The following is a 60,948-nucleotide window of genomic DNA, read 5'->3' as shown; positions in this document are numbered from 1 at the left end:
GAAATTATTTTTCCTTTTTAAAATAGAAGTTGCTTGGATTATTTGGTGATTCTTTATCAGTATATAAGTTAAGTTCAATCAAGCTCTTCAGAAGCAGCAGCAGCAGCAGAAGCAGAAACTTACTTCTTGTTATAACAGAGAATTTACCATTTCCCTTCCACCCTCGTTAGTGGATATTTCCAAAGGCTCTTTTGTTTATTCCTCTTAAGACAATTTCAGCACACAAGAACAGCCAGAACTGATAACCCCTGAGCTGGTTCAGCTCCTTTTCAGAAGCCAGATTCCAAACCCCAGGAATCTGAGGTTCCAGGGATGTGGCATAACATTTACTGTGCCATGCCCAAGAGGACCCCGGAGCGCGGGCACACAGCATTAATCATGTATTTCAAATCCCTCTTGGAACTTTTAACAACAAAGACGTGATTTAGCTAAAATAGGAAACCAGAACCAAAACCCAACGAAAACCAGTAAGGAAACAAAAAAAATTACAGTATTTTGGGTTCCTGAGAAATATCAAGTAAAGCTGGACATAAACCTTCAGGAGGGGTTTTATTCATTCTTAAACATACATATATATAATAATTAGTTGAATTTATCAATCGTTATTTCTCTCTTTTTCCTTTTTTTTCCCCCTCCTTAACTAGAAGGCTCCTAAAAACAGCTGGCGCCGAGGAGAGCCGCCCGCCGCACCTCCCAGTTTCCCGAATGCAGGTGGCGGACGCGGCGCTCACACAAGACGCAGCCGCCGGCTGAGCCCGGCCCGGCCCGGCCCGCCCCGCCCCCCCTGCCCCCAGCAGCGAGACCCGGGCCGCCCCCCCCGCGCTGCCGAGTGCCCCGGGGCCGGGGGCGGTGCGGGGGGCGGTGCCGGGGCGGGCGCGGTGTAGGGGCGGTGCAGGGGGCGGTGCCAGGGGCGGGGCTGGAGAGTGCGGCCCCGCCCACTGCTGGTGACGCGCCGGCGCCTGCGGGCCTATGGGTGGCAGCGGGAGCGGCGGGCCGTGCGCGGCGGCGGCGAGCGGTGAGTGGGGCGGCGGCGATGGCGATGCGTCGCGGTGGGCGGCAGCCCCGCCTGCATCCCGGGGGGCGCCGGCCCGGCGGCTCGTGCGGGGTTGCTCGGGCGGTGTGCGTGCGGCCGCCGGCGCGGGGGTGCGAGCCGCCGTCCTCCTCCGGTCCGCGGGTGCCGGCGAGGCGCTACCGGAGCGCGTTAGACTAGCGCGGCGGCGGCTCGGGAAGGCCGGGTACGAGCAGCCAGCGCCGCCGCGGAGCTGCCGGCTGCGAAGGGCTCGGTTCCGCCTGGCCTTTGGGAGCGTGTATTCTCCTCATCCTTGCCGTCGGGCCGCGCTGTGCCGCACGGCGGTGCGAGTGGCTGCGCGTAGTAATGATTAACGCCCGCAGTAACGCCTCGGTTGAGTTACCGCTCCTGCTTTGTGCCGCCGCTTTCCGCTTTGCCGAAGTGACTCCATCACCTTCGGCAGCTATGGTCTTTCCGTAGAAGCACGAAGGCTCTGCGTGTGTGTACATCGTGGTGTTAGCCTGCGTTATATAAGCATGTGCCGTACTGTGGACAATAATATATAGGTATATAATGTACATCATATAGCAACATTATTTTGCGTTAAATACACCGTGTTTGTTGTACCTTTTTGTTAGTCAGGAGGCGGTCTCGTTATTAACTTTAAATTCTGTGTGTTACTCAAATAAGTGGCCTGAGTGCTTTGAGGCGCACATGAAGGAAGGCGATGAAAATGCAGCAGGCGATGGAAGCAAACCAACGGATGGAGCAAAGGGCTGCGGGCAGGTTCTGGGCCAGTCCCGGGCTGGGTCAGGCAGCAGCAGGCGGGAACAGCCCCCACGACGCCCGCGATGCCCACGTTGGCTTGCTGCCTCGCACCCACGTGCTGGGGCTGCCCTGGAGAGACGTGCAGTCACCATCGGATCAGGGCACCGGGGTGTTGTCACAGCCCCTCCGAGGATGGGGCTATGCGAGAGGAATGTTGCCCAGTCCTGCTAGCGGTGGTGCGAAGGCGAAGGCAGTGGAGCCAAGCTGCTGAGGGTGGCGGTCCGACCCGCTCTGAAGGTCCCACCAGGCACGTGCCCACATCACCCGTCGTCTAGGGAAAAGGGCGCTTGGGTCTTCATTACCTGCTCAGCTTCTCGCGTTGACAGTAAATAGCTCAAGTGAGGAGAATGCAGCCTTCCCATTGCTGCTAGGGAAAACTGAAACTAAAAGGAACACAAGGCAGAACTTTCCTGGATGATGCAAAACGGGAATTCCTGAATGATGCAAAACTGAAATTCCCTTAGAAAAATGGAAACACCAATGTTTTCTCTGTGTACAAGAGGAAAATAATATTTATGTCTACTTCAGCCTAGGGTATTATTTATAATGCTTGAAATTCAGAAGTCTCTTGTTTATAATTTATATTTTATATTGAAACTAAGAAGTATTTACCTTTTAGTGAATTTCATTGTAAAGATCTTGCATTGGTACACCATGCTTATGTTCATACAAATACTTTTTAGTACCATCTTTATTATACTAAGTTTTATCTGCTAAGTAGTTATATTTAAGTTGGGTTTTTTTTTTTAGAAAAAGGAGAAAAATGTTCTGAAAATATTACTGCCAAGGTACTAACAACATATTTTCTCCAATGCTATAGTCTAATTAGAAGATACTAGCACCTAAAAACCTCATTCAGTTACTTGGGCCCCATGGTGGGAGCAATGCAAATGCAGACAGAAAGGTCCCAGCAGAGAAGTTAAGAATTAGAAAACATGATGCCATTTCTGACCATAGACAGGAGTAGTTGTTTAGTAAAGTACCTCCAAATGTTCATGCAAGTGGAAAATACATTATAAGTTATATTGGTTTCAAGGTTCCTATTTCATTTATGTCTCTGTAGCTTAAATGCCGTTAACTGTTATCAGCTGAGCTACAGGAATTAAAGTTTTGTACTTCTCTACCACTGTAAAACAGCAGTTGCCAGCTTGCAGATAGTCTTCCCTAAAATTAGCTGTTTTGTGATAGAATCTGCTGCAGGAGTTCTTATATTTGAATAAGATAGTGGTTTATTGAATGGTGCAATTTTTAAAAATGTTTTATTACGATTTGGTTTTAGTGGTACAGACAGTCAGGGATGTTTATGGTACAGTCAGTCAGGGATAGCCCAGTAGAAAGCTGGAACAGCATCACTTCGCGTGTTACTGTGTTTTGTGAAATATTGCCTAGATCCTATCTTAGCAGACTTCCAGTTTTCTGGTTTGCCCTTGTTCCCTGCCTTGCAGGCAGAGCTAGGTAAACGTTGCCTTTAACCTTCAAGGTGTCTCCCTTTCATCTTTCAATACGCTTGGAAGTTGTTTTCAGCTATGCTTTTTTGTGTTAACTCCTGAAGAGCAACTGTTCTCAAGGCAGCACCTTTAACCACCCCTGGTGTACCTGCTTAAGCTAATAGTATGATCATTGCATGCCCGTAGCACTGCGATGCTTTTGGCGTAGCTGCGGTGTTGGGGTCGGACATGAGTGGTGCCCTGCTGTGCTGCAGGCTCCCAGTGTCCTGGGACTTCCCTTCCCCAGCACGGTGCTGTACGGAGCAAAAACCACCGGGGATTTGGGTCAGACCGAGTAATTCTCAGGCATAAGAGGAGGTGGAGCATTAAATCAAGCCAGCACTGGGTAAGCATGTGATGTGACCTCTTGGACTGTCACCGTCGAGCCAGGACCCCGTGATGTGAATGATGCCAGGTAGTAGCACTAAACAGATGAGGACTGGAACACAATAAGGGCGAAAGCTACGTTCCCAGAATTTTTTAGAACTTATGCTGCTGCTGCACGTGGGTCTTTTACAGAATAGGTTTTTTCCATTCAGAAAGGGTCGTGGCAGTCATTGTTCTGAAGATTTCTGCATCCTGTTCCTGCTTAAGCAGCCCTAGAGCACCTTTCCTTGATGCTTCCCTCCTTGCTCCCCCTGTCTAAAGAGCACTGTTGCATTTGGCCCAAGGGGCTGCATTCGCTGGTACCAAATGCACTTGCTTCGGTGTGGTGTTCCCATCTCCCTGCCCTTCTGCTGGTCCTCTGGTCCTGTGGAGTGAAAGATGCTGTGAAGGGTATCCAGGTGAGGTTGGGCTCTTCTGACCATAAAGGGGCCGAATCAGCCTGGTGGCCCCATTTTAGTCAATTTTTCCTCAGTACTTTTCCTAATTGTCGTCATTTCAGACAACTGAAGCTTTCTCTGCTTTTATCACACAATTTTGTAATTTCTCCATATGAAAGAAGGAAACATGTCTCTGGTAGGCCGGTTGGGTTTTTGTGGCTTTTAAAAACAGCAAAACCCACACTAATAAATCCCAAAGTAAAAGGGTAGTGAATGTTTGCTTAGCAGCACGGGCTGCTAGAGGTTTTGCTTGCTTCCTGGGAGCAGGTAGGTAGGATAGGAAACGTGACAAATTGTGTGTGTCATATCTCCACAGTGTATCACATGGATCTTCATTCCATGCATATGTTATCTAGTATGCATAAGCTTTTGGCTTTTGTAAGCAGAGAAGTAAAAGAAATCTGGTTTATTTAGGGTATTCTGATTTTTTTTTTCTTTCATCTTGTTAAACGTTTTGCATCTTTTTATTATCTGAAAAAAATAACTCGGCAAAATTTTTGTTCTGATACTAAACATAGAGGAAAGCACAGCTATGTGTCCTACAAGAATTTCCTTACTACTTGGCAGGATAACTCTTGGGATAGAGAAGCAAATCATGCTACGTAATTATAGGGAACTACACATGCAAGTATGGTGTGTAGTGTTTGGCTCTGGATCTTTGTAGCATTCCTTGCTAAATCTCTACACAGTACTTAACAATACAAACACCTTTCATAAGCATTCTTCCCCAGCTTGGAGAAAAAAAAAAAACCCAACAACCAACCTGAAAGAATCCTTGATTAATCAATATGGTTACAAAACATTCATGTTTTGCATGTATATAGACACTGAAGAACAGGGTAGTAAAATTCAAAGCTTGTTGTGTTGCTTTGGCGGCTGCAGGAATGGTCCCTCCACCCCCAGAAAGCAGCCTGCCATCCTGATCTCCTTGTCAGCAGAAGCTCTAACTCAATCACACCCTTGGTCAACAGCTCTCTGTTCTTTTAAAATCTGGGGGAGGGCAAGAACAGAGAGGCTGCAGAGAGAGCTTGGAGCTGAAACCCCTTGCAACAGCCCTGGCACGGGCTGACCCTCATGGTGGGGGATGCTGCGGATGGAGTGGGGTCTCCTGGGCACTGCAGGTAGCGACAGAGTGCTGCCTGTGCAGCGTCCGTCAGCTTGGTCATGGCTCTGCTGCTTGGGTGTGGGTAGCTGGGGCCTTTCATGAGGGTTCTCCAAGAGGACTCAAGACACCTGTATGAGGCTGGCATCCTGACTGGTGACCTACAGCTGATCCACCCTCTTCTTTGGCAGCAGCTGAAGAGTAAGTAGGACACCTGGTGAGCATCCACAAAGACACTGAACATTTCTGTTCAGCTATCGGAATCCTACTTGTCCTGATGTCTGCAGAGCAGCGGGATCAGTGGGACATTTAATGGAACACAATCCAATAACGTAATCGCAAATAGCCCTGCGTTTCCCACAGTGGTGCTCCAGTGATCCTCTTCCAACATGGAGGACTTCTCTTCTCGAGGTCTGTTTAGTGATATGTCTTCATAGAATCCTAAAAAAGCCTCATGGCTTCTGGTCCCAGAAACTAGTTTCCTTTTGGACACGGCTGGGCATGTTTTCCACAGAGTGTGCACTGAAGGAGCTGGTAGCCCACGCTGTCTCCAGCCTCTTTGCTGGCCTGGTACCCACTCCCTGCTACACTCCCTCCTTCAGTGCTTAGAGGACAGTCACGCAAATAATACACAATCTACATCCTTGTTTTCTTCTGTTTTGCTGATAGCCTGCAGTTACACAGGGTGTATCTTGGGATTAGCGCCGTGCAGGTGTTGCTCAGGGGCTCTGCACACCAGCGCTGCACGCTGTCTCACTGGTACCTCAGCATAAGTTATTTCAAAATATTTCCCAGTATGGCAGATAAATTCATCAATAGATGTGAACCTTGCAAAAACCTTTACAACTGAGCATGTCCAAAAGGAAGGACTTGATCAATTTGAAAGGAGTTTCTTTTTGCTCCGGCCTCTTCATGTGGCTGGGGTTACAGATGGCCAGTCTCGTTTAGCGGGATGCATACCGATGAGTTTCATTTGTTTGAGAACAAGTAAACCCACAATGATTTTGTTACGGATCTTCTCTCCAGTCACTCTTGTGCATAAAGAGAGAACGCAATTTACTTGCCATGCCTGCTTTTTTTTTTTTTTTTTGTGGTAGGAAGGATTTTCTGTTTTGTGGTATTTAAAGGATTTGTGGCTTTAGAAAATTACTTCTTCCTCTCCCCTTCTTCACTACCGGAGTTGTCTAGGAGGATGCACTCACTCGCAGGTAAACTACTTTTAAAGCAAAACAGGTATTTTAGTCCTGTAGCAAAGCATGTGTTTCACTATGGAGTTGACAGTAATACACGCTGACCTCTGCGTGTGTGCTGCCAACACATCCTGCAAGTTCCTGTCCCTCCTTTCCCTTAGGGAAGCCCAAACTGCTCGCCTACCTTGCTCCGTGTGTACAGCAACAGTCACCGGGTTATAACGTTGTGCCTTCTAATAGCCTTCATTTTAATTGCATAATGGGGATGTGTGGTTTTAAATTAGTCATAAGGTTGGTACCTGTTTTAATGAGCTCTTCAGCTGTCTTCCCAGAGGGGAAGGCTTTGTTTTCCCAGGAGCGACATGCCTGTTCCCAGAAGAAATGTGTTTCCACTAACGAGGGCATGAAAAGGCAAGGTGGTAAGGGGACTATTGGGAATGGTTAGAGGGAGAAGGGTAAATAGCTGCGAGTCCTTGGTGCTGGAGAGCATTTTGATAATGCCAGAGCCTATGATGTGCCAGGTGTTCACGTGTACAAGCACGGTCACGTCGGCACGTCCTGTCATTGTGATCATGCTTGCTTTGATCACATTGGTGTGATCTAAATGGCATAGCCTCGTCTGTCATGGCATAGAGGAGCACAGCCCAGATACCCTCACGTGTCTTCAGACATACGAAATAACGAGACTGGTGTTTAATGGCTGTGACACCGGTTGGTCTGCTCCCCGAGAATCGATGGCTGTGTTGCATGTTATGTCTGTCTGGTCATGGTGAAGACCGATTGCGGTATGACCGTGTGGCGCTGAGTCAACAGAATTGCTGGGGAGACAGTAAGGCGCATCACTCGTTCCAGATGAGCTAAAGCCTCTTGTTTCCCCCTCTCCAGGCAGCTGAAGGTGGGGATTGCTCTGAACACGGTGGGGAAGTCAGCCAGGTGGCTGGCTTCAACAGTCTCTCCAGCTGCCAGACCACGAAATTGGGTTTGGGCAGTAAGATCCAAGAATGAGAGAAGTTTTATAGCCGAAATACCCCTTTGGGGATTTTAGGAAGTACTGTTTGACACTCATAAATACTTGTGCAGAAGTGAAGCCCTCCTAAACTGCTTGTCCACAGCAAAGCTTTCTGACTGCTGTTTCACTCATCATCGCAGGTAGATTTGGAAGGAAGATCTGTTTGACTTGCTGGCCAGGAAAAGGATGTCTACATTGGGTGTGTAGTCCAAGGCTAAATCTTAGAGTAGAGTTGCAAGTTCCTCTGGCAGCTGAGGTCTTTTTGGTGAGCTTTTCACAGCAGAATAACCGGGGTTTAATGCGGACCCTGGTAAGTAGGTGCTAATAGCTGAGATCAGCTTGCAAAGAAAAAGCATCTTGGCTTTCTCATTGGGAAAACTACCCTTCAGTACATGCGCCGAACCTTGTAACTCATGCAAGATAGCTGTAAAGAATATTTGGAGTACTGTGGACTGACTGCCTTTAAGAAAACATAAAGGCAGTCTTTAGGCTTCAGTCCACAGACAGATTTTGCGTTCTTTTTTGCCATTACATATTCGAGTTTAAATAAAAGGTGTGAAAAAATAATATTAATATGCTGTATTATAGCATATGTGCATAAGCAATGATTTTTTCCAGAAGGATTCTTCCATATTCTCCAGGCTCTCCAGAGCTACAGATCTCTTTGTCCAAGGCAAGTTTCGCGCATTAAATATCTTTTATCAGAGTAATATGTTTGGTCAAAAAAATACGGCTGTGGGATATACAGCCTCTGAAATACTTTAAAGTATACTTCTAATCTCTCACACGAGGCACCATCTCTCCTTATAGCACTGTCTTGCCTATACTCAGACTGTGGCAGCAACAAGCACTAGCGTGTTTCCGAACACTGCGGAATTATTTTGGCCACCTGAGGATGACTAGAGCTTCTATCATTCTGACCTTGACTGGTAATTGGCTTGTGGTGGACAACTGAAATAAAAGTCTGTCGGCAGTGTGAGAAATGATGATTGGGTTCGGTGTATATGATTACCCCTTCACTCTATTTCTGGCAAAGCTTAATTCTAAGGAGTGCCGTCTTTTCGCCATAAGCTGAGCTAAACCAGATGACTTGCAAACCTTGAATTGCCGCCTTCTCTCTTTAATGCAAATGAAATTCTGCATTTGCAGAATTGCAATGCAGTCAGTTAATAGCTAGCTCTTACAGTTGCAAAGGTTGTGTTGTTTTAAGGCTTGATGACGACCATTCTTCTTCCTGTTCTCCTGCTAGATCAATAAAACGGAACCTGTCGAGGACAGCACTATCCTTATAGAGTGCTTTCCAAGTATGTAAAGCACTTGCCTGTATATAAAGTGCTGCAGGATTTGAAACTTGCCTATAAAGCAGAATGCATTGTCAGTAATGGTTATTTCCACATCTGTTGGCCATGGTGACCCGTTTGCATCAGTTCTGCAGAAGAGTTACTGGCAGTGACCGAGTAGGCTGGATACCTGTGGCGAGGCTTTTCTTTATGGGCTTCCAGCCACGGAGGATGTGCGGTAACTGGTACCTTCTCCTCCCACCTCCTCTGGGCCGTTTGTTTCACCAAGTTGCCTTGACTCTTCTGAGATTTCTTTTGTTCTGAGATGCATGTGTAGCCTTGGACTGAAAAGTCATCATCCCCCACAACACCGTTTCTGCAAAACGGTGGAGCTGGAGAGGATCTCTTGGTGGTTGTCCGGTCCCATCAGCCACATGATAGATGTTTATTGCAGATTTGCCTGTACGACCACAAAGCAGGGTTTCTAATATGTCCATACATAATGTGTAGGTTGCAAGTGGTTTAGCGAAAGGTGTGATTACATAAATTGACACTTGTTCTGTCTTAAGAATGGATTGTACTGGTTTTGGCCTGAAGTAAATACATTTAAGTGGACCTGGCATAAGCCTTATTTAAATGACACAAACCTAAACCAGTTTCTTCTTGTTCCATTATTTTCCCACAGGCTTGGAATACAGGCTGAACTGACCAGGTTTAAAATGAATGTAAACATGTGCCTTCTGCTCATTTAAGCAGCACCTGCTCTGCAAGTAGGAAGTCTTTCCTCCTGCTGAAGGCAGAAAAAATCCTTCAGACCACTTAATGGTCTACTTGAATTTGTTGTTGGAAAAGTATCACGTGGGTTTGGGCACCAGGGGCCGTATTTGTCCTGTTTACCTTTGCTCCTCTTGCTGCTTGACCTTGTGCCAGTGTTTGTTCTAGGCTGGCCGGTGACTCCGTTGACTCGGCTGCGATGGCAGAGCAGTCAAACCCAAGCACTGCCTTTCTTCTCTTCCTCCTGTTTCTCCGTTTGTTGTGTCTCCTGCTGTCCTCTCACAACTTCTGAGAGGAGTTTTCTGTACCAGAAATCTGCCTCCTGTGCTGAGAGTTGGCGGAGGGTTGATGCCAGTCTTGCAAAGTCATGGTGTAGCAGTGGGGTCCGTAACTGGGGTGAAAGTAACCCAAATCACATCTTAACGTTTAGTAGGCACTAAAGAAATGAGAAGCAGAAAATCCGAGGATATGGATAAATCACTGATTTGCAGCCTGATTTTCTTGTGGGTCAGTCTCATGAAAAGTTCCTCCTGCAAAATGCTGTTCGCTCCTCTGAATTACCTGCTTTAGTAATGAGTAACACTATTTAGAAGCTGTTTACTTCCAAAATACTGTTTTCATGCCACTGGCACAGGCTGGCTTAGAAAGAGAACAAAGCCCGTTGAACAAGCAAGCTGCCCAGTTGAATTTGCTGCTAATGCAATCTTAAATGGTTAATTTAACTGTTGATCGATCCAGCTCATAAACTAGTGCAATATATGGATGCAGCTACGCAGATGCAATGCCAGTAAGACCCTGCGGTAACGATGGGCAATCTGATGCATCCTCCAGGGGAAGAGAGCCCGAAGAGTGAATTGCTGTTGTGTGAGAGACTGGGTATCTGATCCAGCTGGACCGTTGTAACCATCCCTCTTGGGCTTGGTTGACTTAAAAGTCCCAAGAAACGCAGCATTTTGAACAGAGTTGCCCAAAATGCTGAGCGAGCATGCTGCATTGACTGCAGTATTTCCTGGCTTCCCCGCTGGTTTGAGCTGCAGTTACAGAGACTGCTCAGGACCGATCTGTCTCGGGACGTTACTACTGAACTGTTCACGTCAGTTTTGACTGCATCTGTGCTTGGTCTTTCCCAGCCATCTCCCCAGATGCACATCATGAGACTGAGACTTAGAATTCGGTGGTTACAGTCAAAACTACCGCTTTTGCTTCACTTTCCTCTCTGGGGGCAAGACCAAGCACTTCCTGGATGGGACCAGCTGGCACGTCACAAAAATAGCTGGTTGGGTAGAATAAGGAAATCCGCAGCAGGAAGAAAGCCAAGCTAAAACATGTAGTGATGCAGTGCTAAGTAACAGCAATTCAAGCAGCAGAGAAAAATCATATCATAAATTAAGAGTTTGAAATCAGCAAAAAAAAAATTTTTTTGAATCTCATGTGCCAGAAATTTGTCAGTGTTCCAGGGGTGAGTCGGGAAGGAACGGGTCAGGTGATGTCAGCCTCTGCACTTGAGAGACTGAGAGAGAAATGTTGCAATAAGACTGCACGGCATTTGCTGGCTTTTGCTCTGCTTACTCAGCAGCAGAGATACAGCTTCCATCAACCCGTCTTTTCCTGTGATAAGTAAAAATTAGGTATTACAAAGAGCTATCTCGGGGAAGTTAATATTTTGGTGGCAATCTGATTTAATGCAATGACATATTTAAATCCCATAAGAAACATGGAAGCTTTGGAAGAAAGAAAAACATAAGCATTTAAGATTTTTCTTAGGATTTTAACCAGTGTTTGGAAATGCTGATACTTTAGTCTCTATTTACAAATCCCTTCTTTTTGGTTTGTAATCCAGCTCGTAAAAGTATCAGCTGTCTGATGTGTTGTTTGTAACTGGCATCATACAAAAATATCTAGGAGTGGCTTATCTGTCTGTGGATGACTTTTATATTGCTAGTTCTCCCTGGTGTATCTAATATGTGTGGTTTGTATGTGCACAACACGTATGTTTTCACTCATCAGTTTTGTAACCGAACACAACTTTGACTTGGAAAGTACTTGGGTGCTATGTCAGCAAGTGGTTTTAGTCTGGAAATTACTTGCTGCTTTCCCTTTGTTTTCAAAGGTAGCTTTATTGCCTGTGGTATGCCCTATTTATGTCAGTACTGGTGAGAAGTCTAGTGCCTCTCCAGTGTATTCCACGTTGAGTATGGCTGTAGTTGAAAGATGATTGAATTTGCCAGATCGCCAGTGTTGCTGCTTCTTCTGAAACTGGTTTCCCCTAGTTCAAGGATTTCAAAACTCTTCTGGGGCAAACATCTTACTGGGACTTTACCTTAGAGGTCACCACTGCTTCCCTTCAAAGACTGCCTTATCTCTTTGTTGGCCTTCTGAAAATGCCCTAGCAGCAAAACCTGCAATTATGTACACTACAAAATCATTCAGTGTAGTTTAAGCTACTTATTATGCACTGTGATATTTGGAAAGAGTAGCAAAGGCAGGCTCACGTGGCAGACCAGCTTGACAGGCTGCCTGGAGAACACAGGAGCCAGAGCTGCGGAAGTGTTTTGAGTGGTCCCCAGGTTGGCTGCAGAAGCTGCAGCAAGCATCAGCCCCGAGTCATAAATAATTACTGTGATGAAGATGGCACATACTGTTCTTTCGGTATCTTGACCCACAAATACCATTCTCTAGCCATTGCCTAAGAGCCCAGGCTGCCAGTGTGAGCATTACTGGTATTTTCTAATGTGAGAAAACCAAAGTAATAGTTGCTTTGGGGTCAGCAACCCACCACAACTGCAGAGTATACATGAAGTCCTTTGGCTGAGCATACGTCTGCAATTTGAGGCTGCCAAAATTAGAGAGGGCGGGGGGGGAAAGGGCAAAGAAACATCTGATCTTTCTTACAATGAACAGATTTCTTAGTACTTCTTCCTTGTTGAAGCTTTTAGAGGCTTCAGAGAGGCTTGGCATGTGAGTCATGCTGCTGTCCAGCAATACGGTATCGACTTGAGGAAATTCAAAGTGTGGTGTAATACCACTGTGACTGGAAATCTGTGACCCATACCTGACACCGTAATCCACGTAACTTTACTTATTTTGGAGGGGAGCGGTAAATCTGTCGTATGTTTGATTAACTCCAATTCTCAGGTTCCTCAGAAATGAATTAAATTTTCTTTGGTAGTTTTTTTCAAATAAACTGAATTCGTTCTCTTCGCCAAGTGGGTCTTAATAGCTAGAAAGATTGCAGCACAAGGGAAGAGATGATCAGGGAGAAATGATAATGTAGTGTTTAAAGAGGAGCTGTCTTGTACCTGGTGGCCACAAGCAAGCATTTAGCAACCAAATGGAGTGGAATCGTGTCCGAAAAGAGTAGTTAACGCAGCATCATGGCAGTGGCGGCCAGAAGTCAGAATTTCAAGTACCACTGCAAAGGCATGACTATCGGCAGTGCGTTTCTACGTAGTGTTGTGGTTGGAGGGAAGGTGCGTGAATTCTCTTAGGGGGTTTGGAAAGCTCTTGTTCTTTTAAAAGCATTTTTAGACAGCGTGCTTGTTTCCTGCTCAGCAACGAAGCGGCTCTGCTGCCACTGTAATTACAACCCTGATGAAATGGGTACCCTGAGCCTGACGAGTGAGATGGGTGTGCTCAAGGGGTGCTTTATTTTATTGATCTCTGCTGTGCAGAGTTTAGGTGAAAATGCTGATGTCTTTCATATTCATTTCACTTCTGATGAACAAACCCTTAGTGATTTGCTTGAGGGTGAGGCGCATAAGCGGCAGGGTGGAAGAAAGAAGGAAGGATGCTTTGTGGTCTGCACAGTCTGGAGTTACAGTCCTCACCTGGACAGTGAAGGGCTGAAGGGAACTCAGGACTCCTGTGATGAGCACACTCGGGTTGACCCCAGGTGTTAAACTGGACCTGGTGAAGTAGAAGGCGTCGACTGACACTGAGGGTGAGTTACTCTGGATTAACTGAAAGTCCCCGCTCAGGGAGAAGCATTTGAATAAGACGTTTCCCATCAACAGGAGCAGTAGCTCTGTGATGGCCATGTACCTGATTCCTGCAAATGCCAGGCTATGCTATGAAGTGGTCAGTTTGGTGTTACAGAACGGTACATTTTATGTGTGTAAATGTATTTATAGTTTTCACTATATACCTATTTGTAGTTTTCACATTACTTTTCTTAAAATAAAACTGGGGAATATAAGCACTCAAAATTTTACTTGGTTTTCATACACTGGGCTCCCAGTACAAGTCATGATTTAAGTCACTGTTGGATTAGATGGACCTTTCCATTGATAGATGCAGTATGGCTGGCCTTATGACCCAGGCAGTTTTGTTCCATAAACAAGTTAATATTGCTTTCTTCCCCTTGTTATCCTTTCATCTGAAGCCTCTAAGATTTCATCTGTGTTTCTGACTAGCTATGAATTAGTACTAAGTGGGGATTTAGCTCCTCCATCTCACGCTTCTCCATCTCCTACTCCCTTGCAACAGCAGCGGAGCAGGCACCCTTCAGGTCCTCTGCTCTGTGCAGCAGTTGAGGAGATGCTCTTTCCCCAGCAGTGACTCTCCCTGCCGGTGACTGACCTTTCAGAGAACATGACGCTTCTGCAAATAAAATAAACACACCTCAAGAAACATTCTCCTATCCTGAATTTAAGTACTACTTTAGTTTTAGCATGGGATTGAGTTTATTATAGTCTTTTTTTTTTTTTTTTGAACTTTCCAGAGCTAGCATCTTCTTTTATTACAGCTCTGTCCTTCATACCCTCCCCCTCCCACCATCACCCCCAGCACATGTATTTTCCTTACAGATCCGTATGGATGACTTGCCTTTTGGGAGCACAGTGTCGTTGAGTGCACGCAGGCATCTTCTGTGATCGTGAACTGCACGTACAGATGCAGCTGAACTTTCTACAGGCTGTAGATTAAAATTCTTATGACTTTTTTTTTTTTTAATGAATGTTAATGTAAGCAAAACAGAAAATGCAGGGAAGGTCTTTAGAGGTTTAATTGTGGGCGCGCTCTCTCTCAGTCACATTGAAGCCCTGAACGAAAGTTTCATTTGATACTGGTGATGGGAACAACCTTGAAAGTGTGGCTGAGGACTGGTCTTGTGGCTCGATGGGACTTTCAATCATCCCCAGGGTCTACAAATAAATCACTCTTCCTCATCAAAGCTTGAAGGTGGTCGTTTAGTTACGCATTTAGAAATACCCAGAGGTGGGTGGATGGATAATTCTTGAGCTGAAGATCAACGTTTGTTGCTGGAGGGGAAGCACTGGCCGCATGGAAACTGCAGGCGCTCCCGGCGCAGACAAGAACGTTACAGTGGCCACTGGCCAGCAGTGGGTGAAATCATGAAATTTCAGTGCAACTAAACACAGAACTAGCGAGGCAGCTGGGAGGGCTCACATTTTTTTTTTTGGCGCTGTTCTAATATCAAGTTGTCATGGTTTTTGTCTGTGGTATTGCTTGAATTTTCATCTTTTAGTTTGGGATTGTAGGGAAGTTACTTCCATTAAGAGCAATCCACTTACATGATAAAATGGTATTCCCCTAGAAATACTAAATAATCGGTTTTAGTTTAGATTTTGAAATATAAAATCAATTGTAAAATAGGAAATAAAATATAATACTTTGTAGTATTTATCTATTCTCTTTAAAAGCAGCACTGCAGTTTATCTGTTATCCCTAGGAAAAGCACTGCAGTACTTGGGTTGGGTGTGTGTGTGTGTGTTTTCCCCCCCCCCCCCTTTTTTTTTTTTTTTTTAAGGCTACAATAAGTGTGACAAGTCATCCTATGTAATCTTTTTGCTTTTGGGTGGTGGTTGTTCCCTGGTGGTTTTGTTCGTTACGCAATTAATAAGATCAAAAATACGTGCTGCAAGGAGCTGGTGTTATATTAAGTATATGAAACTAATTTAAAAAAAGCACCTTCAGACTCATAATAGATCAGAAGCAGAATGCGAACTTACTTAAAGCAATGGGTTTTTTTCCCCAGTCACAGCAGAAATTATTTTCTAAAAACTACAGATCTACCACTACCTTTTTTGATTCTTTTTCCCAGCACTGGTTCATTTCAGTTGATTTTTTTTTTTTTTTTTTTTTTTAATGAGTAAAAGGACCAGCAACCTTCTGTTTGCCTTCTGAAGCCTGCTTCTCTCTGTCACTGGTATTTTGGGTAGGGTTTTTCTAAAGATAAAAAGATACGTTCTTAAGCAGATAGTTGAGCTGTAGCTTCTGCATGTGTTAAAAGTCCCAAAATATGTGTCTTGCTACCAGTCAGAATACTGCATTCAGTATGTTTGCAAGTGGCTGCAGCGTGGCTGGGGTGACCTCAGGTTTAATGCTGGTGGAAAAGGCAGCTTTGGGAGGCATTCATCCTCTTATTTTATTATTTCTTCAAATTACTTGATGAAAAAATGATGTATTTTAAATATTTTAGGAAGGGTTTTGGTACTGAAATATTAACTTTAGGCATAAAATATTTAAAAATGTGATGGCTGTTTGGAGTTTAAACTGTTCGTTCTAACCTGCACCAGCACAGAACTTGGTCATTAGAAAAACAGGTGACAAAATGAAATGTGTTATTTCAGCCCTGTCATTCACTAACAGCATCAGGAATGAGACATTTTGGGATGGCTTACTCAAATTTCTTACTCAAAACAGTTAAGAGACAGGAGAGAAAGAGGCTGCAGAATCTGATAGAGTAAAGATGTATAACTGGAAACAAAAATGTTGACTTGCCATTTTTTTCAAAAAACACAACACATTCAATCAGAGCAGAAAGGGTGTGTGTGTGGGGGAGCCTAACCCAGAACTATATAGGTTTGCAGCTGCGCCCGTGGGGAGAGACAGCAGACAGAATCTTCGTCTTAACAGCCTGAGCCGTGTGGGGGTTTTGGTGGTGTGGGCTTGCGCTCTTCTCTCCTGAGATGTAAAAACCACGTATCTCCACCAAAAGGAAAGCTCCTAACATACTTCCATATTAACAGCAGCTGCAGCTGATGAACCAAATTGTTGCCCCTGCCTTGCAGAGCTGCTTGGCACTGCTGAGCCTGTGTGGCACAAAGTGTCCAAGTGCTCTTCTACGCCTTCAGCCTGGAGCGTATATGCCAGTTAGGCATAAATACGTCGAGTAAAAAAAGAAAATTTATTGGGAGTGTGTTTTCAACATTCCTTTGTGCTTTTATCAGCACCATCCTAGCTGCAGAAGTGAAATGGTGGTTGTACCTTTATGGAGATGGGAACCATGCTGATGGCACCATGAGGATATCTGAAGTCCTGCATACAGGCATTTGTATTTGGAGACAGAATATCCTATTTTGATATAATTGATCCTGTAGAAATTTGGCAAAGAAGTGTTTGTTCTGAAATAATTTCCTGGTTAAAGAAATATACGTGTGCTTATCTGTGTGCTCTGTTTTATGAAAACAGGTGGAATCGTGCCATGAAAGTTAGGTGTATTTGTAAGAGGCATTGGGCAGAAGTGGGGTGTCCAGGCTTGACCAAAATATATAGTTGTATAATAACAAGAGCAGCTCCAAGCTCTGTATTGTTGAACCTTTGCAAAGCACCTTCAAAAATATAGCCATGTGCCTTCCCTAGCCACGTACTAACTGTTTTCCAGCTGGCTGACAACAGCTGCTATTGCCTAAGCCATAAATTCACCTTTTCCAGGGGCAAGGTACCTGCCTGGAGGGATGTGTGGGAAGATTTCACTCAGCTGCTCCTGCTCGGTGGCATTCATCCTGACCACGGTGCCAGTGTAGGGAGCTGCACCCGCATCCCCTCTGGTTGGAGAGAAGAGGATGACTTTGAACAGCTGAGGAGGCACTAGGATGTTTTTGTAGCTGGGGGGTCAGTGTAGGTGTCAGCTGGCAGTGGCTAATGGCACCTGGGAGAGGTAAAGGGGAAATGCAAATTGCAGATCCTTTTCCTGTGGCAGTTGATTTGGGCAGGTGGGGGGGGTGTAAGCAAGCAAGTGAATAAAGCTGCCTCGCTTCCGCTGTGCGGATACCTGTCCTGAGCAAACTGGGTGGTTTACAGGACTGCAAACATTTATTGCATTTCCAGTGAAAGAGTAGATTAAAAATACAAGTTAATGATTTTTTTTTTATTTGGTCTAATTACGTACTTCCCTACATGAAGGGTTTAAACCCACAGACGCCGTGAGATTTAGCCTGAGTTCTAGCAATCCTGCAGGATCCAAACAGATTGTCTCTGCTTATCTCCCTTTCAGAGAGGCAGCTGAGAGGCGCTTTTGATTCTGCTGACTCAGGTGTTTTAGTGTTTCTGAACCTCAGCCGCAGTCGTGCAGAGCCGTGCTTGGGTGCAAGGGGCCGGCAGCACGTGTGGGGTGCACTGGGGGTGCTGGCGGTGTGGGGGCTGTTGGCAGGGGGGTGCGAGGGTGAGCCCTGGGGCGGCTCTTGGAGCAATGAAGAAAAGCGCTGACTTCCAGAGATGGATAGGCATCACTGGACTGTCATGTATGACAAATAACCGTTGAAGGGGACTAAACCAGTGCTTCTGAAATGGGAAATTTTTTAAATGAATGAATTTTTAGGTATACTTAATGCAGACACATGTTTTGGTAAAGATGTTGTTGACCCTGGATCTTTCCGCCATCTAATGTCTAGAAAAAGTGATAATGACCTTCAAGTAATTACTAAATGCTAATCTGATGTCTTTTTTGTGTTTTTTTAGGTTGATTTTTATTTTAATACAAACCAGTGAAGATGACACCAAAACACGAAAAGCAAGTAAGTGACATATGAGCCCTAATAAAAAAGGATTCTAGTCTAGTTGTTGTGGGTTGAATTTCATAAAGGGCTGCGTGAACCAGGAAGGATTGGTTATGCTTTTCATGCTTCTAATTGCCAGGCTACAGAATATTCTGGAGTGATGCAGTACCAGTTCTTTCTGTTACAGTTTGGTAGCAGAGAGAATCAAATATTCATTGGATCAGAGAGGAGGAGAGTCGTTGACTCTGTGCATAAGGGGCTCAGACACTGACACAGGAGGGAAGGACTTGGATTTTAGTCTTCTCTCCATCAGTCTTCAGGTATTCTTTTGGGGGCTAGGTCTGAGCTCTGATTACCAGATGCATGGACCACAAGAATCACACGTGCACGCTTTCTTTCACTCGGTCCCGATGACCACTAAAAGCTTCAACAAATTATTTTGTCTCAGCTGTTAGTCTCTTATCAGCCTTACTGCTCAGCACACAGGGAGTGAAAATGCCAACGCTTCCAGTGTGAAAAGCCCCATGTCCTTTGCAGTTGATTCTTTTACTAATAGGCAACCTGATGGGAACCTATTTTTCTTGGAAGCTTTGTGGAAAATGGCTCTCTGGGAGTTGTTGACTAATCAGATGTGTAACAGTGGCATCATGGAGCACGAGGTTATCACCTGATACAGTCCTGAGCACAGAGATTTGAATTAAAATGCAGCTGGAATGATTAATGCAAATAATCATCCAATGTGAGATTATTTTTACTCCTCTTCCATGTGGTAGATTTCCCCCCCCCCCGGTATTAAAAATAAATGTTTCCATGTCAGATTTCCTATTTTCCTAATAGGAAAATTTTAAGAAGAGGCTTCTCAGAAACATGATTTTTATGGTCAAATTTGATGTAGTAGAGCTTCTGGCTTATCCTTGTCTCTGAGCAACCCATTGCGTTGTGCAGAAAAAGACTTCTTGTGTTCGCTTCAGCTCCTTTGGTGGTGTAGTCTTCCTTTTGAGACAAATCCAAATGGGAATACTTCAGTTTTCAGTGCTTGTGTCTACATGACCTCGGTGCTGCCTGTTGCCTCTGCTGTCAGCACTCGTGCTTTTGCATAGGACTGTAACCATGGGGAAGGGGACGTAAACCAGGCTTGGGGGTCACTTTAGCCATTCTGCATTTGTGTGACCCTAAGTACCTGGACTGCTCCAGGCCTTGAGGACAGGGCGGTGAAATGCCACCAGTGCCATGCCTAAACTGGCTGGTTTAGCGAGATATTTAAAGTTACATCTCGCCAGGAAAGCTGCTCTGCTGATTCCTGCTTCTTAAGTAGGTATGGCTGCTTTTTGTAGTAGTTACGACTGCTTTGGGGGCAGATTTGAAGCTCTTCATGAGGATGCTTGGCCCAGCATGGCTGCTGGGATCCATGTCAGAGCTATAGCACTGGTAGTTTAGGTCGGAAATGTTTTACTTATGATTTTAGCAGGTTCCAGGGAGAAGGAATAAATGGATGTAACGCTTCTTCCAGTAGCTTTCTGTTGAGCCTATACTGTTCCTGGTGCAATAAGCCTCCATGACCAAGCTTGGACACTTTGAACTGTCAGCAGCAAGTTCTGATTTGGGGAGAATTGTTACACTTCAGTGTTACAGGACACATACCATTCTTGAATGCATGATAGATATGCACGTATTGTGCCCCTCAATTAAAAAGAAACAAAACAACTCACCCCCCCCCACCCCCCCAAAAAAAAATCCCAACAAAACACAACACAAAACCCCAACCAAACGAAAAACACCCCCACACCCCCCAAAAAAACAGAAAAAATATATAATGTGGCATAATAACTAGATCTGCAGTTCTGGAAAAAAAACCAAACCAAAACAAAAACCAAGCAGAACTAGGGGGGGAAGCAGACACCTTGGTAAGGATTGCAGCTGATGAAAGCAAAAAGTCCCTGCAGCCTTGGCTGTCCTGGGGCTTCGTGTCCCAGTCGTGTGGCTGGACTGCAGTGCGGTCTCCTGACAAAAGATGAAATTAAGTCTTCTTGTGGGCTGTGGGAGGAAGACCTCAGCCTCACCTCCCCTAGGTGAACCGTGTATTCTTGAAGACAGACGTGCCTATTGAGAGCATCCTAATTTTTATGGCAGGTTGGGGAGGGAAGGGAGTATATAAAGCAGAGAAAGGCAAATATTATCCAAAAGTCCTGTAATCTGGTGACAGTTTGTGACCAGTGAATGCAAGATGGATCGAACATGCAAGAGCAATATCCCAGAGGAATATTCTGCCACCTATATCTGCTTGGACAGTAACGTAGCCTATATGCGAACATTAGCCTTTACAAGCCTACTTGTATAGGGACCGGGAGGCATAAGCACCTTTCGTGGCAGTCTATCTGCATCTATACTGGGCAGTTAAGGCTGCATTGATTAAATCAGTTTTGTTGTCCCAGTGGGGTCTTTTATCCTGGAGAAAGCTTAAAGGTCAAAAGAGAAGGGATAGCCTACATGTGGAATGCCACCGTTTCAGAGCAGCAGAAAATGTAACTGAAATCAGGATAAACACTTCCTGGATTCAAGATGTTTATAGGGGAAGTAACCATAAATCTTGAGAAAGGCTGTACATTTTTGGTTTTGTTTTGTAGTTGCTTAATGTCTATCTTGCTTCATTCTGAACTCGGTATTCTTTGGTAAATAAAGCGGGGGGTGGGGGTGGGGAAGAGAAACACCCAGTCTTCTGCTGAAATCTCCTGGTGTTTCAAATCAGAGCTGACACTGACTGTGTGTGTGGGCTGAGGTGCTCTGCCGTGCTGCAGATCGTTTTTACTCTTGGCTCAGTGATGTACTGCCTAGACACATGCCAGCCACAGCGTGTACAGCAGGTCTCCTTTCTTCTGCAGGTGGAGTCTGAAGGGTGCTTGACTTCACCAGTATTGAAACTTGCTGACTACTTAATTGGAAATTGAAAGTATACAGAGGGTTGGTTGTTGGTTGGTTGTTTTGGTTTTTTTTTGTGTGCAAATCATGTGGTCTGGAATGATTTGCAAGGTAACGTGTAGCTAACCCACAGCATATCTGATCTTCTAATCATAATACTTTGATATAATAGAGGTTGAAGGGAGCATTTTACTTCTAAGATTGTTTTGATCCTGTACAAGGGAGAGGCTTATAGACAGCTGCTTGGAAATAAAGTCGTTTGGGGAACCTGGACAAGAGGAAGGGCAGTGAGAAGCCGGTTTGGTGGATGACGGGAGGAAGGGGACTGAGGTCAGGTTGGGAGCAGGCTGCCTGCAGTGGTGGCTACTGGGCAGCCGAAGGGAATAGGAGAGCAGGGTCCTGTCGGAGGCCTCCTGGCGTAATTCCTCTCCTTCCACTTGCAGGGCTGATGCCTGCAGTGCTCAGGAAAGAAAGTGTGTTTAGGAGAAGTGGCTGCAGCTCTGGGGAGGAGTGAGTCACGGGGAAATAGGAGGCTGGGGAAGACAAAAGCTTGGGAGAACATAAGACTATGGATATAAAAAGATGTTACTGTGGGTCCAAAAATACGCTGTGTCTATATATGTATGCTAGCTATGACAGACAGTGAGGCCTGTGGGGAAAAAAAACAACCAGAAAATGGTTTCCTCTCTGTTGTTCAGCACATTGCTCAGGAGGGGGAATAACCTCCTCCTGTCTCCCACTAGCATCTTTGTAGAAGTAAAGGTGTGACCCTCAGCTGGCAGAAGTGGTTGCAGCTCGGTTCATTTGTTCCTCTTGGGCCGTGTTGGCATGGGGTTAAAAAGCTGCCGAGGAGGATCGGACCCCCAGTGCCCTTCAGCAAGGGAAGAAGCAGCAGAGGTGACGGGAGCCTTTCAAACAGCTTTCTGTGGCAAGGGGTTCGTCACACGCGCCAGGGGGGTACCCAGCAGCAATGCAGAAAAAAACCCTGTAACTAGAAGCTGGGCTAAGTGGGGTAAAACTGGGGGCTGTGTCCAGCATCGGGCCATAGGCTCCACATCCGTGGGGTGGTACGGGCTGGAAATCAGAGCAGCAGATGATTTAATCCAGATGATGAACACCTCCCTGCCATGTACAGAGTGCAGGGACGGTTCAGGAAAAAACACATCTCTTTCCTTTCAAGGTTGTCCCTGTTCCCTTGTCAGCCCGCTGAAGGCTGCTGGTGGCACGCTGGTGTGCGGTGCAGGGGGAAGGCCTGACTAAGAGTAAAGGTTTTATTTCTGACATCTGTGGCTTGGGCATGGAGAGACATATTCTGAGAGCTTTCTAGTTCAAGATTTCTTGATTCGTGCAAAGACATACTAAAAAAGCGTGTTATTTACCAGAGACACTGTCGTTCCTCCCACAGCCGATTCACAGCACGATGTGCAGTGCCTTTCTCTCAGGGGGAATGCATCTATAGCTTAAAATGATACACTTTTTTCTTTAACTGAGTCATTGTTTGCGCGGCTGGCTTAGCTCTTTGGGTGAATAGCTTATTTAAGCAGCTGAAGTAGGGCAGCCTCTTCATTTGCTCGGGAAATAGCCGGTAGGTAGGCACGCTTTCAACCTTTGTATTTTGAAGAAACCTTTTCCCACCTTCGTGTGAACGTACAAATTTAGCAGGCTTTTTGGTTTGCTGGTTTTTGGTTGGGTTTTTTTGGTGGTTTTTTTTTTTTTTTTTTTTTAAATGCAGTACACATTTTCATGTGGTCATTAGTTGAAGACACTCAGAAGCATTTAATTCTCAACCTCTTTCAGTTCCTATTAGTGATACCCAGTTACAGTAATGCCCACAGGCCTTTCTCACTCCTTTGGGATCCCTCTAAATTATTATATAAATGTAGGAACGACAAGGAAATTGTTGTAGAAGTTGTCACATCTAACCTAATACGGTATATCATCCCTCCAAAACTGGGGGTTATGCTCTGCGGTGCAGCTGTGCTGCTTCCCTGGGTCGGTTGATGGGCAAACTGGGACAGAAGTGCCCAGGTCCTGCATCCCCAGCTGTACTCCAGGGCTTGGGTTCCTGGTGTATCGGGAAGGATATGTGGCAGAGGGGGAGGATTCATCTCCTTCCACGCAGTATCTGGGACATGGGGCTTGAGACCTTGGTTCTCTTAAGTCAGATCTGTGTCTCCAGGGCAATTAGTAGTAGTCTGTCCTTTTCTGCTGGGCTGGAGCAAGTCATTTGGGGCATAGGAAAAAAGCGGTTCTTCAGCTCCTTGTGGAGATGCCAAGCTCCCCAAAATCAATGGTATAAATACTTGATTTAAGAAAAAAAATTGATAAAATGACAAAAGTAAATTTAGTAGCAAATAAAAATATGTAAGTATTGGGTACATGGAGCAGGTTTGTAACACTTTCTTTGTGAACGCTGATGACAAGTGTGCAAAAAAAGCCTGAAATACCCACCTAGTTCTCTTAAATGTGTGACTTTCAATGGTAGGTTTTTTGTTTGTAGCTACTGAGATCACCAAATCTCCCATGCATGAAACATGTTTGACTTTTTACAGTATTACTTAATCTGAAATAGTCCTTTTCAGCTAGCAATTTGATAAGGAATTTCCCAAACATGTGGTGTAGCTCAGATGATTCATTGCTTTTTGCTTCTCCTTTTAGAGGGTTGCAAAACTCAATAAAACAGCAGTTCAGCTTTTAATCTGAGCACAGTAGTTTGTGGAACAGCAGAGCAATCAAGAGTCTTTCAAGCTGCCTTTGTCTTCCAAAATTAATTGCTTGATTTTTATTATGCACTTGCAGGAATTTGTAACTGTCTTGGTGCGAGACCCCAGGACACAGAAAGAAGATTCATGGCATTCTTACATAGACTATGAAATATTTATTCATGTAAGTATAAAAATATTGGCACAGATTCTTTGGGCTGTTATTGCTGCTTCTGTCCAAGCCAGGGTTCTCCTTGGGGTACTAATGGAATTTCTTGACACCACTTCTGGGAGGCTGGAGACGCAGTGGAACAGGTAAGGAGGGTTGGCCAAAGGCTGTGTAAGTCTGGCAGAGCTCGGAGTTGAACCTGGTGTCGTGTTGACATGTGCACTCCACAATGTCTTGCAACAGAGACTATTCTTAGCTTTACTTATCAGCTAGGAGACTGTCATGGTCAGCGATGTCTTACCCATTACAGAAAAATTTTGATGCTCAGGTATTCATGGGAAACCAACTTTCTTCTCAAGTAATTATCTGCTTATTTGTACTTAAAATTCTTGGTTTGTTTTATTATTTGCTTTCTGCAGTGTGGTTTCCAGTGTATCTTGACGTTCATATTATGCTAGTTTAGTAGTGCTTGGGTATGTCAAGTAACTACATTTGGGCTTGTGATTGTAGTCTACCATATATTAATGGGAATGCACTTAGAATTACAGTTCTGTTTAGATTTCTGTCTGTAATTCTAAGTCTGTCCTATGCATTATTTTGATTTGTTGATTATTCTGCTTTGGTGGATGACATATGGAAAAAGTTTCCCAAGTCTAGATCCAGGGATTTAATTGCAATGAAAAAATATTTTTGTGAAGTGTATCTGCTATCAGGTGAAGAATTTGAGAACACAGAGTTACACGGTTAACTGGGCACAAGGCTGAAAGCGTTCCTTGCTGTGTGGGAGAGTTAAGTGTTCAGTGTAATGAGAGCAAGCAGTCAAATGATGGCTTATTGAATGTCCAGCGTGCCAAGAACTTCTCTCCTGTGTGGCAATCAGAGCTGTGAAACTTCTCACGTTTTGCAGTGCAATTTAAGTACTGGTCCCAAAGCAATTCTATTTTTGACTTCTGTTAAATAGAGTTTCTGTTCATTTGGCGGGGCAGGTGCTGTATTACTGTTTCGCAGGCATTGGTGCCTCTGGCTAGAAGTATATTACTGGCTATCTCTGTGACTGCTAAGTTGGGGTGATGTTATTTAGACCCAGTGTGCTGCAGTTTAACCCCCGCCGGCAACTGAGCACCACACAACCACTTGCTCACTGTCCCCCACTCCCGAGCAGGATGGGGAGGAAGAGAATTGGAAGGGTAAAAGTGAGAAAACTTGTGGGTTGAGATAAGAACAGTTTAATAATTTAAATAAATTTAATTAAAATCAAAATAACAGAAATAAAAGCCAAGAGAAACAAGTGATGCAAATGGAAACAATTGCTCACCACTGACTGACTGATGCCCAGCCACTCTCTGAGCAGCGGCCCCCCAGCCAACATTCCCCCGGCTTTATATGCTGAGCAAGATGCCATATGGTATGGAATGTCCCTTTGGTCAGTTGGGGTCTGCTGTCCCAGCTGTGTCCCCTCCCAGCTTCTTGTGCACCCCCAGCCTGCTCACTGCTGGGGTGGGCTGAGGAGCAGAAAAGCCCTTGGCTCTGCCTAAGAACTGCTCAGCAGTAACTAAAACATCCCTGTGTTACCAGCACTGTTTCCAGCACAAATCCACAACATAGTCCCGTACTGGCTACTGGGAAGAACATTAACACTACCCCAGCCAAACCCAGCATGCAGTATTAACGTGATTCAGCACTGGGCATCTCTGAAGCTGATAAGCATCTGCTCAGCTTCCTACCAGCCAGAGACCAAGTCTCTAAGTCAGTCCTACCATCCAGGCTTCTCAATAGATTCAAAATCTTGGGTCTGCTAGGCTCTTGAACCAGCTGGGTTCCCCTTCTGCCCAGCTCCTAGAGCATCTGGCTTCTTAAACCGTGAGGTATCCCATGTACTTGTCCCAGAAAGCTGCATCTTTGAGCCCTCTGCAACCTGCATCTTGTGGCTGCCCGGGAGTCGGGGCTCCTGCCAGGTTGAGGGAGGTTGGACTGCAGGCAGATTTGTAACGGAGAACTGCCTGGTTAGGTGGGATTTCATCTAAGTGTATGCTCCACAGGACAATTTGGCAAAAGTATTTTAATTTCCGTGAATTGTTTCTCTTCTGATGAATTAGCACTTTTCTAGTGGACTAATAGTGTTCCGTGGGAAAATTTCTAACTGCTGCTACTTGTGGAGAGCCGTCACATTGGTTTCTTTGATTTGATTTAAGTAGGTTTGCATACTGGAAGAACTCTATGTAGCTAACTTTTCAGGATTGTACTAGTATCGTTAAACATGATTTTTCTCACTGCAAGGATTGGCATTATCTGCTGGAACTTTGCTCTGAGGTCTTTTTTCCCATTACTGCAAGTTGTACCGTAATTCAGGTCTTTTGCTTTTAAGAAGAAGAAAAAGTGATGAAAAATATTTCCCTGAGAAGCAGTAAAAGCTGTCACCAGTCCTGCCTGAGGTGAAGCGCAGTCCTTAACCTAAACTGAATTAATGTCAAGCTTTCCATTGGTGTTTCAGGGATTAGCATCTTGGATGTGTTTTTAATACCATGCCTGCACTTAAGCTGATTTACAAAGTAAAATGTTTTTTTTATTTCCTAACAGACAAACAGTATGTGCTTTACAAGGAAAACATCCTGTGTTAGACGACGCTTTCGAGAATTTGTTTGGCTTCGGCAGAGGCTTCAGAGCAACGCAGCACTTATGTGAGCAACTTCATATACGGCTATTTAATAATCTGTCAGTCATGGAAGAGGAGGATTGTTTCATCTTAACTATGAAAATTACAAAAATCAGAGCTGGAAAGTGTCCTGTGTTTCTTACTAGCACAGTTTTATTCTGTACAAGGGATTTTCTCTGCTTTAAATCTGGAAGAATGTTGTTTGTACTGATAGCCTTTGTTTGGTGAGCCCCCCTCTAATTTGTAACAGATTTGATCTGTGTTTCCTTTGCTATGCACAGGCAGCAGAAGTAGCAATCTAATGTAGGTGTGTGCCCTACATTATGTATGTACATTCTTATTATGTACATTATGTACAAATGTAGGTGTGTGTGTGCTTCTAGGATGGGCTTAAGTTTTGCAAGGACCGTGAGAGACCCAGCCAAACATGCATGCAGGCTTAACAACTGGACCAGAAAACTCAGATTAAATTATTTTTGTCTTTGAGGTGTGTGAAAAGCCTTCCAGTTTCGCAGTCTTGTGTTCCCAAATTCAATTTCGTGAGCTTCTGGAACATGACCTGCAATTTTTCACGTGCTCGGGGTTGGCATTTGCTTATTGCATTTCTCTCCACTGTTTCAGATTTGGTTTTAACTCTGTATTTGCTTTTTCTTTTATAAAGACAGCTACCTGAACTGCCGTCTAAAACTCCCTTTTTCAATATGAACAATCCTCACCACGTGGACCACCGCCGGCAGGGTCTGCAAGAATTCCTGGAAAAGTAAGTACAGCCCATCCTAGAGATGTTGGCATTTTTATGATGTCATCAATTGCTGGTTTAAAATAGCTCATCCCTGGTACTTGAGAGCCACCGTGTGGTCATCTGTACGCTTACACATTTGGTTTTATTTTATTTGCACAGTCGTATTTCATACACGTGACTTCAGCTCTACTGATTACAAGGAAACCTCAGCCGGGGCTTTTCCGTTGTGTTTAACTGCACCGGTTATAGATAATCGTTTATGCATCTCTCTTACTTTCCAATTGTGTACTAAGGTTGGGAGGCCTTCCACCGTGATGTCTCTTTCAGCTTTCAAGAATGAGCAAGATATGCTCATACAAAGAAACGGTCTCAGTCTTTATCTTCATGAAAAAAATCAGTGTCTCTGTGGGCTAAACTCCTGGGAAAATTCTGTAGTGAGATCTCCTAACACAGATATCTCCTATAATGCCAGTTCCTTTGTTTACCGCTCCCGCTCACATAAATAAGCTCTAGCAGCTGTGACCATTTCCAGTACAGCTGTGATCTGTATAAAATCATTCCTCAGACTTAGCTAGAGCCTGACCTGTGTTACAAGGGAGTGCTGTGTGAGCTTCGGTACTGCATCCCTCTGGCCCACAGCTGTAACCACATCACCTTCTGCAGTGACGGAGACCTTGTTGGTATAATTTTCTGCTTTCTCTGCCATTCTTGTAGTACCCTGGCACTGCGGGTGTGAGAGCAGGCTGCTCACAGCTGCTGGGGCAGGAACTGTGCCTACGTTTGCAGGCTGCCTTTAGCTCCTACCTGGGGTAAGGGCATGGTAAAACACGACGAATAGAGACTATGCATCATCATCTTTCAGTATCAATGTTTCCATTAATCAGAACTCCATAAGCAAAGGGCAAAAGCAAATCAGTTAAGTAGGCTTTAAGCCTTGCGGTCAGTGGGTGGAAGAAATGCTAGACTCGCTGTTTTTCCAGTCATCGTATTATAGCTATAAGCCTCCCTAACAGACAACAAATCATTGGTCCTGAGGTGTATTTGTTAAGCTTAACAGCTTGAAGACAGGGTGAGCCAACTGCTGCAGGAATAATGTTCTGTATACAGTTATATAGGATCTGTGGCCAAAAGGATAGCCAATAAATACTGGTTGAAGGCATGTGAGACAGGGAAGGGAAAGCAGGAAAAGATCAGAGGTTTTTTTCTGTGTCTCAGAGATGAAGGACAGTGAAATAGAGCGACTGTGCTTCTAGAGGCAGTAATATTAATGGTCACATGAAGGGTGTGATAGTTCAGGTCCCTGGATCTGAGCAGTTCTAGCTTAGCTGTGTGCCTGATGCAGTAGTGCATTTCCAAAGTCACTTTCACTTCAAAATGGCGAAGAGGCCAGTCTGGTAACAAGGTACAGTTTTTCAGCATGAAAAATATTTACAACCACAGTTTGTGCTTCAGAAGGCGAAGGAGGGAGGTCGCTTCTTTTAAAACACATCCACACTCTCCAGTTTTTGGGAAGTCTGTAGTTTAAATGGGTACTGACGGCACGTGGGGCGTTTTACTTTGATGCCGTTAGTCCAGCGGTTACCTGTTGTGATTTAAATGTTTGAACTTGGATGGTGTTTAGAAAGGTGTCAGCTTGCTGTCAGCCCTGGGGAACAGCTGGGAGGCATTTTAGGGAGAGAATTGTGCTGTGATGAGTTGGCTTGGCAGTACGTGCTGTATCATTGCCCTCTGCTGGCTGGCACCTCTGCGCTGCTGCTGCTGCTTTGTACTGGCTCAGACTGCCATGGTGCTTCCCCCCACCTTTTTTTGAGTCTGAATGGAAGGTTATGATTTCTTCCTCTGAAATTGGATTTGTGGGACTCTTTTTAACAAGTGTGTGTGTGTGTATATATACATATATAAAAAAATATGTATATACACCCCCTTGAATTTATAAAGTTCTAGGTCTAGGTGCTGCGTGTTCTGTAGCGCAGCAGTGCTAGGGCAAGCGGGACCTTCCTGGTATATTAGAAGCGGGGTGGGAAGGGGCCCAGCAAGGACCCGCATCGGGCGCTGTAACCCAGAACTGCAAAGCTGAGTGCTCCGTTTGCCCCCGCAGCAGCGGCAGTCGCCGCGCACACGCTCACAGCCCCGCTGGTGTTTCTTTGTGGCAGTGGGAAGCAACGGGATTCGAGCCTAGATGGGCTTGTCAAGGGATGGGTTCGCAGGCAACACCTTTCAAATGCCTGCATGTGATGCAGGAACCTTAGCTCCTTGCTGCACTCCGTGTCTTGTGAGGTTATCAGGATCCAGGGTATCTCTGAAACAGAGCTCAGACCCTTCGCAGTCCCTGCTCGTGCCCTGTGCCCATTGCTGCGTGAGCAGCTTGCTGGAGTGTCTGCCTGGGCAGGAGCCACGTGCCCGAGGAGTACGGATCGAGCAGCTGGAGGCTCTCCGGTGCTCAGCTTCTGGCCCGGGGAGCATCCCCACACTGTCTATATGCGGATGGCCATGAAGTTCTGTCCTCCTCCTTCACGTGTCGCTCCGGAACGAGTCAGCACGTGGCAAGGTGTGTGCTTACACAGAGCCTTGGTGAAGCCCCTCTGCGCTGAGCCCAGTAGTGACAGAATTAGGCCAGCAGCTGGAAAGCTATAGCAAAGTGCTAGAGTTTGGTGGTATCTGGAAATGGGTGTCCCATTTTGCTTTGGCTTTGCGGCACAAACGCAGGGCGAGACCTGCTTGTCTTATAGGTTATTATCTCCGAGTGATGAAGAGCTGTAAAGCTCACTTCTTGTCTGGGCATAATTTAATATTTCAAGAGGCCATTTGCGTTAACGGAAGTCAGCTAGTCCCTTTTCAATTATGAATTACTTAGTAAGAATAAGGAAAATTATGTGTTTTGTCCTGGTAAGTATCCTCATCCTTTGAGGATGTCTGTAAATTCACATGAAAAGCTTTATTCTTAAATTAGAGGTCTAAATTAAAACCACTGTCTTATAATATTAGGTTCTGTAAGATCATTGCTTTCATCATTGTTTCATCCCTTTGTAGGTGCATGGGTTTAATTTCAGGATTTAGATTACCTTCACAGAGATCATTTGAGTTTGCTTATGAGAAAACTAACAAAACCATTTTAAATGAGGCTGGGTTAAATTTTAATTGAATACAGCTGGATCCCCAGAATTTTGTGGTTTAGGAAAAAGGATGGTTTTCAAACACGCGGTTTATGATGGGGTGGAAGGTATACTAGGGGTTCTGAGAAATGCAACACTTAGATGCACAGGAGATGAAGGGCAGGTGGCGTTGCTGGTCCGGCTCGCTGTGTGTTGGGCGCTCTCAGTGCTGGAGCGAGCGAGCCACCCTCAACTTGGCTGCCTAAGGCAGAGCTGTTCTCTGGAGGTGGCTGAGGGTTTGCCCTCCTCCTCACACCTCCTTACCGTCCCCACCACTGTCCCACAAGCAGGAGCTGGCGCGGGCTCAGAGGACCCTCCCAGAGGTGTCCCCACCAGGTGTTCTCTCAGGGATGTGGAAGGTGGGAGACTGGCTCCAAAAGGGATGGATGCCAGCTTGCTGGGGCTCAGTTGGAAGCATTGGTGACGGTGGGGCAGGTGGGATCTCCTTGGGTAAGTAGTGGTTGCCTCTTTCCAGTGGAGCCTTGCTAATATTTCCTATCCGGCGAGCGAAGCGAGCAATGCCGAGCAGGCGTGTGTCGCTTAATCCTTTCCTACGTGTACACATTATCGGATGCCCAGCAGTTGCTTCGCAGTTGCTTGCTGTCAGGAACGCTTCCCCCTTCTAAAAAATGAAGGAGGAAAGAGAGTTGGCTTTTTGTAAGAGGCAGCTGGGGGCTTTGTTTGCTGGGGGCTGGGGCTGAGGGCTGGCTGCTCAACAGAGGGCACCACAGCACCGGCTGTCACCGCCGCCTCCCAGCTCCTGGCTTTTTCCCTTGCTCTCCTGATAGGATGTAAATGGGCAGAGTAAATTTGTCGAAAACAAAATCGGAGTGTTAACCTTCCACACGCATGCAAGCGTGCATCTGTCATTGTATTAGGTTACAGTAGATACAGGAAATCTTTAGTTAGGATTAAGTTGTACTGTTCAGCCATATGTTGTTCTCCTCCAGCACAACAGTGTATAATATACCTAATAAAATCATGTTGAAGAAAACCAGATTTTGGATCTTGTCCAAATAAGACAAAACACATGTTTTGTCTTTTGCAAATGTTCTTGCTATAACACGGGAAGGAGAAATACTCCTCATACAGTATCCAGCTTTTCCTCAAAAATGACATTATTTCCTCTGGTTGTGAAGTGACATTTTTTTCGGCCCTGCTTCTTTAAAGGTCTGTAGATCACAAGCATTTACTGAAAGCTTACAAATAAAGATTCACATGGCTGTGAATAAAAAATGATTTTATTATCTCTAATTCAAATGTAGAGCCTTATCCTGCAGCCCCCTTAATCACGTAAGCAGTCATTATGCATGTGAGCAATCTGGTGGAGAGGAGTGAGATCTCTGACAAGTAATGACCACTGATGGAATCAAGACTTGCAGGGTTTAGCCTTTCATTCTTATTCCAGGCGTGCATAGAAAGTCTGTTGTTCTCTTAAGTATGCTCAGTCAGTTTATAGGAATTATCACTGTGAGCTGTGACTCTTCCATTAGCGCGGCAGCAGCGAGAACTGATTTACATCGCTGTAACCCCAGCTTTGCACTGGCGCTGGCTGCAATAAAACTGCTGGAGGAGCACTGGGAGTGCTACTGGTTGTGTTGAAACTGCGCACGCGTTCAGCCTCTGCGAAGACATCAGTATATTAATATTACGACGCTCCGCCTTTCCTCTTGCCTTTTTAATTTGTTAGGTGGTGGTTTGTAATTTTGGTATTTTTTTTTTTAGAGTCCTTGGAGCCAAATATATTTTTTAGATATACAGCCCTGCACATGGTGAGTCCCCAGGACAGCGAAAGCCCTGGAGAGTGACTGCTGTACCAGCACTTAATACCAGTAGTACCATCTGGTGACAAATGTAACGGTTATTTCCTTGAAGGAGTATTTTGAACAGGAAAACATAACGCTTACGGATAGCACAGAATTTATTTTTCATTTTGATTGCTTGAAGAATGCAATTAAAAAGCAATCTAACCTGTTGGTTCAGAGGGGGCGGGAAAAGCAGAAGTTATTTTTTAATTAACAAAGAAGAAATGCTTCAAGGGTATGAATGGGTGAAAGGTGATCTTATATTTACTTTCAGGATGGTTTTAAATGGTTTGCAAAAATGCAGAGTGTTTGGTCCCTAGCCCCCCCCCCCCCTTGTGAACATAGATATCCATACTATATATACACATCTGTGTGTATGTATGTGTGCTTAGCTTTATGAACATCTTTCCATTTTTTCGCCTTGGTTTCTCTGCGCTCCTTTTGCCTCCAGATGGCACTATGAAGCAGAAAAGAAAATTACTGTGAAATAATGAGTCCAATGTAAAGTAAAATTGGAAATTGAATTATAGCTGCAGAGAAAGGACAGTAGCCTTGAGGTCCTGATCAGTCTGTACTCTTATCACTTTTGTTTGCTGTTCCATGTGTTAGGTTACTGCCGAGTTAATAACAGTGCTTTAGCAGTTCAAGGCTGAGCAGAATTGTACTGGACACGAAATAAAGCTAAAATGAATTTGTGTCCAATATCATTGACATTAGTGCTCATTACTTCTCTGGTGTAATGCCTCAAACCATCTAAAATCAATTTTAAAGATTACCCATTATTTTATAAAGAAAATAAAATACATTTCAAACAGCAACAGAGCTGTAAGTGTAGCATAATCTCATGAAGAGTTAGTTACTTGTGTTTTTGCTGGTTGGCAGGAAACTTTTGAAGGTACAGCAAGAGGAAAATCTGTGAAACTAAATGCCATACACAGAATTTAATGTCTTGGCTTTTTGCTGGGTTACTTGGTATTAGACACGCAAATGTTAGAATTGCAGAAATGTGCGTCCCCTCATTGTGCTCGTAAGCCTGCGAAAAACAGTAACTCCAGTTACTCTACTGTAAACTCCAGCATGTTATTTTATTTTTTTTCTTAGGGGTGGGTGGGTGCTGGTTTTTGTTTGTTTTGTTTTGTTTTGTTTTTTTGTGGTTAAGAGGAAGAAAATAGGAAGGAGAATATTTACTCCCACAGTTACATAAACTATAAACGTGGATTTATTGTATGGAATGATACTTTTTCTTTACTTTTGTTGCAATGTTTGCCTTTGTTTGGAATGTATGTTTATCAAGAGTCAAGGCTGAAGTCCTCTTTTAGTGGCTGCTGAATGATGGCTTTTCAAACTGTATTCATGAAGCTGTTGCTGTAAAGGTGTGTAGACCTGTAAATTCTGTGTTTTAAATCATTTTTACACAGCACTTGCTGGCTTCTTTTAGACTACGAAGTTTTTCTGTATATTAATACACTGTGGGCATTGATTTTTTTACAGATGTCTATTTGCTGTGTTTGTTTTATGGTAAAATTGTGAGAATTTAGATTGGATTAAAAAGGCTTTCTCTGGGTATGAAAGTGTGCTTATTTTGAACTTCAACAAAGTCTGGTCCAAGACTGAATTTCAATGCACCTGGTAGATCACTGGGGTCATTGCAGACATTTCCTCATTGGAAGGTGTCAAAGTTTGAGTTATTTGGTTGAGTCTGTGTGTGTGTTTACATAGGCAAATGAAATGTGCATGTACACAAATATCTCACGCTTTCAGTTAGGTATCTCTTATTACTTATTTTGATTGGAGAGTTTTTTATAGGATTAGATGAAGCTGGAAATCCTTTTGTGTATTTCTTAAAGGTTATTGTAATGTTGGCTGCTTTAGAGAACAGTTTTCTGAATGTATCTGTGTTTTAAAACGTTACAGTCCAAACACACCATTAATTTTAATTGAGAGAAGGAACCAATCAGTTATGCCTTTCATTTTAGTCAGAGTACCAATAGAATGCAGTATTTCTATCTGCTTTTGGTAGTTATTATAATAACGTCATTTCTTGTTTCCTATTGCATAGCAATTATTTTTTTTTGGTAATGAATGTAATCTAAATGGGAAGAAAGAGATAAATATTTACTCTTAATAGTTTTGATTTGTTTAAAGATACTTGAATAATTTTCGGTGGAGCAGTACTGTTTGGCATGGTCATAGGCTCTGATGACTTTATTACATGAGTAAAATTGCATGTACATATTGAAAAGCGTGTGCCTGGTTGTTCTAGGATTTGTGTATTAAAGAATTCCTTCTATAGAGAAATGTTGCAGCAAAGTTCCTTTCCCCCCTCCCAAAATAGCCACGATCTTCAATTCTCAGTCCTTGTAAAAGTATCTGTACAACTTTCTGTGTTACTGGAATGTATTGTATTATGTTTACTCTCACTTGATGTAGGTAAATACTATGTGCTAAATTTATTTGAACTCTTAATTTATAATTCGTATAAACCAAATTTTAAAATGGACTTTTGAAAAGAATGGCTGGAATGAACTTGTACTTAAGACTCCCTGAAAACTGTTTGCAAGTAAATTTAAATCAGCGTTCAGTATTAGCATTTTCATTCTAGCTTAAATGTACACATATTTGTGAAAGTGTAAATGATCTCGGCTGGTGTTGGCTCTGTCATTTACAGGTATTTCAAAGTCCTGACACTGCGTGTGTATGAAGTCCTCTGTGTCTGTACACACTTCTTTCCCCACCAAAGAAACTCGTGACACGTTGTAACGTCTAGAAAAGCTTAGCTATTAAAAAAACCTCCCCAAAACAGAGCTCTCAAATGGAGACCAAATTTTCAAAAGAGTATATGCCTCTAACTGCCTAAAAATCATTAATTGATCCATGTGGTAATAACAGATGGTTAAATTGAAGAAATGTCCTTGAAGTTATTCTAATAGCAGATGTGCCTAACTATTAGCTTCGTGGTTTTACTTGCCTGAAATTCCAAATAATGTAATAAGAAAGTAACACACACCTAATCATTTTAATATGTTCATTACCTTCTGTTACTGATTTGGGATTCATCTGAAAACTTAAAAAGCAGGACATGATTTAGAATTTGTTCTGGTAGAAGACTTTACATAGATGCACATGCGGACGTAGATTCTAAAAACATTTGTCCTTTTTTCTTCTTCCAGGGTCCTACAAGACGCATTATTGCTTTCAGACAGTAGGCTTCACCTCTTCTTACAGACTCAGCTGAGCCCAGAAGACATGGAGGCTTGTGTGTCGGGACAGACCAAGTACTCCGTGGCTGATGCGATTCATAAGTTTGCCTCTTTGAACAGACGTTTTCCTGTAGAAGATGAAGAGAGAAAAAAAGGAAGAAACGATGCAGACTCTGATTCAGAGAGGTGATTTCTGTATATCCTTACTTTCTGAGATTATATATACATACATACACACGCGCATGCTTCACTTTTTTTGTTGATGTAATACTAAGATAATGAAAAAATTAATTGACTGAGATTTTATTGAGCTGTGACAGCTCATCATAGAAGTCTTCACACACACCTCCACACTGAATTAATGAATGCAGTAGAAATTCAATTATCTGCATTCTGATTATGTGAATTTCATTTAGTCAGACTTGAATTATTCGCGTTTAAATTATCTTGCTAAAAAAATATCCAACTGCACTCCAAATGGCTAATTAAAAGTCCAAATTTCCTGTCTCTCTTTGTGACTGGAGATAATTAAAGTTCTCCTCTGTTACTCAGGCTTTGAGTGTGTTGTGAAAACCAATTTCCTCCTTTTATTTTTTTTTATTTTTTTTTCCCCCCCTCTCCCCTTTTCTGCAGTTCATCCTCCGGGCTCGGACCTAGTGGTGACAGTATTTCATGTGGATGTAAAGCAAGGCCAGCTTCTGAGGAATCATGAAAAATCATTCCTGTGTTGCGATCTTAAGGACAGCACAGAGCAGTTTCTGCCCCGTTTACTGGTTACGTTTACCATGTAAACGTGGCTGGCTGGTAAAGCGTACCTAAAAGACGCGTTGTCAATACGACCATATGTCCTTACAAAATTTTCAAAACAGACCTTGATACTATTGCTTTGTTGATTTATTATGTATGTTGAGTCAGATCTACATGCTACCTATTACATTTCATTTTTGGGGACTATTAAAATCTCAGTATTGAGTAAGTCATGCTCTGCTGACATACGTGGCAGTTAAAATATTTTCCCCTAGTGAGTGCATGTCTCACTAAAATAAAGATAACTTAATTCCTCAGCTTAAAAGTTGGTGTATCATATCGAATATATTCAAAGCATCTTTTTGCAATTTGCATCAGAGAAGTTTCATCTGTAGAAGTCATTTGACATTGGTGATGAAATTACATACCCCACAAGGTATTCACTTTTTAAAGTAGCTCAGCGACATCAGCAAAACAACACTTGTACAAACTATATGCTGCTGACAATTTGAGATATAAATATATCTTCCCCTGGTCTTTCTGTAGGGTTTATGGAAAGCTTGGTTTTATCATGCATAAGAACCGAAGGCCAAAATTCTTGAGCATGGTGGCTTAGAATGTAGAAATATTAATAAAAATGACATCACTTCTAGGCTCGCTGGAGATTCTCAGTTCCCAGGGAATTATGGACCCTCATTCCCAGTGACAATCCTGGATGCAGTCCATTGAAACCAGTGGCCGAATTTTGCATCGACCTTGGTAGGGCCAGGATTTCCCCCAGCACGTTTAGCTTGAGGCATCTATGTTTGAAGATGCCGGGAGAGATCTTTTAGTTTAGCAGCTGGAACAAGGGAGTCTCTCCCTCTCTGAAACGAGAGTCACGTAGCTCTGACACCGTACGGACGTGGACCTCTTCACTCTTCGGGAGTAACAGGAGCTGCTGGTTGCATTGTGGCCGGAGTTAACGCCTTGGAATAGCTTCGTTCACAAACAAAAGGCAGGCTTGAACACAACTTCATAACCACCACCACTTATTTTGATTAAACGTCCGTTTTGCTCTTCATTGTTAACAGCAGCTGCGTAGTGTCTTGTCCCAGATTCTGTCAAAGGAATATATTTCACTGGGGTGTTGTATTTATATTTGACATTTAACTGCTATTAAAAAGAGCTAGGGGGTCTGATCACCCTAGCAAAGCTCCCATTAACTTCAGTGCTGTAGTTACCGATCTAGAAATGTGTATATATTTTTTTATTATTATTTTTTTTACAAGTTCTGTGGATACTTGCAAAGAAGGAGCATTTTAAACCCATGAATTACGGAAACAATAGATTATTAAATGTCCAGTTAATAAAGGGTAGCATTGTGGGCATGCTTTTTTAAGACATCCAGCTGGGAATCTGTATAATTTTAAAAACATGTTTTATTAACCCAATAATAACATCTCTTAGGTAACAATTTAAGCCACTGTATTTAGTTGATGGGTAGCGCTTTTGTAAGATAAATATCCTTGTTTCTTTTTGCTTGGTCTTACTGAATTGCACAAATGTATCTATTCACTTTCTCAGCTTGTGTGTGAGTCAGCAACACTATTTTAATGTAAAAGTAGTAACAATTAAAGCAACAAATAACCACTAAAAATAGGTTAAAAAATAGCTGTTATTGCCAGGCAGAGATTTTGATTACTTGACACTTTTTTTTTTATCCCACACTAAAATGGCACATTACAAGAAAATATGGTTTAACACATTTATTTAAAAGATGGGGAAAATATAACCCCAAAACCTGGAATAATGCCTGACAAAGATATTAATGTTTTTATTTAATGCAATGCCAGGGTAGTGGCATTTTATTTTGTTTTAAAATATTGAGCTAAACTGTTGAAGCACTTTACAATTCTGGCCTACTAACACCTCCTCAATATCTGACAAAAATTACAGAAATACAAGGCTGGGAGAGTCTTTGTGGCTATTTTTTATTTTCTAATTCTGGAGCATATCTGTGTGCCAGTGAGTGTTTTCCAAATGAAGATGTTTCAGAAATACTTGTTTTCTAATCGTTCTATTTTGTTCTGTTATTTACTTTGTCACCCTGTCCAAAAAATTCTAAGACTAATACAGCAGAACTTTCTTCCCAGTTTTGACAGAAATTTGTAATTTGTTTAAATATTTTTGATTGTTGTTTGTGTAGCTAGTGTTACTGGAATTTTTCTTACTAAAAGGGAAGGAAGATATATTTCGTGCTTTCTAGTATGTCTTTTGCATCAGCTGTATGTAACTGCACTTAAATGCTTTAAGACATTTTGTCTAATTTGGAACATTAAATGTTGCTGTTGCAAATTTAAATGTAAAAAAAAAAAATATTTTTGATGTCTTTTGTGACATCAATGATTTGGTGATTTATTTTTTTTTTATACACTGTCATATGTTTTGATCAGTTGATCACTGGTATTTTGAGTCTTCATTTTTTTGTTTTGAATAACGCTGGTATTTCCGGCTTTTTTTTTTTTTAACAGGCTAATATCTAGTTTATGATATCTAATTATTACTGCTAATTTAGATCTAATTGCAGTAATTCTGCACTGAAAAGCTTCGCTTTATCTTTTGCTTAAACTTTATATTCTCCTTTTTATGATGATTTCTTAAAAGCTTTTGTCATTAAATAAAACAAGTTACAACTGTCTTGTGTTTAAATCTGCCAGTAACGTTTCCTTTATTTCAATATCAGTATCCTAATCACTTCATGACTTACCATGTGTAATTGCTCTTTAACTATTTTTGTAGAGATGGAGAGTGTGTGTGTGTGCATACACACACATGCTCTTGTGTTTGGGGTTGTGGTTGATTTTGTAGAAAAAGTAAAAAAAGTAGAAAAAAAAAATCCAGAAAGATAAGAAAGATTGTCTTTTGGAATTTAAATTACAGTTTTAATAGCAATGTAGTTTTATAAGCATTGAGAAAACGTTGACTTTTAAAATGCCCTGTCATGTAACACTGCAAAATTCTGTGTCCGTGGTTGTTTTTGGTGGGGGGTTTTTCAGTTGTTTTTGGTTTTTGTGGTTTTTAGGTTTGTTTGGGTTTGTTTTTTTTTTTTTTTTGTCATGTGCTGTTGACATTTTTTCCGGAGCCCTCTGTTCTGTACAGGGGTGGCTGGCTGGGACTGGCCCTGTTGTCCAGTGCAACGTGCGTTCGGCCGCGGGAAGAACGGCGGCCCTCGCGTGTGCCGCTGCGGGTCCCGCTGCGGCCGGTCCCCCCGGGCGGCCCCCCCGGGCCTGCCGGCGAGTACGTTTCTCCTCCAGCCTTTTTTTTTTTTTAACAAATGTTGTAAAAATGTAAACCGTGATGGCCGGGCTCGGGCTGCCTCTTGTCGGGAAAGGCCTAGAACGTTCAGGAAAGATGCGATCCTTCCCCTCTCCGCCGTTCCAAGTGCTCTGCAGGGAGCGGAGCTGCTCCGCTGCCGTGGGCCGTCGGACCCCCGCAGGAGCCCATTCGCGTCACCTTTGAGAGCGGCCACGGCCCACCCCCCCCTCCTCCCCCGGCTACCGGCCCCCCCCCCCCCCCCCTCCCGGCCTTCGGCGCCCCCTGGGTCAATGTGCGAGGCGCTGTCACGCAGCGGGGGCGGCGGTGCCGGGGGGGGGGGGGAGCTCCGCGTACGAGCGGCGAGTGCGGGGAAGGGGGAGGGCTTAACAGAAATGGGGGGGGGCTGGAGAACAAGCAAAGGAACGGGCTGCAGCAGGGAGCGTCCGCGGGGCGCCGGGAGGCAGGAGCGCCGCTCTCCGCCACCGCGCCCCGGCCCTGCCCCGGGGCCGCCCGGAGCGGAGCGGAGCGGGGGCAGAGCCTTACCTGGGCCCGCCCCGCCCCCCCCCCGCCCCGGGGCGCAGGGCTGGGAGCGCGCCCGCGCGCGCGGCGGCCGGCGGCTGCGTGGGCGCCCGCGCGTGCCCGCGGTCGCGGCGGCGGGGGGAGGCGGGGGGCGGCTGTCAGGCAGCGGAGCCGCCGGGCCTTGATCCGGTAACTCGTGGCAACCGCAGCCCATGGCAACGGCGGGGGGAGGGGGGGGGGAGCGGGGCGGGGCGGGGGCGGAGGGGCCCGCACGCACGCACGCACGCACTCCCGCAGCGCCGCCTCCCCAGCCCCGCACCCACGCGCGGCCGCGGGAGTCGCCCGGTTCTCCCCGCGGGGGGCGGCGCGGAGACCGGAGCTGCGCGCCCCCCCCCCCCCCCCCCCCGCAGCCCGTCGCTGCGCCCCGCCGCGGGCTCCTTCCTGCCCCCCGCGCCGGCCGCCGCCGTGGTGCCGCCAGGGGGCGCTGTGGGGCAGCGAGAGGCGCGGGGCGGCGACCCCCGGGCTGGCAGCGCCCCTCATGCCCGCGGCGGCGGGGGGCTCTAACGTCGCTTCCGTTTATTTTTCGGTTTTGCCGCTCCCCCCGCCATCCCCGAGCGCCCCCCGCTGCCGCGCGGCTTCGCTTCCCGGCAGCACGGGGAGGCGCCCACCGCGCTGGGACGGGGCTCAGCCGGGGGGGGGGGCGGGGGCTGCACCTGCCTCCCTGGGGCAGCCCACCTGCCCCCCGCGCACCGGGCCCCGCGGGGTTTTCTTTTTGTGTTGGTTCTGGGTTGGGTTGGGTTGGGTTTTTTCTTTTTGTCTTTTTCCTTTTTTTTTTTCCCCCCGGTTTTTTTTCCTTTTTTTTCCCTTTTTTTTCCCCTCTTATCTTTTTTTTTTTTTTCTTTTAATATCTTTTACACAAAAGCAATTAGGGGCCAGTGCAAAGCCGAGGCGTGACATTTCGCAGCCCGGTGGCAGGCGGGCGGCACTTAAGCGGAGCCCTTTCTGCGGAACAACAGGAGCCAAAAGGCCCTGTGTCACCCGGTTATGTAAGACACAATCTTGCCTGAAAATGCACAATGAATCGGGAAGGATTTATGTAATTAATTGACCAGTCTTAACCTGTTATCGTGATGTAAGGAATTTGGAACTCATTAATTTGAGCCCTGACAGATTTCATATTAGAGCTGGCAAATATGGATTGAGCCTCTTATTCTTGTAGCAGCTGGAATTTCCATGACAGTGAGGATTAGTGAAGAAGACCTATTGCTGGAGTCAAACTGCCTCTTTTGTAATCAGCAGCCCTGCTCTGCATTAAAGGGGTAATGGGAAAGAGAAAAAAAATAAATACCAAAAGAAAAAAAAAATAAAAAGGAAATGTATTCATGTGTGGAGCAGAGCAGGGGAGGGAGAGGAGGGATGTATCCTGGAGTGCGGAGGCACAGTGCAGGGCTGTCCCGGCCCTGTGGCAAGGAAAACACCCCGAAGGCAACCCTTTCAGGGCAGAAAGTGCCAGTGGCCAAAGGACAGGTCGGCAGCACCAGCGTGAGGCTTGCAGCCCCTCGCCAGGCCTCTAGATCGAGCCTCCTGCGAGCCACAGAGCACTCGGGGCCGCAGCGTCAGAGGTGCTGGGCACCGGCTCTGGGCTGCCAAGAGCCAGAGGGATTTAAGGATAGAGAGGTTTGGGTGGTGATCCTGGGGAAGTGGGGACCAGGGGGTACCTGTCTTCCAGCCTGGACCAGGATGCCCTCCCCGGCAGGGAAAAGGATGCTGAGGGTGGGTAAGGACCAGATCTGGTATGAGGATGAGCCTCCATGCCACTGTGGCAGGGGTGACCTCCGCACCTGATATGCCTCAACTTCCCACACACAAAGACAAGAGTAAGAGAACTCCCTTTGTCTGCTGGTTCACGATAACCTTTCAGAATGGTTTTTCATGGTGCCTGGCCGGGGGGGCCCTCATCCCATTATCATTTCTAGGCATTGATGTAATAGTAATAACATAGAATGCAGGCTGCATGGAAGCAGGCTAGGAGCTTTTATTTTCTCTCCTGGCAACCTGTTAATGACTGCTCTGGTAGTGAATGCAGTTGTTAGAAATTACTTTAAAAGGTTCCATGAGGCATCATCGTCTTTCTCCCTGCAAAGTGTTTACCTACTCTTGCGACAAATGCCGTGCAAAGGTGGAGGGGTATTTTTCCTATTCTCATCGTTTCTTTGCTTTATGCTTTTTGGTAGTTGAACATTTTCTCTCCACGATTGCTTAGATACACCGTTTGCTCCTGTGGATCACTTCTGTATAATGACTGGGAGAAGGGAAAAGATGTAAAACTGGGGTATGGACAGTAAACCCATGATTGTTTGCAAAGGCTGTAGTGGCAAATGCAGGTTAAAAATAAAATGCAGCCAATAAGGCCTCTGTGGCTCAAATCCTCTGGACAACTTTGTTCGTGTGCGTATTGGCTTTGTCTCCCATCGGCGCGTTGGGGTGAATCCTGCTACCAGAACTGGAGCATTCAGTCCTACATCTAGGACTCACCATGGGACTGAGCACTTGGTGCTGGAGACGTGCCCTTCCCAAACTGCAAAGTCTTTGGGGAAGGACTACCATGCCTTACTTGGAGGGTTAGGTCTAGCTCTGTGGTAGCCTTTGCATTGCTCTCCTAGTTGTCAACTAATAATCCAGATAGTAGCTTTAATCTCCTTGATTTTAAACAAAAAAAAAAACCCCACCCCAACAGATTACAACTGGATTGTGCTCCTTCAAAGAATATCTTTTGTCTGACTGTCTCCTGATAAATTGAAACATCTTCACACATGTCAACTAGCTCAGATTTCCCCCAGAGGTAGGGAATAATTTATCTTTTATGGTGGTACACAGCCCCGACTCCACCATTGTCTCACCGAGTATTTCTGCTGCTTTTTAGCAATCGGGAGTGGCAAACCCCTCGGTACTACTGCAGCTATAGGTTTCACTCAAATGTTCCTCTTGTTAACATGTTGATCAGGTACAGCTAATTTCCATCTTAAATGTGCCGGCATATGCCAGAGCTTAGAATTATTTCAAACAGCAAAACAAAGCATTTTAAAGTTTAAATGGATATTGTAATTATATGTATTTGCACTTCCGCTGATTCCTTCCCGTGGATATATTTAACATGTGCTTGAGTTGTAAAGTTTCCTGTGACACCCGTGATTTTGGGTACCTGCAAAATTAAATTCAGTATTTATTACTGGTAGTGTCTTCCCCTCTTTTTTTTTTTTTTTTTTTTTTTTTCTTGTAGGTAAGTCATCAGCTGAGATTAGGTATTTTGTCAGATTCTTACACTATTTTTATTTTTGGATGGTTGGTCAGAAAGCAAAGCAAACACTTGATATAGAAAACTGAATGAAGAAAAAACCCCACAGCTAAACCTTCTGAACATAAATACATTTGCTTTAGGTATTTTGCAATTTACACCAATACCAAAGGCCTGTTTTAGTTTCTGTGCAGATATGAAATGCTAATTTCACAGTGGAAGTGGTTAAGAAATATCAAACACTGGTTCAGCTGAAGTCAGTGGAAAAAACTTGGTGCTGCATATGCTGAAGGTGAAAAAATTCTGATGGCACTCGGATTAAAAATGACATTCTTGTTTGAACCAATAGGTGGCCTTTTTGAATGTGCTATGGTTAATTTTTTTCCTGAAAACAGGAAAATGTCTGCTTTGAAGTAGAGAACATTTTCACACAGTAATTTTCAAATACGGTGAAAATGTTTTTTTTGTTTCTGAAAGGCAATAGGTAGTAAATGAAGTTCTGGATTTATTTCCTAGTATTCTAGAAGTTTTTGGAACACTTAACATTTATCTTAAGTCCTGAGTCTTCAATGCATGGTAATAATAGATAATAGCAATGATAAAGTGGACTACTTTATTTTTTGTGTGTTCGTGCTCTCAAAATGCTATATATTTCCAGTTTCTAAGACCTCTCATAGGTTCTTATTTCCTGTTGTTTACACAGGTACTTAAAACAGGTTTAAAAGAACAGTATCTTCTTGTGCTTCGGAAAAGGAGCACTTGTGATTTGTCAGAAGTCACACCTCTGAGCCAAGCATCAGCAATCTTTATTCTATTTTATTTCCTATATAAGCAATACATCTTAAAAGGGTTTTTGCAAGAAAGAAGCAGCCAGCAGCCATGGGTGGCCAAGCTCTCTTAAAAGCCTGGGTCAGGTGGGGGTGTTAAACACTTGAAAATGGAGACCTGAGTTCTTCAGAACATCCCTCCCTTGGGCCTTGACCCCCTGAGATATTTTAGCAGCTCAATCCCCGAGTTGTGTTTTTCTGGATACATGACTATTTATTTTGTTGGGGGTTTTTTTTGCCAGAATTTAGGCTTGTGCTTTTGTCCCTGTGAAGCCAGTGTGAGGCTGAGAGCTGGGCAGGTATCCCAGGAGGGAGGCATCACCTTATTCCTGTCCTGCCCTTGTGGTCTTCTCTTGGCACTTCCTGGTGACCTCTGTCCAAGAGCAGATTCAGAATCACAAGGACTGCTGGTCTGACCCAGTTCTTACGTTCCTTGAAGGCAATAGCTGTCAGGTAGAAATATAGCCTGCGCCCAGCGTTCTCACCGTGAATTTGGCCTTTAATTAGAGACCTCAGTGTGGGACAGTAGTTCACCAATGAAGTCCAGTGCACCTGTGTTCCCATTTGTGTCCGCACACCGTCTTTTACTTCCAAGGTTCATTTGAAGGTTCTGTGTGTTGAGTTATGAGACTGAAGAACCTAAGATGTAGGGAGAGTTTTTCTCAAAAGCTAATGTGAGCCCAAGGAGGCTGGTTCCTAAACAAATTTAGTTGCTCTGACTCATCCCCTGAAGGAGCCCTTCACTCCCTTGGGTGTGTGAGAGCCTTGGGAGACCCAGTCCTACGAGAGAAAAGTAACCCAATGGATGCCCACCTTGGGACACTAGTACTTAGCGCCAGAGAATAAAATTGTTGGAAAAGTAACCTGTATCTAGCAGTAGGATAGCTTCTTACTATATGGCAAGAAACACCTTGTAAGTGCCGTTTATATCAATCTTGTCTTTTATTACTATTTTCTGCTCTATAGGTGACCCACAACTCTTGCTACTTCTAATCATCTAAGACACTGGGAGGGGAGGTGGGATATGAATGTCTATCCATCGAAACGTTGATTTGATCACACAAAAAAGGAAGTCTTAAAGCAAGTTTGGCTCCTCGATGGTTTGAATTTTGCTGGGAAGTCAAAGTTCCCCTTGGCACCAGAGTCAGCACATCACTGGCGGGACATAGGAAGTTAATAATTTGTCTGTGTTTATGATAAAGCTTTCCTACCAGAATCTCAAAGCCTTTTGTGATGAGGGATTAATTCAGCCTTACAATAAACAGGATCTACTATTTTACAGCTGGGGAAACTGAGGAAGACTGAGGAGATGCACAGGGATATACGGGGCGTCTGTTGCAGATAAGGGAGAACCGGTGATCCTCCCGCTGCTGGGCTCCACCACCGCTTTACCTGCTGGCAGGGACAAAGTGCCGTGCTGCTTGTGAAAATCTCACCCCAGCTATCAGCACAAAGTGTTCCTAAGAGGTAGCAGAGAGGCCCCAGTTTTTTATGTTTGTCTTGAAACACTTGAAAAGGACTTACTTTTTGCTTCCAAGTGCTGTGCACTCTGGCACTTCGAAACCAAACTCCCTCCGGCACCTGTTGCCTCTGAAAATTTTGGGCTGATTATCCTTTGGGCTGCAGCATTCAGAACAGAGATTTATGTCTATTTTGGAAAAAGGAGGTTACTCACTCCCCTTGCTAATAAAAAAACAGGAGGTGAGAAGAGAGAAGCAATTAGGGCACCTTGTTTAGTTTAGTTAAATAAGCAGCACTAACAGGATTTTCTCTGAGGGACACTTGCAGAAGTGCTGCGGTCTTGATATCAGATAGTGTTATTGGAAGCGGACTGAAGGGAGCAGGGCTGATGTTGACTACAAACTATAGGAAAGATTGATTTCTGCCAGATCTTTCAGTCTTTACTCATCCATCCATGATGGTACTTATAAAAATAGTTTGGGACTACTCGCGTGAGTAAAGACTGTTTGTGTGAACAAGCACTGCAAACCTGGGCTTTAAACTTCCCGAACTGAAGTTGTGTTGCCTGTTCAGCTGATTCCAGCAGACCTCCTCACACCACGGAAATTTGTTTCGCCAATGGGATGTGTGATCTGGCCTTCTGTACTACCAATAAAAAAAAAAAAGTCTCAAAAATTGACTTCAAATGCAAGCATTATTGGTAAATATAGTTTTCTGGACTGCAACATCCCATTTGATTCAATCCAAGTAGAATCCCTTCAGGTTCATATTTTGCTTTCTGGTCTTCTTCTTGAGGCAGTGGCTGAGACACTTCCCCAGAAGTCTGTGAGCTTATCCTTGGTTCTGCATTGTTTGTACAAAGCAACGATCACTTCTGAGCAGGAGATGAAGACTGTGCCAAGGACAGGGCATTGTGCTGTGCCTGGAGCTTTACTGGCTTTTTCCCTCCTGCTCTGTTTCTTGCTAATCACAATGGCTTCCTACAGTGCATTTATCAGCACAGGGCACTGCCTGTAAATAAAACAGTTCTTGTCCTTTCCAAAAGCCAGAAGTACAATGTTATCTTTCCTCTTTCCCACAGAAGAGAGCCATTAGGAAGTTCCTTGGTTTAGTTTGTCCCTCCTTGTTCCTGGATGATGTTTGAGCCATTGTAAAAAGACAAGGCTTGTGTTTCCTTCTGAAGATGGCAAACTCATTGATGCATTGGATTGATGAGCTGGATGTGCACTGATGTGTTGCATCCTGTCAGGCGAGGAGCATTCTGGGCTACTTCAGGGCTCCGGAGTCCACAAAGCATTTTGCTGGTCTGGGAATTACGTAGTTGGGATTTTTCTGGGTGAAACACAAGGAAGTATAGACCTGAACATTAAATTTAGTGAAAAACGATTTGGGGAGTCAGTTCATGGCAAGGTTGGTGATATGCTCGCACTCATTCATGACCGTCACCCTTAGCACCCCCTGAAATTTGAAGGCAGTGCCCTAATTCCCATGTGAGCATAAATTGGGAAGGAGACTTCAAAGATTTGGCTTTATAAAGTGAAATGCAGCTCCTGCAGAAGGATCCTCTGGAGGTTCTGCCATAGCAGGGAGGACAAGGAGGGGCCCCTGGCTCAAGCTCTCCTGCCCCAACCGAGGGGGACCGCTTTGGCTGCAGATGGTGTCAGGGATGTCACCAGCAGGAGGGTCACCTGCTCTTGCTCATGCAGCGTTTGCACCCCTTGCCGTGGTTTTGCTCAGCCCAGCTTCCCCCCTAGGTAACGGTACTTTGGGGCTCGTTAAGAGATGCTTGCCGAATTCTGCCACTTGAATGCATGGTGCTTTGCTGCTCCCCTGATAGATCTGCGGAGTTCAAGCTCCCCTCTCGGTTAGGCAGCTGTTAATACTGTGCACATGCAGAAACTCTACAGGCAGAGAAAGGATTTTACTTTTTGCGGGGCAGAGATTAACAACCAAACCATCCTCGCTTACAGGAGTCATCCCCTGGGGTCAGAAGAACCATTTGTGTTAGCAAGAGAGCCGAGACCTCCCGAGATGCACCAAAATGATCGTGAGATGAAATTGCTCTGATCTTCCCGGGAGGGCCTGCAGCATCTCACAGGGTCGGCTGCATAAATTGTAAGTTCTTCAGGGCAAGGACCTTGCCCCCTGATTTGTCTGGGCAGCACACGTTTGGTGCTCTGTACCGCAAATAATAAATAACCACTTCAGCTGATGGCTGGGCTTGGGATTACGAGTCAGTTCTCCCTCCTGATTCATTTCTTGTTCCGAGATGCCAGCGATGCACTTTTACTGGAGTATGTCAGTGCTGGTGTTAGCCCCCTGCTCTTCCCTTGCTCACGGTAAGGCAACTGTCATCTCCTGTCTACAGCATACTTTACAGCACTGAGGAAGAATATCAGTAAGACTTCCAAAGGGCTTGCTGCCACTTTTGGTGGAAAGGCTTCCTACAAAGGATGTGCAGCAAAACTCCCAGGAGACAGATGGTGAAAACCCTCCCACCAAGAAGAGCTGCTGTCATCCTGTTTCATTGTCTGTGTCACCGTAACACCCCTGTGACTCTGACACGCTGCTCTGTGCTGCTCTAGCTTGTGCTGCTCGATGTGATTTCCTCGGCTGAACATCTTTATTTCAGATTTGTAACAAGGTATTAACTAGTTTCCCTGTGCCTGTTAGCTGTTTGTGGTTTAAGGAACAGTCTCCTTCCTGTTAAGGTCAGCTAGACTTTTGCTTTTCCTACTTTTTTTTTTTTTGTCATCACACACATTTTAAAAAAACTGAACTCTTACATGCCATATTTTTGTCCCAGTTAAGGGCTCAGGATCACAGCAGTGCATGTGACAAGGAAACCAGAAATGCACTTTGTCAGTGAATAACAAACATGTTTAGCCCAGCAGCCAAGAAAAGAAGAAGGTAGATGTGGAGAATCCAAATGTTAGGCTACGAAGCCTGCAGTTTACTAGATGTGCTTCTCCTGGGTGAGCTGGCAGAGTCAGTGTTCCTGTGAAACTACTAGGAGTGCCCTTTGAAAAGCACTGGGCAGCCCCATTGTGGTTTCTTAGATGTGTCTCCCTACCGCTGCACCTAAGCCCGCCCTTGATGGTCCTAGGGGGTGGCCGCCCCTGCCCTGCTCTGGCAGGACACCCTGTACTCCCACCACCCCTTGCCAGGGGAGACCCTTCCTCTGCGCAAGCGGCTCCAGCGGGGTGCAGCTCTGCCACAGGCACCTTGTCAGGACGTGCCTGGCATCAGTGGTTGGGAGACAAACCGTCTTTTACAGGTCTGCTCCTGAGGACGCCCCTTAAATGGGGCATCCTTGGTAAGTCTGTGAACGTAATCTAAACAAAGAGCAAAGTGCAATGGAAGAAGGCTTTTAAAGCAGAAACCCCCATAAAGCTAATTGTCAAAGAGCTCCCGTCAGATGTTAGGCAACCTCAAGCCAATGCAGCAGCTGCCTTTGCAGATCTTGACCTTTGTTATTTTTATCTTCTTTGGGTTCAGGGAGACAACTCTTAAATGGAATTAGGAGTCTGTGAGCTGGCTCTGTGTTTGTAAGCAGATGCTCATGAAGCAACTGCAGGGCTGACCAACAGATTGCAATACCTTTTATTGCTCATTCATGCTTCATATCTATATTTTTTCTATAGTTGAATAACTGTAATACTTTAAAAAGTTTGACTAATGTATCAGTTGCATCATCCAGGCATAACTTTTAATATTGAACAGTGATGTTGCTTGGTGTATTCAGATAATAAATCCCTAACTCCTGTGTAAGGCATATTATATTTTTGTTTCGGTTTGTTTTCAGATTGAAACCAGGAAGCTGATGTACATGAGTTGGCCTGTTCTGAATTTTTGTCATCTTAGACAGCCCTGCTTATTGTCAGCTCATTTCACAGAGATCTATTTCAAATCAACTCATAAATTATTAATAGTACATGTGTAGGTCAGAGAGACACTAACCCTGACAATCACGCCCTAATATTCTCTCTTTAGCATCAGAAATAAGAAAGGACATGTGAATAATCAATATTCAACAACTGAGGTACATCTTACACAGATATGGTATATGCACTTAGAAAAAAAAGAGCCCCTGTCTTTGCAAAACCTGTCAGGCTGGCATTAATCTTGCATGATGAATAATGTGGCAATCTATGAATTTTTAACACCTTTAAAATGATAAAATTGTAGGATGTGATATCCAAAAGTAAATTTGTTCAAATTGGAGAATATTTTTGATCAAATGGAGATATTGAATAATGTGTATAAAAATATTTAAACATCAATTTCAGTGGCACAACAGGCAAGAGGGTTTGTACAGGTTTGTGACCGGGAGCAGCTTTTCATCACAAATAATTTGCCTGAAGATTTAATTATAACTCAAAGCTTAAGCAATAGCTGTTCTGAGAAGAGACCTAACCCTGGAGGTCCCCAGCGGCTCCTGGGACTGGCAGGGCAGCTCTTGCCTCCCAGTCACCCCAGCACAGGAGGGGCTGCACCGACCTGGCAGAGTCCTGGGCCAGAGAGGGTTGCCTTGCCTGGTTCCTGCTGTGCAACACCCTCTGCAGAAAACCCCACCGAAACCAGAGTGGGATGCCTCCAGAGAAAACCCCACCGAAACCAGAGTGGGATGCTTCCAGAGAAAACCCCACCGAAACCAGAGTGGGATGCCTCCAGAGAAAACCCCACCAAAACCAGAGTGGGATGCTTCCAGAGAAAACCCCACCGAAACCAGAGTGGGATGCTTCCAGAGAAAACCCCACCGAAACCAGAGTGGGATGCCTCCAGAGAAAACCCCACCAAAACCAGAGTGGGATGCCTCCAGAGAAAACCCCACCGAAACCAGAGTGGGATGCTTCCAGAGAAAACCCCACTGAAACCAGAGTGGGATGCCTCCAGAGAAAACCCCACCGAAACCAGAGTGGGATGCTTCCAGAGAGGACGTACCACAGTGGCAGAAAGGGGCAGGAGCAGGATTTCACCTTTTGTTCTCAGTGGGGCTGAACCCTGGAGGTGTTGCACACAGAGGTCTCTTGGCTACCCCCGGGCACTGCCAGTGCTCACAGTGAGCAGGATCAGCCCTTGTTCAGCCGATTGTGCCTGGGGGAAGGGGGCAAATTTGGGGGTTTAGGTTGGAAAAAGAAATGAATTGCTTGTGTATAGGAGATAATGGGATGGCTGCCATCCAGCTGAATCAGTATGAATTTGTGGTTGACATTCGTGGGGACAGGATCAGACTTTACATTTGAAGTCGCCTCCCTTTGAGATTGCCTGACAAACACTAAACCAAAATGTTTCATTTAGAAACTGTCAAAAAGGAATTACTAACCTTTTATACTTATTAAAATTGCTATATGTGTTCCTGTAAAGGGACTAGAGAGCAGCTGGACATTTTAATTTTCACTCTATGCAAAATAAAAATGACACTCAAGAACTTTACCTATTTTTTAACTCCTTCTAATGAAAGCATTTTATTCGATTTTTATTGAACAGAAAATAAAATGTGTTTGTTTCCCCTGATTTGAGGAGAATTAACGTGTATCTGATTGTTAATATTTGATCCTTCTTTAATTATTTATGGTATCAAGGAATGAATCTGTCAAGTAAATAATGAAATGCGTACATGCAGCATATGTAATTAGGTTAGGTGCATAAATCCAAAGTGTTCACTTTATAGTTGTCAGTGCAAAATTTATTAATAATGAGAAATGCTAAGTGAAGAAAATCCCTAACAGTCTACTCATTAGTGTAGGTTAGAACAGTTGCTGAAAAGGAAAGTTATCATTCCTCTCTTACTGTATTTCATCATTTAGAGAATGTTAGTCAATCGCTATACATTTTCCTCATCTCTTCTTTAAATCTGTAATAAGAGAAGTCTTCAAGTTGTGCTGGGAAGGTGCACTTTATCATTGCTCTGCCAACAGACAGCTATCAAAGCAGAGGTTTTCTGCAGCTTTGTGTACTTGAAAGTCAATCTTGCACCTTGGTCTTGCTTTCCTTAGGACACAGGAGTTCCTATAGATTTAAAAGGGAAATGCATTGTATTTATCTCCTGGTATTTTAGGACTGAAGTTGATGAATGAATGCTTATACACAAGAGCAAATGTGACGGCACATTTGTCGGGGGGGTAGGACACAGGCAGTACATGATGGTGGGTGACACACGTGTACCTTTACTTGTGTGGTGTGCCATCTCCTGCTTTAGTACAGGTCACGTAGCCACAGTCTGCACACAATGTGTGTCTTCCTATAACATACACGCAGCAGAAAAGCTCAACACTTAGAGGTCCAAGTCTGTAACGATCATGACACCATCATTTTGAGTGGAGTGGAGCATCTGAATATTTCTTGGGCCATGGGTGATTTGGTCCACGCAATCAGAAACCTTAATGTATTGCCAAGGGCAGGTGACCTGGGTGAGGAGCTGTGTGGCTGTGCCCGGATCCAGGAACAGATGAGCCAAACTAATTGGCTTTAACAGTGGGGTACGGCCCATGTCACCCTTACCACCCCTTCACCTTAGCTTGCCATCAAGTTGTTTCTGCTTTTTGCAGATTAAGGAAAAAATGGTTCTAGTTAATAAAAAACAAAACAAAATTAATCTGTGAGTTTATGCCCCTTGGGGCCTGAGAAAAATGTGAGAAAGAGATGAAACACCTGTTTGAGACAGAGAACTGTCATTGCGGGAGCACAAAGAACATTCCTCTATCCCAAAAGGTATTTTTCAGAGCTCCCTCTCCGAAAGAAGATTTGATTGCTAAATGTATATTTAAAACAATATTTCAAGATCATTTTGAGTCTTATCATTAGCACAAGCACTTCATGGACCAATTCTCTATATCCAAGGATAGGCATTCAACCCAGCTCACTTTCACTGTGGAAAATTAGATATCTAGTCTGAATGAGTCACCTGGGCTCCCTCCACAATCATTGAGATTCATCCCAGCCTGAAGCTGGTGCTTGAGGCTAAGCCTGAGATACAGGAGGTGAATCACCCTCTGGAGACACCCACTCTCTTCTTGGGCTGCAGAAACTCCGGCTGGAAGCCTGACTTTGAGGCTGCTAAATGTGTTGAGCTGAATCCCGTGCTACGAATCTGTGCTGGATCCGACTTCCACTGGGGAACTTAGAGGCAAGGTCATCACACGATGGCCCTAAGGTAGCTAAAGCTCTTGGAGACTGACCGCGCAATCACAGCAAAGTGCTTATACTGGCTCTGCCTTATTTTTTCAAAGCATTAAAATAAGGAGTGCTGGATTTGCTGATCAGCAGAAGCTGGCTTAAGTCTGGGATGTCACTGAAAGCCCCCAACCTGAAGCTGCATATCCGTATCCCTCACTTCTGCTGGCCTCAGCATCCACCCAGCGCAGCAGGCAGATTCTTTGGGAGCTGATTTGGCTGAGCACTACAATTTGGGAGGTGTTGCAAGGTAACTTCATTTTTAGAGGTCTAGCTGACCGTGCAGCCCCACAGTTGCTAGTGCTGGCACAAGGGAGAAGGTGGGGAGGCAGCGGTTGCCGGCATTGTGAGGTGGCAGGGTTGCTGCTGCTGGTAGCAGTGCAAAATTAAACGGCTTGTGAAATCGAACCCTGAGCAAAAGGATGCTGACAGCCATTCATTAAATTTTGCATCACACTGTTAGATTTTAATCACAATGTTTTGGATCAGAATCACAAATCCTCTTATCTGCCGTAAGAGCTTCTTTCAAGCTTAACATTTTTATGCCCCATATAGGATGCAACAATATTCATCTCTGCTAGTCAAGCTTGGAAATGCATTAAACTGCCCAACCAGAAAATCAGGAACAGGCATTTAGTGATGCAAAATGGTCATTCTGCAACCTAATGCCTAAGGGACAAATCAGTCATCACAGACTCCCACTTCTGCCTGAAAAGACCAATTAGGTGACTCTGCCTATTCAACTATCAATACAGGATTGCTCCCAACAGGATATTCCCCTGTGCTTTACCCACTCTAATTTTAAATTACTCAAGTGCCGAGACTTCTATCACTTCCCTGGGGTGACCATTACACAATTGAAGTCCTCACTGTGAGGAAATGTTTCCTGATATTCTGTCACAATTTTCCTATGCTTAGACTCATCCCATTTTGCCTAGTTACATGTTCAGGAACGGGTCTACCTTCTTCATAGCTGTGTCGTTGCAAAATATGGGAGCTAGCACTGCCCCCCCCCCCCCCCCCTTTTTTTTTTGTGTGTGTGTGTAATCATTCCTGCTAGGCATTAAACACATAAAGTCGGTTATTTCAACCACTGGTATCTTTATTGGTGTCGTTCCAGTGCTGAGGTGCTCTGATCATACAGCATCGAACAAAGTTTCTTTTTTGATGAAGAGGAACAGTTTTCTGTGCACATCCTTTGATGAAGGATGATAAGGGCTGAACAGAGGGAAGTCTAGAAAAAACCAGCCTGCTTCAGGTGGTGTGTACTACTGTGGAAAGCGGTGTTCGCTGCTCACACATGGGAGTCCCCTAACAACGAATAATTAAGATTAAACTCCTCACAAGAAGAGCTTAAGGCTTACTCTGTACTTCCAGGTTTTGATAGGTAGGTAAATGCCAGAGCCCATTGGGTTGTGACTGGTTTGGGGAAGAGGCAGCAGACCCGTGCCACAGCCTAGTGCTCTCAGGCGCTCTCAGTGCCCTTGCTCCAAGGAATAAGGCTTGGGTGCACCTTGTATAGCAGGAAAGGACTTGTCTTCAAACATCTTGGGCCAATGAAGGGCAGGCCTCCTCCTCACCAGTCTTTTTATGCTCAATAAAGGGGCAATGGTATTATGTTCCTGCTCCTTTCGTCTGAATCAACAGCACCCTGAATTTTGGGTCAGGTGCATTCAGGAAAAGCTTTCCCAAAGTCATTGCAGGACCTTTCAGCCTGCTTTAGGTAGAATTTCTTTTTGCATTTTTCCCCCACACAGTGAGTGTCGTATAGTCAAACCTTTCTTCTGTTTTATCAGACAAGCAGAACTGGGAGTCTGATATCTTTTAAAAAAAGATACAGTTCTCTGATTAACTGAAGAGTAATAGCATGAAATTCTAGTCTCCAATAAGTAACATATTGATGCTTATGTCTAATTTAATCAGCATCAGGGGGGACGGGGGTGCCCATTCCTTCACCATCAGTTATGCAGCAGTTCAAGGTGATAAATCCTATCTGCAGAATGATATTCCGTCGACATTTCTATAATATTAATTAGATCACCGTGTCAGGCTGTAGGAAATTTGCTTAACATTCATTAGAAATTTCTTATAGATAGATAGGCATCCCTCCCTCCTTCTCCCCCTGCTTTCTTTCTCCGGTGATTGACAGATGAGGTCAAGCCGGAGACAGACCCCCCCCTCTCTCCCCGTGCCTTAAGAGCCAGGTCACCGGACTCCATAATGCATGGGGAGTGGGAAGGAAGGATTATGCCTTGAAGAGATATCCTATTAAATTGGACAAAAGCTTGTCTGCCTCCAGGCTCCATTGCCAGGTCTCCTCGGCCTGCAGCCAGCACGCAGAACACAGGCGAGTGTACGACGCAAAAGCCATTTGCATTACCCTGCAGTCATTTTTATATGTGGAGGTAATGAAGTTGTCAGTGGAGCCCCGAGTGTGGCAGAGCCTGATATTCAAATAGACCTGCCAGCTCTCCCCCCCCTCCTCACTGCCACCCTCCGCTCCTCGCTCTCCTTCCATACCCACAGCTGATCTACTGACTCCCTGGATTACTGCTTCGCTGGCTCCCCGGCTCTGACTGTGCTTGCACTCTTGCCCCTGTCAAGTGCCTTTGTTTCCAAGTCAGGGAACAGGCAGCTGCGGCTGCTCGTGCACTGCTGCCCGCACTGCCGGGCTGGCCCAAGCGCACCCACACTGCCTGCACACACTGGGCGTCACGGGCTGACTGCTGACTGCTAAGGAGTGGCAAGTCTGGATGGTCACTCCACGGCCCTGCTCGCAGCAGCAGCAGTCCTGCTAAATTTGAAGGCAGAGCTCCCCCAGGCACCAAGTTCATCCCAGGTTGAACATCCGGGGCATTTTGTTGTGGTCAAGTGGAGGAGAAAGGCTTCAAATTCAGGTAGATTTTCTAAGCAAGGTGGAGGTAAAAATGGCATGTCCGTGTTTTGCATTTCCGCTGTACCTTTTTGCTGAGGAACAGCAAAGCACGGTGCAAACTGTGTGTGCAGCTGGGAGGGAGGCAGCAGCCAAGTGGTACCCAGCCCTCATGCTTACCAGTGTCGAGGAGGTGTTGGCAAAGGGCATCACAGGCATATCTTGTCCTCATAAAACAAACCCCAGGATCATAAATAACAAGGCAGTCAGAACTGGCCTTTGGTAATTTTAAAGTCCATTTTTGGGAAAAAAAATAAAAATAAAAAATTAATTCCCTGTGGCAAAGTTGCCTGGTAAGCAAAAGGTCTGAATCAACCCCATTAGGCTAGGAAACTAGCTTTTACTAAATATGGGGCTAGACTGTCAGCTGGTGTTAATTGGCGTAAACCCACTGAAGTCAATGGAATGACAGTGATTTATACCAGGATGAAGACTTGGGGGATGGATATTTAAAAGGAGACTGTCTTTTCTCTGCTTTCACTAACTGGACCCACTTGTGGTTAGAACCCTGTAGGAGCAAATGATAGCTTTTAGGCTTGATGGGCAGTTGTCACTAGGTAGCTAGGCATCCGCAGGTTGTCAAATGTGTGATGAGAAACTGAAGTCCACTTAAAAAAATTCATCACCCTGGTAAATATTTAGCTGCCTCAATAGTCTCATTTTTGGACCAGCAACTCATTCATTATTTGCAGAAAAGGATGCTTTCTGTGCTCTTATGAAAATGATCAATGATCCTTTAGCACAGAAGGCCCGTGGGATTAATTTATTTTGTAAGCAGCATGTTAAAAAGACTAGTTCAAGCATTTTTTTTAAACTTACAGGAGGGTCAAAACCACACAGGTTTCAGCAGTAGCTTTTTTTGGCCTTTGTTCTTACAATTGAGATTTCAAAAGATCCCTAGAACCCCAGCAAGCTACAAATTTTCATGGCATGATACATCATTGCACCACTGGAATTCATATGCCTTCAGGAGCTCCTTTTGGAACAAACTGAAATTTATTTAGGAAAGTGAACTTTATGTTACAATACAACAGTTAGTCTACAAGTACTTCCAGTAGACAGGGCTACTCTAAATGCGCCAACCTGCAGATTAAAGGCTCCCTGAGTATAAATTGGCATGATGCACTGTAAATGATTCACAAATGGAGGAGTCCCTAAGTGTGCATTGACTCACTACACCATAACGTCTCCTACAGAGATTTTACAGCATCGTATGCCAATGATCCATGGATTAAGGACTCCCCAAGTGCACATTGACACGATAGACTGGAGCTGTTTTGGTCTATCGTGTCAATGATCCGGGGATAATGACAGTGTCTTGTGCAGATCCACTGAGACCAGAGATGTTGTGGTTCCTAATGGAAGAGCCAAAATTGTCCCACTTAAGTCATATTGACCTTTTTCAGTGCTACGGAAACATGGACAATGTTCTCATCCTTCATACCAATTGAGGAGTATCTTCACAGTGCAGTTCTGCCGTTTGGGTGGCTTCTGTTTGTGTATGTACATGCATATAGAGGTTCATATAAAAACTGTGGACAAGTGCACTTTTATACATTATATATGCATATATCTTTCTTCATAGAGAGCAGGACTCTTACACTAAAATTGTGGCACTGTCATTGAGCGTACCAAGGCCCAAACTGAGGAAGATTCATTGCATATACAGATTGACTTCCTATGCAAAAGAGCAAAGCTCTCCCTAGTACAGAGCAGGATGGGAGGGGAAATGAAACCCAAACCATAATAATGCCTATTTGTTCTGTGACTTGCGTCTCAAAAAATGTCTCTCTAACATCTGTAAACCTCCACTCGAACAGACGGGGAAACTGGGATGTAGTAAGTTTAAATGATTTGGTAAATCTGTGACCACAGTGCAGCTGGGACCAAAACACAGTCTTTTCTAGTATGTCTCAAACCCAACAGCAATGGTTTAACAGGTTGAAGATAAGACTGTGTAGTCCTTATGCCATATCTATGAAGATTATGCAAAAGAAGGTGGCTGGAATGCCTTCAGAGACGGGTAAGAAGAGAGTGTTAGGGAGTGTTTATCCTCCAGAAATTGTCATTCGCAGCACCCTGGGTCACCACTCTCACCTTCAGCTAATCAAGTTTTAGAACTGCTAGGACAGAGGAAAAGTTAACATGACAAAAATCAGGTTTCAAAATAAACTCCAAGAGAGGCAGAGTCAAAGAAAAAATGCAATAGACTGAAGGTAGAAAAAGGTTGACTCAGGGCCATGATTATGTATCTGCTCCATGTGGCTGGTTCTGTCTAATCCCATCCAAACAGCAGAATCCCTGGCCATGCAGATGAAATGAGTCTGATGTCCAAGCCACACTTAGTGTTGGGAATTTCCCTTCTGAACCTGCTAAAGCAGACACTTCAAAGGACATTTCTGAGTTGCCTTTGCATTTTAACTCTTAGAGTTGTTTCTTCTCCATAAGAAGGAGTGGCAGAGATGACTGGCAGAAAACCTCTGGGACAAACACTGTGCATGTGATGGAAGCATGAGAAGAAACAGGAAAAGGATCAAGTCTGGAAAAGAGCAGCTGCCACAGATACAGTGCGTGCTGTTTCAGCAGAAAGAAACATGGGCACAGTTTCAGTGTACAGGAGGTGTACCTTTAGCAAATCGTAAGAAAACCCTTTTTATGTCTCAATGGTTTATATAATTTGTGGGTTATATAATTTGTGGTTTATATAACCTCTCCACTTTTTCCTATGTGTTTCGGTAAGAGTTAAACTATTTCTATAGTGGGATGAGATTGGAGGAGGTACAGTACAAAATTAAATGGGATGAAGTTGGCGTAGGACAGGATTGTAAACATCAACAAATGCATCTAGGATTAGAGTAACCAGGTTGATGTGCCATTTGCACAGAATGTCATTTATGGAAAAAGAAGGAGAACTAAGCACAAGCGATGTTTGTCCTGACTGATAAGACTTGAAGTATCCTCAAACAACCATTCACTGGATATCCATCCACCTAAACCCATAACTTTTGGATTAAGCTATTCAATGCTTCAGCAGGCCTGGCCACAGCTCCTCTTGAAGTCACTAGGAGGCTCTACATTAAATTTCTAAAATGGAGCTTAAGGCTGTGGGCATTCACGCTTCTTTCTCTGCTTTTCCTGTAAGAGGAGGACCTATGGGAAGTTTCACTGGAACAGCAATTGCTAAGTGCAAAGCACTTGCCCTTGTTAATGCACTTAGAGTAGGCCAGATAATTTTTATCATTTGTAGGTAGATTTGTCTTTAGAGTTGGAAAATATGTTGAAGAGCTTGTTTTTTTAATAAATAAAGGTGATAGTGAAGGTTCCAGATGAATGAAAAAGAAAACCCTAAAATTTTAAATATGCAATTAAAATTGGAGTCCCATCAACTTCCACAGAGCTCTCTCAGAAGCAACTAAATTCTCTGAATGCACTTAATTGAAAAGATGAGAAAGTCTTTGTGACTACGATTTAAATGAATACATTATATGTTGACAACTGGATCCTTTGGTGAAAGGCTGCTTGAAGTTGCAATATATTGGCTTCTTAGGTCCACTGATGTTCATGATAAAAATTTCTATTATAATATATTGTTTTCTAGAATGTTTAAATTCCTTGACTTCTGAAAGTCAAGAGAAAAGATGCATATTAAGAATATTAAGTGTACCTCCATCTTCTGCACAGTTTTACCTTTGTAGAAAGTGAAGTCTGACCTTATTTTATCTTCAGAGGTAAAATACATGCTACTGAGGCCCAAAGAAAACTGAAGAAAGTCCAGAGATCATCACTGATATTTGGGAACTTAAATCCAAAATAGCCTTTGCTGTTTATATTCCTGAAATTACAAAATTAATGAAATTTGCCATTTTATTGGAAGATATCACTTTATTTATAGCACACATACCACTACTTCAATCATGTTCAAAAGAATCAGGAATGTCTGATCAATTGCTGTATTTCCTAATGCACGAGGTTAGAAATTCCAGTTCCCAGGATTGTACTAGTTGATATTCAAGTGGCCCCTCCTTGAAAATGGGGAGACTCCAGTCTCCCCATTCCTAAAAGCTGCCTCTCCATGAAAGTCTGACAGATTTTTGGGACAAACATAGAGATTTTGAGAAACAGAAATGTCCTGGGTTTGGCTGGGATAGAGTTAGTTGACTTTCTAGTAGCTGATACACCGCTATGGTTTTGGATTTAGTATGAGAATAATGTTGATAACACACTGATGTTTTAGCTGGTGCTAAGTCGTGCTTGCTCAAGTCAAGGACTTTCCAGCTTCCTATGCTCTGCCAGTGAGCAGGTGCACAAGAAGCTGGGAAGGAGCAGAGCCAGGACAACCGATTTAAACTAGCCAAAGGGATATTCCATACTATAGAATGTCATGCTCAGTATATAAACTGGGGGGAGTTGTCTGGGAGCCGCCGATCACTGCTCGGGGACCGGTTGGGCATTGGTCAGTGGGTGGTGAACAACTGTATTGTGCATCACTTGTTTTCCTTGGGTTTTATTTCTCTCTCTCTTTTTGTGGTCTCACTTTTCTTGACAACATTATTATTATTATTGTTGTTGTTGCTGTTGTTATTATGTTCACTCATTAAACTGTCCTTATCTCGACCCACAGGTTTTCCCTTCTTTACTGATAGAAGGTATTTAGCGCTAAGGTAGTCACAACCCCATTAGCCTCTGGTTGGACAGCAAAATACAGCCACAGCAGGCAACTGAGTTATTGGGCAACCTGTCTTGGGGCTGCAGGCTGGCACTCAGTTTGAAGAAGACAGAGGTAGAGGGTACACTTCCTAAAGAAGTACTGGGAATACAGAAGAAAACAGAACTGGGTAGTCTTCCAAGGTGGGAATACATCCTTGGAAATGCTCTTCACAACACCTGTCTTCAGCTGCTTCACAATCTATTTCCACACAAGTGCTTAAGCAGCCCATCTCAGCTGACTATTGATGTTTGGGCTGGACTTCAGGGATCCCAAATACTGGGGTGATGTCCTTGCTGCATTTAAGGAGAAATTACTGAACCTGATTCCAGGCGAGACAAACTGTGCGTTTCTTTATTACCAGTGCAAACTTCCCCAGCAAGCTCTGTATGCATATATACTGTGAATT

At 44.3% G+C, this 60,948-nt stretch overlaps 1 protein-coding gene across 1 annotated transcript; it reads left to right on the top strand.

Annotated features, from left to right (window-relative positions):
* The first annotated feature begins 930 nt into the window (after positions 1–930).
* SNX10 (sorting nexin 10) lies at positions 931–39,018 on the top strand. The gene is made up of 7 exons (XM_055709446.1): positions 931–1,015; positions 18,204–18,259; positions 23,957–24,043; positions 26,606–26,706; positions 27,343–27,441; positions 35,551–35,766; positions 36,214–39,018. The coding sequence occupies exons 2-7, from the start codon at positions 18,236–18,238 to the stop codon at positions 36,290–36,292; spliced, it is 606 nt and encodes a 201-aa protein (XP_055565421.1). The 5' UTR covers positions 931–1,015; positions 18,204–18,235; the 3' UTR covers positions 36,293–39,018.
* The last annotated feature ends 21,930 nt before the right edge of the window (positions 39,019–60,948 follow it).

The sequence above is a fragment of the Falco cherrug genome, chromosome 4 (assembly GCF_023634085.1).
Source record: "Falco cherrug isolate bFalChe1 chromosome 4, bFalChe1.pri, whole genome shotgun sequence".
Taxonomy (NCBI): domain Eukaryota; kingdom Metazoa; phylum Chordata; class Aves; order Falconiformes; family Falconidae; genus Falco; species Falco cherrug.
Note: the sequence above shows the minus strand (reverse complement) of the source record. Positions and strands in the feature narration are given on the sequence as shown.

Excerpts from the sequence above, each read along its gene's own strand:
- SNX10 (XM_055709446.1), top strand. The coding sequence starts at position 18,236 with ATGACACCAAAACACGAAAAGCAA. Across the intron at positions 27,442-35,550 it reads CTGCAAGAATTCCTGGAAAA|GGTCCTACAAGACGCATTAT; the intron begins GTAAGTACAGCC and ends TTCTTCTTCCAG. Across the intron at positions 35,767-36,213 it reads GCAGACTCTGATTCAGAGAG|TTCATCCTCCGGGCTCGGAC; the intron begins GTGATTTCTGTA and ends CCTTTTCTGCAG.